This window comes from Phragmites australis, chromosome 13 (genome assembly GCF_958298935.1).
Source record: "Phragmites australis chromosome 13, lpPhrAust1.1, whole genome shotgun sequence".
NCBI lineage: Eukaryota > Viridiplantae > Streptophyta > Magnoliopsida > Poales > Poaceae > Phragmites > Phragmites australis.
The window spans coordinates 28,104,824-28,174,633 of record NC_084933.1 but is presented as its reverse complement, the minus strand read 5'-3'; the positions used below and the strand labels follow the sequence as shown (position 1 = coordinate 28,174,633).

The 69,810-nt window shown below is 44.2% G+C and overlaps 5 protein-coding genes, 2 non-coding genes and 3 pseudogenes across 12 annotated transcripts; 5 read left to right on the top strand and 5 right to left on the bottom strand.

The window, feature by feature from the left end:
- Positions 1-6,016: 6,016 nt before the first annotated feature.
- Positions 6,017-7,770, bottom strand: LOC133889588 (replication protein A 32 kDa subunit B-like; annotated as a pseudogene).
- Positions 7,771-10,082: 2,312 nt separating this feature from the next.
- LOC133889278 (LRR receptor-like serine/threonine-protein kinase FLS2) lies at positions 10,083-14,550 on the top strand. Its single transcript, XM_062329787.1, has 2 exons — positions 10,083-13,402; positions 13,517-14,550. Exons 1-2 carry the CDS (start codon positions 10,102-10,104, stop codon positions 13,861-13,863), a joined length of 3,648 nt encoding a protein of 1,215 aa, XP_062185771.1. The 5' UTR covers positions 10,083-10,101; the 3' UTR covers positions 13,864-14,550.
- A 111-nt stretch (positions 14,551-14,661) lies between these two features.
- LOC133889279 (transcription factor PIF1-like) lies at positions 14,662-16,353 on the bottom strand. Of its 3 annotated transcripts, none has more exons than XM_062329788.1 (7): positions 16,141-16,353; positions 15,882-15,992; positions 15,732-15,797; positions 15,587-15,652; positions 15,472-15,492; positions 15,132-15,386; positions 14,662-14,908 (listed from the first exon to the last, which is right to left on the bottom strand). In XM_062329788.1, the coding sequence occupies exons 2-7, from the start codon at positions 15,963-15,965 to the stop codon at positions 14,831-14,833; spliced, it is 570 nt and encodes a 189-aa protein (XP_062185772.1). In that variant the 5' UTR covers positions 15,966-15,992; positions 16,141-16,353; the 3' UTR covers positions 14,662-14,830. The 3 variants fall into 3 exon arrangements, with proteins under 3 accessions (XP_062185772.1, XP_062185773.1, XP_062185774.1); XM_062329790.1 differs by lacking the exon at positions 14,662-14,908 and adding an exon at positions 14,933-15,006; XM_062329789.1 differs by lacking the exon at positions 15,472-15,492.
- A 2,228-nt stretch (positions 16,354-18,581) lies between these two features.
- Positions 18,582-22,693, top strand: LOC133889161 (gamma-soluble NSF attachment protein-like). The gene is made up of 9 exons (XM_062329631.1): positions 18,582-18,736; positions 19,899-19,966; positions 20,063-20,147; positions 20,237-20,395; positions 20,466-20,603; positions 21,023-21,101; positions 21,309-21,388; positions 21,538-21,667; positions 22,205-22,693. Exons 1-9 carry the CDS (start codon positions 18,687-18,689, stop codon positions 22,304-22,306), a joined length of 891 nt encoding a protein of 296 aa, XP_062185615.1. The 5' UTR covers positions 18,582-18,686; the 3' UTR covers positions 22,307-22,693.
- A 1,659-nt stretch (positions 22,694-24,352) lies between these two features.
- Positions 24,353-24,438, top strand: TRNAY-GUA (transfer RNA tyrosine (anticodon GUA)). The gene is given in 2 exon segments: positions 24,353-24,389; positions 24,403-24,438. It is a non-coding gene; the product is annotated as a tRNA-Tyr (tRNA).
- Positions 24,439-36,553: 12,115 nt separating this feature from the next.
- Positions 36,554-40,595, bottom strand: LOC133888202 (probable UDP-arabinose 4-epimerase 2). Of its 3 annotated transcripts, none has more exons than XM_062328353.1 (11): positions 40,300-40,595; positions 39,918-40,021; positions 39,392-39,516; positions 38,848-38,961; positions 38,656-38,763; positions 38,476-38,567; positions 37,920-38,061; positions 37,730-37,830; positions 37,523-37,652; positions 37,268-37,412; positions 36,554-37,169 (listed from the first exon to the last, which is right to left on the bottom strand). In XM_062328353.1, the coding sequence occupies exons 1-11, from the start codon at positions 40,590-40,592 to the stop codon at positions 36,943-36,945; spliced, it is 1,581 nt and encodes a 526-aa protein (XP_062184337.1). In that variant the 5' UTR covers positions 40,593-40,595; the 3' UTR covers positions 36,554-36,942. The 3 variants fall into 3 exon arrangements, with proteins under 3 accessions (XP_062184337.1, XP_062184338.1, XP_062184339.1); XM_062328354.1 differs by having other exon boundaries at positions 39,901-40,021; positions 40,213-40,448; XM_062328355.1 differs by having other exon boundaries at positions 39,901-40,021; positions 40,300-40,445.
- A 138-nt stretch (positions 40,596-40,733) lies between these two features.
- Positions 40,734-44,748, bottom strand: LOC133887721 (pentatricopeptide repeat-containing protein At3g14580, mitochondrial-like; annotated as a pseudogene).
- Positions 44,749-44,952: 204 nt separating this feature from the next.
- On the top strand, positions 44,953-45,025 carry TRNAR-CCG (transfer RNA arginine (anticodon CCG)). The gene has a single exon. It is a non-coding gene; the product is annotated as a tRNA-Arg (tRNA).
- A 12,118-nt stretch (positions 45,026-57,143) lies between these two features.
- Positions 57,144-57,989, top strand: LOC133889587 (germin-like protein 4-1; annotated as a pseudogene).
- A 525-nt stretch (positions 57,990-58,514) lies between these two features.
- LOC133889785 (imidazoleglycerol-phosphate dehydratase 3, chloroplastic-like) lies at positions 58,515-62,367 on the bottom strand. Of its 2 annotated transcripts, none has more exons than XM_062330260.1 (8): positions 62,085-62,367; positions 61,780-61,907; positions 60,850-60,954; positions 60,501-60,593; positions 59,860-59,934; positions 59,479-59,541; positions 59,168-59,277; positions 58,515-58,909 (listed from the first exon to the last, which is right to left on the bottom strand). In XM_062330260.1, the coding sequence occupies exons 1-8, from the start codon at positions 62,299-62,301 to the stop codon at positions 58,882-58,884; spliced, it is 819 nt and encodes a 272-aa protein (XP_062186244.1). In that variant the 5' UTR covers positions 62,302-62,367; the 3' UTR covers positions 58,515-58,881. The 2 variants fall into 2 exon arrangements, with proteins under 2 accessions (XP_062186244.1, XP_062186245.1); XM_062330261.1 differs by having other exon boundaries at positions 62,088-62,367.
- Positions 62,368-69,810: the final 7,443 nt, after the last annotated feature.

The window sequence follows — 69,810 nt, the reverse complement described above, 5'->3', positions numbered from 1 at the left end:
TGCAGATGTTGCACAGCCTCACCACCCTCCGCGCGACCCCTTTACGTTCTTCATAGACCAGGTGCGCCATAGAGCAGCTACCAGATGGAGACCGACGGGCGTGCGCATCAAGCGCGCCCGTGGCCTTGGAGATGCCCCTTAACTGTGCCATTAGATAGTACTTGTATATGTTTATGTTATTTCTATTATGTGATTGATATGCCATGTAGGATATTTATCGAAATGCTCATAAACTTGGACCACAACGTCATGTTCATGCCAACATGGCGGCCAAAATACGTAAGGAAAAGCATTGTGGTTTTCGTAGCAATCTATACCATAGATGTCTAATGGGGGTGTGGAGGCGGTGGATCGATAGGGGCCATCGGGAGGATGAGGATATGTAATTATCTCGATTAAATGCGAGGTCAGCAGACGTGTGCGTAAAGGATAGTTGGGTTTCGTTTATATACAAGAAGTCCCAAAGGCAGTGCAAAGATGTTACATTATTTAAGATCCTATGGCCTACATTAAAACAACCTATTTGGGGTATCACTAAAAAGTCTATTCGCTAGACTGCACTGGCCTATTAAGGGTACCAATGAAAAGATGTTGCAGCATTTGAGAGCCTATGACCTGGACTGCATCGGTCTATTTGGGGTAGCACTGAGAAGTCTATTTGCTAGACTGCACTGGTCTAATAGAGGTACCACTGAAAAGTCTATCCGTACATATATACATTCTATGTATTACATGTTCAGCCATTACTACTTATCATTAAGGCATACTTCATTTAGCGATGGAGGACTGGATGAGAAGCTTCTATCTTTTTCACCAATCCAATAGATATTTTCTTGCACTCAGCAATTTATCTCCATAAGGCATGCTTCGTTTAGTGATAAAGTACTACATGCCATTGTAACTTGTCGCAGAATATGTACGAGCAGAGTACCAGTCGGTGCATATTGCCTTATGTATTGTACCCACATACAGTCAATGAATGCTTAAGATGACTCCTATTTGTGATGTATTTTACTTTCTTCAATGAAATGGTCGGATTTTATCATTCTACCAATATGTTTTTTTAAGCTCAATGCTTTTATTAGATTCCATGCCTTCCATACAGAGGGAATAATAACTCATTGCTGAACTTTTGGAGAATGATATGACCACACCAAGCAACACGTTTCACAGGAAATCTCTGCCAAGCATCAATGCAATAACTTTTCTAGCTTTCATAGAGAATCCTATGCTCTAGCTCCTAGCCATTATAAATAACTCCACCCTCATCCATAGATAGAACCCTTATTCCTCAACTATCTCAACTGCAATGTCTTCATCAGCTCCACCAAGTTCACCCAAGAAATATTGGGGGATTTTCATCCCATTGGGGGTCGAACCCACGATGTGCTTCTGTGGTGACTCTTGTAGGCTTCGTAAGTCCCATATCATCTTTTACACCTATGGCCTATGCTTCTTCATGTGTGCCAACTATCAGTACGACAAACCTCGACATGAACCATATGAGTATCCACCAGTATAGCGACATAAATCACTCGTGTGACACTTTTCATATGATTTCATGCACTATCTTACTAATCTCTACTCTTGTTTCATTTGCCTAGTCTCCTCCACCTATATGTGGCTTTATGGAATGGTTGGATATGAAGTAAAATGAGCACTAGAAGCAGTGGGTCTAAATGACCATGTGGTGGAGGAGGAAAGCGTACGAATGCCAGGAATACGAGCAACAACAGGAAGAACTACGGCTGAAGCATTAGGATGAGGAGCGCATGAGAAAGGCTGCGGAGGAGCGCGTCACGGTTAAAGCACGCGAAGCAGAGATGGAAAAGAAGCGGGAGAGGACCCGTCGCGTTAAGGTGGGAGGCCTCGATGCCCTACTTAGTAGATAACATCTATTGTAACCCGACCTACTTTAATTCTCTAAGGCATGTTATATTTAGCAGCAGCACACTATTACATTAGTCTTTAGGTGCACCGTACATGCCAATATTTGTTGTTGTTGTCTCTTTTATGGTTAGGGTCCATTCGTGCACCGACTATAAACCCCATGCAATATTTTTCAGCGTATGTAATATCCGTGCCTGATTCTATGATAATTGTGCTGCCCGACTATTATTATTTGATTAATAGTTTTTTAAGTATTCCTATAACATAAATTTATTAAAAAACAAACAATCAAATTCAAAGGGAAAAGTAGTTATCATCAACCCTAATTTTTAATCTAAACAGAATGTTGATAGGCCTATCGGTATTTCGTTTACCAATAGGCAAGTCGGCTCTTCGCTTCCACGACACCCCTATCGGTGTCTATCCGGGATCCTATTAGCACGCAAAATGTCGACAGGCCGACAGGGCCTCGGGCTCAGTGCTACGTAGGCTATCGGCATTCGTAATACCGACAGAGCCCTTATCGGCATTTCGTGTGCCGACACGTACCTATTCTTACAAAATTTTAAATTTAGCTATTATTTTATAATTTTCCAATAAGAAATATTATCAAACAAAAAGATCTCTCGGAACTTATGCTTTATGCCGCTTGTGTCAGGTTCCTACAAGTTTCTGATTTATTTATTTTCCGAACCAAGAGTTTCTGTTTTCCCAAGTGAAAATTCTGCACTCAAGGGAGCTCAACTTGTGTTCTTGGGATGCATATTGCACGTTTGTAAGGATCATCTCCAATGATTTTTTTCCAAGGTTCAGAATCTCTTTACGAAGGGAATTTTATTCTCTTTAATGCTCTAATAGTTTTCCTTTACAGTTTTCGTCACGAAAAGATTTATAAGATATTCCCTTCAGGACGGGATTCTCTCATTTCCTTTCACAAATTACTTTGAAGGAAAACTGTTGGAGATAAGAGAAAATAAAGTGAATAGGAACGGAGAGAGGAATCGGGAAGAGAACAAAATGAAGGGAATATAGTTGGAGATGGTCTAGAACGAAATGACAGGCCGGATTGGCACAACCACATTTAGACACAATTCGGTTAAGACACGTTTTGTTAGACTTGGCTATATAACTGGACTGTAACATGCTGATTCATGTGCCAGAGGCTTGGTTCACGGCATGACCCTTAGGTATCAGGCCGACTTGGGTATGGCTAAGGCACGGCGGGGCATGGCTAGGCTGTGTCGACACGCTATGTCGAGGTCTCGGTTCAAGCATAACCTAGCTTGTCGTGTCGTGTCGTGTCGTGTCGTGTCGTGCTTGGCTCGGGTCAAAATCTCTGTGCCTCGTGTTGGCCCATTTGGCCTGGTTTACTTGGCGAGCACTATTTACGGTGGATCTTGATATTCCACTGTCTAAAAAGGGAAGATTTAGGTTTATGTCACTGTTTCAATTGCCATTTCGGATTTTGCCACTGTTTTTTGAATTATTAAGTTTATGTCACTAGTTTATAAAAAAAAAATCATGTCACTAGTTAGCATAGTTGTAACGAAGAACTTGTTCGGTTTATACCGCTAGTTTGATCCAACTAATGATATACGTCTAATAAGTTTTGAAAAAAATGACATTGACCAAATAATTACAAAGATTATAGCAAAAGTTGAAACTACAGTTGACACGATAATATAAACCTAAATTTCTCATTAAAAAAGCCAACAGCTTGCGGCCACATGGCGTGGCATGGAGAACGGGACTCCGTGCCGTGGCGCTGGGCCAGCGTTGCGATGCAATGCATGGGCGGGCCCAATCCGGACACCGTCACCTGTACTGCTTGCTCCCGTCGCGGAATCTCCCCGGCACGGACGAGGAGAGCCAGCCAGCCGCCAACTGTGTACTACTGCTTGGCAGAGATCACTCGTACTCACCACACGAGGCAGGCAGCAGAAGGGATGGGCCTCATCATGCACGGGTTCCTACATTTTCGAGGGCTTTTTTACTTTTATATTTCAAAAATTACAAAATAGATATCTATTTGAAAAAATTATAAAAATAAGTTAAACATGTTACCCTTTCATTGAGCGATATATCAAATTAAAAAAATAAAAAATATCACGTTTCATTGCTCTTAAATTCAAAACAATATTGAAATAATCATGAAAATTTCTAAATTTGGTGGTGCAGAGGATATTATGATCTAGGTAAAAAAACTTTCAAACAAAAATGCAAACTACGTATAATAAAATTTATCTTTTTTTATTTCTCTTTGTAAATGTAATTTATGACTTGAAAATTTCCAGATAACTAAATTATAGCATCCTCTATAATATAATATTTTTAAAAAATCATGACTATTTTGATAGTGTTTTGAATTTTGAGAGCCTTAGAATACCTTTTATTTTGATAACGTAAATATCTTTTTTTATTTTGATAGTATTTTGAATTTTGAGAGCATCGAAATGACTATTTGTTGAAAGAGCGATATGTTTTTTCTAAATTTTTCAAACATATGCTTAGTTTTGCAATTTTTTATTTTCGAAATATAAAAAATACCGTGTAATTAGGGTCCAGATGCCACATGACCAGTTTTGGCCTGGCCTGAAATCTTCGATCTTTCTCTTTGGTTTCTTTTTTGAGGCCCATCATATGACGGCACTCGCTACCTCCGTTGACTTGCATGGACCAGCAACGGCTCACGGGCTCGCTCTACTATGTTTCATCTAATCTCTCATCGTCTTGCACGTCGGTGATGACGCGGGTTGTCAGCAGAGGCTGTGTTTTTCAGACGCTGCAGGTTTTTGGATGGTGCAGGCCTGCAGGGTCACTGAAGGCCCTGCCTAGGTGTCCATTGTCAGGTTCAGGTTCATTGCACAGGATGTACTGCATAGTGCATACCCGTGCTTCCTCTTTGAAAGATTGATGTTCGAATTGTTTTTTTTTTTACGGAATTGATGTTCAAGCACAGCACTTCACTTCGATCCTCGTATGTGCATTTCGGAGTGTGAGCATGGCTGCATGGAAAACGACCGGTAAAGTTCTCATGGGGACTGAACCGACGCAGTAGTCAAAGAACGTCTAATCTTGATAGCAACGGATGGACGATCTGTTTGGTCTGTGCGTCTAGCGGGAAATGCAGAGGAAAGCTGTGGGCTTGTAGCCATGTACGTAGTAGACTGCTTGAGTTTTGACGAGTTGTTCATCTGACGAAAAGTTCTGGCTCTTTCGTTGTTGGAAGCCTGCCCTGGCCCGTGCATGATGCGACGAGATCGAAGTGATCAAATGCGCAATGATTCTGACACCCTCTTTGCTCCCCCATCCACATCCACAATGGAATCCACCCATCTGCAATCCTTGCGTCGTAGGCTCGATCGCTCAACGACACAATGCATCGCGCGTCAAAAACTGTTACGCATGGGACTCCTCGTGGATCAACATATACAGTGTTACATTGGATCAACATGACCAGCATCTGACATATGTACTGGAGCTGCTGAAGCTTCATGGTCTCAAAGTTAGGCGCTCCAAGTGTTTATTTGCCCCCGAACAAATATCCAATCTCGGTCATCTGATTTCAGCACAGGGCATTTCTCCAGGCAATAAGATTTCAGAGGTACGTGATTGGCCTATACCTTGTAATGCCAAAGAATTACGTAGTTTTCTCAAGTTGGCAAGTTACTATCGAAAATTTGTGAAAGATTACGGAGCCATCAGTAAGCCACTAATTGATCTACTGAAGAAAAGTGCTATTTTCGTATGGACAACAGTAGAAGCCGATGCCTTCCAACTTGTCTTACTCAAGCTCTGGTTCTTGCTCTCCCCGATTTCAACTTATCTTCCTTTTGGATAACTAAATTTAGTGTTTTTTTCTTGTTATTTGTACTACAACAAAAATGAGACCCACCGACACCATAATCAGACATCGGCCAGCGCGGGAGGCATGAATGTGAGGTCAAAGGCAAGAGCTCATCGCTTGGGAGGACAAGGGAGTGGTGGGAAGTGAGGGCTTAGGCGCGTGGATTGGGTTTAGGGGATGACGACGGCGTAGGAAAAGGAGGCACTTCCAACAGAACACCTGATTATTAGGGAACTGAACTTGGTTAGCATGATTAGGGGTTCCTATATTAGGATTTACTTAGGGCTGGAACTAAGACATCCATAAAAATTAGATCAATGAAAAAACGTAAAATCACCCCCCCCCCACACACACACAAATCTAGATAGTGCTAAGATAGTAAAACATTAAATCCCTAGAAATAAAGGCATGGATCTTAGTACCTTTGACCCAGTCAGCTCCAAATGCACATGAATGTAGTGCAGAAAGTGATGAGTTATATCATTGAAGTTTGTCACATGCCTGGCAAGAAATCGTATACAATAAGATTACTCTTGTAGCAATACTCTTGGATGAGTAACAACACAACATTACATGTTTATGAGCAAGGATATATCAATAACATAGTCAGTTAGTCAGAAGCTCTGCAATCACAAAGTTAGTGCATGACTACTACTACAATGTTTATGATTTGCCGCATCATCAACCTTTTTAGAGCCTACTACTTCACCACAGAAAAAGCCTAAACATTAACACAAGTCACTCACTAAATCAGGATGAGATTAAAATACAATGGCATGATTCCATAAAACAGATCTAATACTCTACATTAAGATTCTAATAGGCAAATATTGGCAGTTAGCATCTCGAGCTACTGTATAGTGTACAAGGAAGATCACAGTGCTCACAACACAGAGTAAGCAACCACATGACGCTTTTCTTGAAAACCTTTCAAACCACCATTGAAAATGACATAGTTCTCATCCCTTGTAAAACCAGAACAAAGCAAAGCTATCAACTTTACTGCATAGCAAACTGAATTGTTAGCATATCACAATTAATTTTTAATACTTACATGGCATCAGCCATTTCCTTAGTGTTAGAAGACTCATTTCCCTTGGAAAAAATGCCAATAAATTTAGAGGTAATTTGAAAATCTTCTAAACAAAAAAATACAAAGCATCCTACCGGTGATTAACATCTATCCTGTAGGTACCATCATCAAGAGTGAACGCAACATCCGTGACCCGCTCAACCTTATTCAACATGCATCCAATAAGCCTAACCTGCAACTCAGGGTAATTACAACAGTTAAGATGACTATGACATGTTCACAAAAGAAAGATAACTTTGATATTTACCAACCAATATAGATAGCAAACAACACAATGCAAAACTGTTTGAAACTAGATGAAGTAGATTTCACAAAAGAACAAAGAGAAGACACAAGAATAAAAACAAAGTATATTCTAAAATATTGGGAAATAAATTGCCGAAGAGGGTAACATTTGATTATGAATGGATCATACATGTGCCCCAAGGGGCTAATTGCAAACAGATCAGTTTCAAGTTCAATATTATTATTTCTTATCAACTAAAATTAGTGTACAAACGAGCTTCCTTCTACCCATCCAGGTACCGAAAGAACCCCAAAGCAACAATCTTGCAAAGCTAGTTCACACATAAAGAAAATAGAGGGGGGGGGGGGATATTGCTTTACCCCCAAAACCTACTCTAATCGTTGCTCAAAGAAACGAAATTTACATGCCTAAGTGCCACCGAAGAGGCAAGATCAATACCGTGGACACCTCAACGCCATTGACGGTGAAATTGGACTTGTCGTCGCTCGCATGGGTCGTGTCCATGATCTGCTTCACGGTGAGCGGGAGTAGCGTCTGCGCACTCCGACCCTGACCACATCGATCGAGAGTGCCCACGAGATAAAGCTGGAGGCCAAACAGAAGAAAGGGAACAAAATCAAACCAGTGATTATGAGGGATCTTGGAGAGGCCGCCGCCACGGCTCTTTGGGACCGCCGTGGACTGCGAGGGCATGATCGGAGCGACATCGGTGGCCACGACGGACAACGCCAATGCGACGACGAGAGGTCCCTCGCTAACCCTAGGTGTGGACGTCGTCGTGCCACGAGGTAGTGAGGAGCGAAGGCGGAGGAGTAATAGGTGCAGAGGAGACTTCTTCGTAGTGGACAACGACGACCTGGCGACGGAGAGGACGGATCGAACTGAGTAGGAAGCGGGGTCCGAGATGATGGACAGGATCTGGTCGAAGGCACGGTGCGGGCACAGGGGGTGATGGCGTGGCGCGGGGAGGCCTGAGTGCACAGTGTGGGTGTGGTGGGGTTTTTGGGTGGGGGAGGGGGGAGTGGGCTGGCGCGTGCGGTGGCCTAGAGGCGCGTGGGGTTGACGTGCGGAAGGGCGAGTGGAACACAGATGGAAGCGAACCATGAGTGAAGGTACGATGTAGTATAGATTTTTAAGTAGTAGAGAATCTCTACCTGGCCTGTGATGCATGACCTTTATCCAGGTCCTGTGTTCAGCGACGGTTAGTGCTTCATGCATTATCAAGTGCTGCTGCTATGATGAAGGTTTTGTTTATATGAGACGGATGGAGTAATAATTACATAGGCCCTCTTTAGATATGGTTTTTTTTTTTGTTTTTTGTTTAGAAAAAAGTCAGAAGTTATCAAAGGGTTGGTTTTTAGTCTCGTCTTCTAGTGGCTTTTGGCTAGTTGAGGAAGCGATTGTGACTGAAATTAGTTCTCAGACTGAGATAGCTTTTCTGGCTTTTGATGTACTGAAAAGCTAAAAATTTATTGTAAAAACTAACAACTAAAATTTAATATTCATAATTACCTCCTTAGGTAGAGCTTTTTTCGCAAAAAACTCTAAAAGCACGGCCTATCCAAAGAGGATCTCAAGGCAACTTGAGCTAGAACAACTAAAACAACAGCATTCAACTGAAACCTTCTTTTCTAATATCTGAATCATTCTGAATCCACCCTCACTACACATGCTTCTTTCAAACAGATTCCATCATTTGTGTCTGTAGAGCTTTGATAGATGCGTAAGCTAAGCCATCGGGGATGCTAAGTGGCCCAGCCGTTTTTGTTGACCAAAAGATCACCACGTGAACTTGAGAAATGCTTTTGATAATCCCTCATCTAGCACCTGCGATGGTAAAAGAATTCCCAATCTCTGCTGCATTGTCCGACATTTTCAGTCTGATGTTTTGCTCCAAACTTTCAACAGTTTCACTGTTCAGGAACCAAACTGGACCCTATTTCTCTAGCTGTTTGTATGAGAGTCCGGAAGTTAGTCTCTGCATATATATTTCCCTTAGCCGTGCAACCTTTATATATTTCACATAGTCACTTGGGCTTGGTTAATTTTATGGAAAATAAAAATTTAGCAATCGCATTCATCTTAATTAGTGCTGTGCCAACTGTTATTTAGTACTCAGCCGTTTTGATGATAAGGATGTGATCAGTGGAAACCACATTCCCTCCCCTCGGCAAGTTGGTCCTGACCATGGGCCCAGTTTGGCAAGTGCCCTGGTTTCTAGCCAAGCACGCGTGGTTCTGAACTCTGAATGGTCCAGTCTGATGGGAAGATACGTTTTGGGTGGCTAGTCTGATGGCATGTCAACTGGTTAAAGAAGGGCAAACTGATCTATTCTTTACGACAAACCTAGGAAAATTCACACGCTGGAATCACAATCAATTTTGCCTGCCATTCTAACCATCTCTTTTTACTGCTAAGACAGCAAAATAATTTTTCATTTCAAATTACGGGAGATCTACAAAGAGGCAGTACTCTTCTGTTTATTGTACACAGATCAGAAACCATCCATTTTTTTCCATTGATCCAAGCAAAGAAACACTAACGAAACAATCTGAAGCCTTGCAGATACCGGAGATGTTCAGAAATTCTTGTGGATTTGGATCTCAAACATAACTAATTTGTCAGAAATCTTAGCTCAAAACCCCCAAAACAACGATGAGCAGACAGAGGCGAGCTTTTGCTGCTCGCAGAAAGAGATGGAGTCTCGTCGCTTCTCCGTGGCGCTGTTGAAAGCTGAGCAGCAGCGGGCCGGGGCGTTTGGCACGAAATTTCGGTGCTTTCTGGCGGCCATTTCTTTCCATGCTAGGACCGCGCATGTCGGCACGGCAGCCAAATCTGAATTTCCATACGAGTGTGAGGAGTTGAGGTCAGTAGCATCTGGTTGTTGCAAGTGGCGCTCGTCCGTACAACGTACGGTCCCATATCGTCCTGTCCCTGTACCCTTCCCGCCACATTTCGAGTCAAACTGTCCTCTTCTGTCACGCGTTGACGCGGCTCGGAAGCGCATTGACTTTGGTCGATGCGATGTTCCGGGTTCTTCTTTATCTGCTCTTCGGAGTTCAGGTTTGGTCACATGGTGGCATGGAAAGGTGTAGATTTGCAAGTGAAATGGCATTCTTCAAGAGCACTTGTGGCATCCCACTGCCACCAGTCGTTGCAGCGCTAGTAGTAGTAGTGCTGTTCTTGACGGCGCCGGCGGCGGCCGCCTCCTCTGAAGCGTCGGTGTCCGTGCAGCTCGGAGCATTGCTGGCGTTCAAGAAGGGCGTTGCGGCCGACCCACAAGGCGCGCTGTCCAACTGGACAGTGGGAGCAGGCGATGCTGCCGGCGGCGGCGGCCTCCCGCGGCACTGCAACTGGACTGGCGTCGCGTGCGACGGCGCCGGCCACATCACGTCCATCCAGCTCCTGGAGACCTGGCTTCGGGGCACGCTCACGCCGTTCCTCGGCAACATCTCGACGCTCCAGATCCTCGACCTGACGTCGAACCGCTTCGCCGGTGCCATCCCGCCGCAGCTCGGCCGCCTCGGCGAGCTCGAACAGCTCATCCTCTACGACAATAACTTCACTGGCGGCATCCCGCCTGAGCTCGGCGACTTGAGGAGCCTGCAGATACTGGACCTCAGCAACAACACGCTCCACGGCGGCATGCCGAGCCGCCTCTGCAACTGCTCGGCGATGTGGGCGTTCGGCGTCGAGGCCAACAACCTCACCGGCACAGTCCCTGACTGCATTGGTGATTTGTCCAGTCTCAAGATTCTTGTGACCTCCATCAACAATCTTGACGGCGAGTTGCCGCCGTCCTTCGCGAAGCTCACGCAGCTGGAGACGTTGGACCTCAGCGACAATCATTTCTCCGGCTCGATCCCGCCGGAGATCGGCAACTTCTCGAAACTCAACATTCTCCAGTTGTTTGGGAACCGATTCTCCGGCGCCATCCCGCCGGATCTCGGCCGCTGCAAGAACCTGACCACGCTAAACATATACAGCAACCGGTTCACCAACGGGATCCCCAGCGAGCTCGGGGAGCTCACGAACCTGAAGGTGCTGCGCTTGAACGACAACTCGTTCTCATCGGAGATCCCCCGCTCGCTCGGCCGGTTGACGTCGTTGCTGGTGCTCGGACTGTCGACGAACCAGCTCACCGGCTCGATCCCGACCGAGCTCGGCGAGCTACGGTCGCTTCAGAAACTGACGCTCCACGTCAACAGGCTCACTGGAACGGTGCCGGCGTCCCTGACAAATCTTGTCAACCTGACATACCTCAGCTTCAGTTACAACTCCTTATCCGGCCCGCTTCCGGCGAACATCGGGTTGCTCCGGAATCTTCAAGTATTAATCATTCAAAGCAGCTCGCTCTCCGGTCAGATTCCGGCGAGCATCGCCAACTGCACGTTGCTGTCCAACGCGAGCATGGCGTTGAATGAGTTCTCAGGGCCCTTGCCGGCCGGGCTTGGACGGCTACAGGGCCTTATGTTCCTGTCGTTGCACGACAACAAGCTGTCCGGCGACATACCGGAGGACCTGTTCGACTGCGGCAGCCTCCGGACGCTAGCGCTGGCGGAGAACAACTTCACTGGCGACCTGAGCCCCCGTGTCGGCCGCCTCGGTGAGCTCAGGTTGCTGCAGCTGCAGGGGAACGCTCTGTCTGGGGCGATACCGGAGGAGATCGGCAACTTGACGAAGCTCATCAGCCTGCAGCTCGGGAGGAACCGCTTCGCCGGGCGTGTCCCGGCGAGCATCTCCAACATTTCGTCCCTTCAGGAGCTCGACCTGCAGCAGAACCATCTTGGCGGCGCGCTACCCGACCAGATCTTCGAGCTGCGGCAGCTCACCATCCTCAGCGCCGCGTCGAACAGGTTCGTCGGCCCGATCCCCGATGCCGTGTCCAACCTCCGGTCGCTCTCCCTCCTTGACCTGTCGAACAACGCGCTGAACGGCACGGTCCCCGCCGCGCTGGGCGGCCTCGACCAGCTCCTCACGCTTGACCTCTCCCACAACCACCTCACCGGCGTCATCCCCGGCGCTGTGATCGCGAAGATGAGCACCCTTCAGATGTACCTCAACCTGTCAAACAACATGTTCACGGGCCCGATACTGCCGGAGATCGGCGGCCTCACGATGATCCAGGCTATCGACCTGTCAAACAACCAGCTGTCCGGTGGGGTCCCGGCGACGCTCGCCGGGTGCAAGAACCTCGACTCGCTCGACCTCTCCGCCAATAACCTCACCGGATCCCTGCCGGCCGGCCTCTTTCCTCAGCTCGACGTTCTCACAAACCTCAACATCTCTGGCAACGACCTCGACGGGGAGATCCCTTCCAACATCGGCGCACTGAAGCACATCCGGACGCTGGACGTGTCGAGGAACGCGTTTACCGGGGCCATACCGATGGCGCTGGCGAACCTAACAAGCCTGAGGGCTCTCAACCTCTCGTCGAACGACCTCGAGGGACCCGTGCCGGACGCCGGCGTGTTCAGGAACCTGAGCATGTCGAGCCTGCAGGGAAATCGGGGGCTCTGCGGCTGGAAGCTCCTCGCGCCCTGCCACCACGCCGGGAAGCGGGGGTTCTCGAGGAGAGGGCTCGTGTTCCTCGTCGTGCTGTTGGTGCTGTCCTCGCTGTTGCTGTTGCTGCTTGTGACGATTTTGTGTATCAGCTACCGGCGGTACAAGAAGAAGAGAGGGGGCTCTGACGGCGCCGCCAGGTTCTCGGAGACCGTTGTCGTGCCGGAGCTGAGGAAGTTCACTTACAGTGAGCTGGAGGCAGCCACCGGTTCGTTCGACGAAGGAAACGTCATGGGGAGCAGCAACCTGAGCACGGTATACAAGGGCCTGCTCGTCGAGCCCGACGGCAAGGTGGTCGCCGTGAAGAGGCTCAACCTGGAACAGTTCCCGGTCAAGTCCGACAAGTGCTTCGTCACCGAGCTCGCGACGCTGAGCCGCCTGAAGCACAAGAACCTGGCTCGTGTGGTCGGGTACGCGTGTGAGCCAGGAAAGATCAAGGCTCTGGTCCTGGAGTACATGGAGAACGGCGACCTCGACGCCGCGATACACGGCCAGGGACGGGACGCGCCGCGGTGGACGGTCCGGGAGCGGCTGCGCGTGTGCATCTCGGTGGCGCACGGGCTAGTGTACCTGCACACCGGGTACGACTTTCCCATCGTGCACTGCGACGTCAAGCCGTCGAACGTTCTCCTGGACAGCGACTGGGAGGCGCGCGTCAGCGACTTCGGCACGGCGAGGATGCTGGGCGTCCATCTGACGGACGCCGCGGCGCAGTCGGCGACGTCGTCGGCGTTCCGGGGCACCGTCGGGTACATGGCACCAGGTAATTTACACGGAGCTCAAGCATCATTTCAGCAGTAAAACTTTTTGGAGCTATTTCGTCAAGTTCTTGGCACGTCTAGTACTAAAAGCGTTTCCGTTGTATCCGATGACGCAGAATTCGCGTATATGCGGACCGTCTCGCCAAAGGCAGACGTGTTCAGCTTCGGCGTGCTGATGATAGAGTTCTTCACCAAGCGACGGCCGACCGGGGCGATCGAGGAGGACGGCGTGCCGCTGACGCTGCAGCAGTACGTCGACAACGCGCTCTCGAGGGGCCTCGATGGGGTGTTCGACGTCCTGGACCCCGACATGAAGGTCGCCACCGAGGTCGACCTGTCCACGGCGGCGGACGTGCTGAGCTTGGCCCTGTCGTGCGCCGCGTTTGAGCCAGCAGAGAGGCCTGACATGAACAGCGTGCTTTCATCCTTGCTGAAGATGAGTAAGGTCTGCAGAGAAGACTAAGACCTACCGCAGAAATGCGAATTGAAGTGTATGTATGCATCGAAATGTGGAAGAATCTTTAGTATCCTGACACTAGAAAGGTGCAAAATTTGAGATGTTACAAAGATGATCATTGCTGCTCTTGTTCCACATGAATGTCAAAGCCATATGGATTGGCTGGTATTCAGGAGCACAAATTGTAGGGTTAATCTGCTTATCAGTTAAAACTTTTTGGGGCCTACTAAGCAGTACGGAGGTCTAGATTCTAGGCTACGAACTATGCTGATATTTTTCCTCGGAATAGTCTACTGATATCAGTCTTGGCCATACAGCCTGATGGCATGGGCCTGAAGTGGTACCAAAATTTCTGCTTTTGACTCTCAACTTTCAGTGCTGCAACATACCTGCATCCGCAGAGCCGCAGAAGAATGGAAGCTGAAAGATTCGATCAAGTTGTGGGGGAAAGGGTATATTATTCATCTCCTTGGATCCAAACAAAAGTGATGATCACATCAAACATAATAATGTGAATTTTCAGAAGCAGATGTGTCTTTTGAATTCCTGGCAACAGCTTATTGGTGGGCAGAAGAATGTCCCTGAACTCTTCTCTCTCTTCTAAGATTGCATGCAGAGAAAATGCCAGTTTGGTTTTTGCACTGTGTGTGTTTAAAACTTGTGATTGTATTCTAAACCTACAATTATGCTATTCTTGTGATGCACATGGATAAAAGTAGCCATGTTCCTCTGCTTGTCAGAAAACATGGACAGACAGTACTTCGCTACATTAACATGAAGGGGAATTGAAGGGTGAGATTCGGATAGCAAATAAGCAACATCACATCTTTTTATTCAAGAACACAACTAGCTAGTAAACCACACATTCATGAACCTCTCTGAGAAGAACCATGTTGTACGTCCCAGACTGAAAGCTCTCTTCAGACAAGACTGTATCTGGTATCAAAGTTCATCATCAGGAGCACATCATTGATCATTCCATAAAGTTGTACGAGGAACTCCTCTCAGAAATCCACCCACCGTTATGACTCGTGCCAGCTAGGCTACCCCCCTGAATCAGGGAAGAACTTCTCATGAGCCATGACGAGTAGCTAGCATTGTTCAAGTAAAGCTCTGACAGTTTTAGCACCTGAACTGTATATCCGTGTTCTAGCAGATTAAAACTTAAATTTCAAATACATGAAATAATCTAGCAAGCATCCTCATATGCACATCGAGAAGATAAAGAAATTGTGCTAACAGTGACTGACACCCTTGAAGTGTGAATCGCTTACCGGTGTATAAAGTTGTAATTTTGGTGGCCTGAGGAAGTTCTGAGGTGGCTCAGAAGGGTGCAAGTTCTGCATCTGGCTCAAGAAGTCTGACTCGACGTTAGACTGTCGCTGCGGGTTGGCTTGAGTTATCTGAAACGGCCGGGGCTGGGAGGGGCGCAAGGGAGGCACCTGGGCAGGATCAGCTGTGATGTAGTGCATGTATTGTTGCAGCTCAGGAGGCACCACTGGTGCCATTCCCTTCCCCATGACCAGCATCTGTGTGTAAACATGACAGTGTTATAATAAGAACTTGCATGTATAAATTGCATATGACAGTTTATATCTTCAGATCAAGACTAACCCAAGCAGCAGATCTGCTGATCTGCATGGTGGCAAACAAAAACAGTAAAGGACGCAGAAGAGAAAAATAACGAAAAGCAACCAACTTGTGCATATGATACGATGCCATTCAGTACCTGAAGTTGCAGCTGAAGTGATTTCAGGTAGTCGATCGCTTCATCTAGCATGGACACTTTGTCGGTCTGAAACAGGTTGTTCATTTCAGAGATAAGGCAAAGCTAAGGCTCCATAAGTGATGGTGAAAGATGCTACATATATCACCTTGGTGCAATTCGGAAGTAACTCTTGCAGTGCCTTGAGCTTCTCATTGATCCTATCCCTTCTCCTCTATAAAAGTTTCAGATGAAAAATCACAGAACACCAAATGCTGATAAATCTCTTGTGATCGATCTATGCATGATGTCAGCCTACCCTTTCAGAGAAATTGTGGAACTCAGCTAATCTGCTTCTCCGAGTAGGCGGAGTAGACCTTCTTGGAGCACCGCCATCTTCCATCAGTTCTTGATCGATGTACTCCTCCACCTTCCAAGCAGAAAGATATCCAATGCATCTTAAGGGACAAAAATTGAATTCTGAACAAGAGCAACGATAAAACTTTCTGAAACATATGAAGTAGACTAAAAACAACGGCAATAGATGAGCAATGTTTCTCCTTGCCATGCATGCATACCGTTCTTCCCAATGTCAAACAGCCTTCTACTTGGCTCCTCCCTCCATGGTTTCCCCTACTCTTATGAGTTGATACTTGCAAAGTTGCAGTGCCTAAATGGTCCCGCCCTAGCTATGCTAGCCAAGAATTGGCGAGTCTGGGAGCTTTCTCGACGACCTGATGGCCTCTTCGACCCACCAACCTTTAGCTCGGGATAGTATTTATGGCATCTGATTTCTATAAGCTGTTGCGTCATGGCAAGACTGAGTGAGTGATGCTACTGTACTGTATTTATCCTTATCTTTCACCGGCCGTGGAATTTCTTGTTTGGATTGTGTCGTCCACAACATGTGCCCGACTTTCTGACGGAAGCATGTTTACGGTTTTGTCATTTTGTGGAATGCCCAGTTGGCCAATCATTTGACCTAACTTACCAGGGAATGGCTCAAACTTGACGTGCGAACAACGAGTCCCTCAACCTGAAGTCTGAACATTTTACTTTTGCAAAGTACAGAAGCGTGCGGTTTCTTCGGTATAGGTTTCATAGTAAAAGCTACATGAAGAAATCAGGTTCAGACTAAATCATTATCTGTGCTAGACCGAGTTTCAAGGTCTATTCGTTTTAGTTCTTGACGGAGTACAGATCCAAGCACGCTTATTCAGTCATTTTGATTGGCTGTTCGATCTTTGTATACACTAAGGATCATGAGCGACAGAAGCAAATAAGAAATGAGGAAGCTGTCTGTACCTAACGTGACCAGCAGCCCATGCGCGGTTTCTGAAAAGACCCTCTCGGAACCATAAGCAGTGCAGGATGGCGAAGCAAGACGCAACCAACAAAAAGCCCAGTCTCCTCCCCACCCCGGCGGTTCGACGTCGACCCATTCCTCTCCGCTCACGCACCATCCCCCGCAGAACACGCGATGCGATGCGATGCGACGCACGAGCGAGCATGTGGAAAAGCATTCGGGGGTCGAGTTGTAGGCTTGTAGCAGTGCAGATATGTCATCGCCAGACGGACGGAAAGGGTGCCGTCCACGACGCGCCCATCCATGCATGCACGCCGGCGGCATGGCGAGGCCGAGGCGCAGGAAGGGGACAAAGGAGGCAGTCACCTCCATCTCGCTGCTTTCGTAACCCAACCCGACCCGACCTGACCTATATGCAGATAGTGGCGGAGCTATTTTATGGAGTGTGGATACACATTCGTCTCCTCCAATAAAAAATACTGCTAATAATAATTAGTATAAACGGTAATTTACTGTGATTTTCAGACATCCTTTTGATCTAAAAACGCTGCTAATAATAGCTAGTAATGCAGACTGTTTAAAAAGGGTTAAAAATTTAAAAAAACCCTATGCAGGCAGCGATGAATAACATAAGGCCTAGGTAGCTAGGTTGCTAGGGCGCCCATGCAAAGGTCGACGCATGCTTGGTCCCTCCCCTCGGTCAGAACGCGTGATCTCATCGTCAGATCCTGCATTTGTGCGTGCCGGTGCCCGCCTGCGGCCTGCCTGAGGTCCGGCGACCACCGAGTCACTGACATCACCGGTCACCACCTCGCCCGTCGGATCTGTGGGCTGGGAATCCGCGTGCCACCGCATGCATGGGCAAGGCAGGTTACCGGGCGGGCTAGTCGTGCAGAGCCGCCGCCGCGACTCGTGGAATCCTGGAGGCTGAAACCGACGCGACTTGCGACATCGCGATCGGCCGGGTTTGTTTGATGCTGGACTCGTGCGCGTGCATCCTGCTCGGCGCAGGCGATGTGATAATGTGAAACTGCGGCGTGGGCTCCGGGGTGGGTGGTGGACAGCTGGACGCCAGGCGCGCGTGACCGTATTGGGCCTACTTTTTAAGTATTATTCCACAGTTACACGTAGGTTGGTAGAGTAGCTTTAAATATATGTTTATTTATATTTTATTGCTATAAATGTAGTGAATATAGTTATTGGTATTTAAAAAGCTTAGCAGGCAGAAAGCCCTAGCAATGTGTCACCTGTTGGTTCAAGATGTCGCTCTTTGATTGGACGACAACAGCTGTGGCCCATCCAACAAGTGACATTTTTATGCCACGTTAGGCGGCTCCAATGCTGGCGTGTCACTCATCTTATCGTCTGTTAGATGAACGATACATTGTTGTCGTATTTCCAACGGGTGAGAAAAGGTTACTCTTGTAATATTTTTAAACAGTTGTCTAGTTTTGTAAATATTGAAAACAAAAAATAAAATATGTCCCGAAAGCATTGTGTTCGAAAGGTGGGCCGAGAGACATAACGGGCCAGAGTTAATGTCGTGGCCCGCGCGTAAGGGATCTCATGGACTCCGTCGTTGCTGTGAGCCCGGCGCTCTTGGATACATGGGCTGGACGGGTGGTCTCTGCTCTCTAGGGTCCAAGTGCGTGATGGCGATGTGATGGAAAGGACTGACCCAGCACGAATCGCAAAGAGGATGCGGATCTCACCCAGCGAAAGGCAGCCGTCCCAGCTCGACTGCTTGCCTCAGCAGAGGCAGCAGTCGTGAGAATCTGGGCAGCGGAGCGGAGGAGAGGAGGTGTGGTGGTCTCGATCATGGCGAGCTCTTCCGACCCCGACAAGCTCATGACCAAAGCCGACAAACTGTGAGCTCTACGCCTCTCTTATATCATCTGTAATTTCCGTTGAGTTCGCCTGCTCTCTTGATCCACGAGCCTTTAGATCGCTGTTATGCAAAAGGGAACTCCATGCCCTTTAGGCCAAGAACGGGGCCTATTCGAGGCTTGCTATTTCGAATTGGAATTTAGTGATTCGTAGTTCTCCAACCGATTGTGTCAAAAGTTCCCGTGAGATAGCTTCTCGACCCTGGGAATTTTTTGGATCAAGGGCCGGAAGATCCTGGATCTAGTCCTCCTGTTAGATGGAGCTAGAGTTCTTTGTGCGAAGCCATGGCGCTGGTTTTCAGATATTTCAGATCTCCAAATGGTTGATAGAGATAAACTTCGAGGAGTAGGTTTTCGAGGACATGGCTGACTTGCCCCAAATGTTGGAGTTTGAGGGCTCTCTGAGCTATTTCTGGATTCTTGTCAAAGGGCTCATCAATTCCCGTAGTTTAACTTGGTTTTATGCAAATTTGGTCGAGCTATTTCATGGACATGCCAAATTTGCAGGAGAAGGCAAGAAATGTGGCTGTTTGCTCCGGCGCAATTTTGTTTGTATCCATGTTGTAGGGGAAATCCTGGGAGACCCTCCTGCATCATATTGCATTAACTTTTAAAATCTCTGCAGAGATGAGTGGACACATACCAAATCAACTGAATAGCTGCAAGTTTGTGACATCCAGACCTTTTAGCTTGGCTCATTGTGTGCTTGTTTCCCTCTAATGGTACACGATAAACAAGAGCACCTTGCCTTGCATAAAGGCTAGCCTCTTGTTGATCCTTGCCCCTCCAAGATTTATTAGTTTGTTCAAGATGGATACTCGGGTGCGTTCCGTTTAGACCGGCATACTATAATTTTCAAGCCATCTCCTCGCCACAAGAAAATTTCCAAAAAGTAGAGCAATTACTTTTTAACGAGCTCTGAGGATGACATTGTTTTCATCTACATGACAGTATAATGGTTATATATGGTTAGATATTGTCACTTAGGTTTTCATCTACATGTGCTCAAATTTCCTGTTTTTACTGTCGTTAGTTTATCATTGCGCTGCCTACAGAATGATGCTCCATCGACTTAATAATTGGTTCAGTGTAAAGCATGTTCCCTTGAACAACTTTAATAATTTTTAGTATATCTTTTTTGCAGAACAAAATTGAGCTTTACAAGGTGGAATGCTGACTGGAAAAGTGCTACTTCCCTGTATGAGCAAGCTGGTCGGTAACCTTGCTTACCATCTTTTATTTTCTTGTTAGCGCTTTTTTTGCTGTGGGCTGCGGTGCACATAAGTGAACTTCATTTCTTCTTTAAAGCAATTGCGTATAGGTTCAGAAAGGACAATGAGAAAGCAAAAGATGCGTTTGAGAAGGCTTCAAAAGGACAAGAAATGATCTCCTCGTATCCTTTGGAAATTTCTCTATAGTTTGGTGTTTCCATTTCTCACATCAATGAGCAATCACCTAGTGCAATCTTAACTAGTTTCATAGACCATGGGATGCCGCTAAGCATATGGAATCTGCTGCTGCTTTAGCAAAGGAGCTTGCACGCTGGAATGAAGTTTCTGATTTTTATCGCAGAGCTTCAGAGTTATATCGTGAATGTGGAAGACCACAACCTGCGTCTGATGCTCTTGGAAAGGGTGCAAGGTACAGACAATTGTTTAATTATGTGAACACTGTGAAAGCTTATTTCCTAAACATGCTATCACGAAATCAGTGCCTTGGAGGAAAAGGCTCCAGAAGAAGCTACCAAAATGTATGATGAGGCTTGCTCAGTTCTTGAAGAGGATGGGAAGGAGCAGATGGCTTTTGACTTGTATCGTGCTGCTGCAGCTTTGTATATTAAGCTTGAGAAGTAAGAATACGCAGCCAGCTCAATGCCTGCCTATTATAATTTTGCACTTTAGCCTGTCCTTTTACATCTGTATGGCATCTCATGCATGTTATCCTTGAACTCTTATCTGGAAAGTTTTTAATCTTTGTTCTTACATTTGAAGTAAGCGGCCTTTTAGACAAAGAAAGATAGTGCAGAAGTTCTTGAACTAATACTAAGGCCCCAATGTCACACTTTCTAGAGTTGGTCCTCGGCAGCTAACATCTAGGACTTGATATTTATCGCACCAAATTATGGGAAACAATAGGGGCTTGCACATTTTTCTCGTACCCTCTCATCCGACATCTTACTGACATTTAAGCATGTGTATCATTTAGCAATGCTAGTAATGTTATACACATAATCTTACATTTTTCCCTGTCTTTGGCTATCTATGACAGGTATTCGGATGCTGCAGCATTCTTTTTAAGACTTGGTGCAGCTGCTGATAAATGCAATGCCAGTAACAGCCAATGCAAGGTAATGTTTTCACTGAAATGTACTTAATTGTTCAGAGACTTCATACTTATTAGATAGGGTAGAAACATTGTGCAACGGAGCTGAGACTTTTACATCTTATAACATCATACTTATTAGATAGGGTAGAAAGATTGTGAAATCAAATTTATTTTACATTATAATAAGGTAGTAGTAGTAATCTGATTCAAAGTTGTTTCGTGTATTCAGGCTTATCTGAGTGCAATCATTATCTACCTTTTCGCCCATGATTTTCAGCAAGCTCAGAAATGCTACAATGACTGCTCAGAGTAAGTTGTACATTGGTGGCAGTTACTATCATTAATGAAATATAGTATAACATATTTGTGCTATGTGCTAAGTGTTTGGTTTTCCATTGCTGATGTTTACTGCTGCAAAAAACATATTGTCATCATTTTCCATTGCTGCCACATTGCAGGGTTCAAGCCTTCCTCAACAGTGACCAGAATCGATGTGCGATGAAACTATTGTCTGCATATGAGGAAGGTGATGCTGAAGAAATCAAACGTGTTGCTCAATCAAGCATCTTCAATCACCTCGACCATGTGGTAATCTTCTGATTTTCTCTTTCAAGGCCCTGCATTGCTGAATTATATTGGCTATCTCTAGTGTTAAAATGATTATATCAAAAGCTGCCATCTGGTGCTGCATGTGCATAAATGGTGAACTAGGAGCTGAGAAATCTTTGGTTGACCCTGTTATTTCAATTCTCCTTGTACATAGAAAGTAAGCATTGAATCTATTGATGCCATGCTGTATCATCTAGGTCCTAAGTAAGAGCACGTACAACTTTTCTTTTTCTTTTTTTGCTGTGCAAGGTTGTCTTTCCATTCCTGATGTTTACTGCTGCACCAGTTATATGCATGACGCCTTATAATTCATCAGAATAGATGCGTGCAAAGAATGTCTAATTTTATTCCATTATCACTTCTCTTACAACATGATCATCGATTATTCCATAGTCTAGATTCTAGACAGTTTGCATTCTATCTCATGGAGTGTTTCGATGGCTGATTGTTTACTTGATTAGTACCTGCCTTTCACTCGGGATTCATGCTAATGTTCGGTTCTGTACATCACTGCAGGTAATTAGGCTTGCAAGGAAACTACCGACAGGTGATCTGCAGGCCATCAAGAAAGCAGCTGATGACGGCGAGGAATCCTTGGACGAGGATGACCTAACTTAGCACCGAATTCCCCAGGAAACGATGCAGAGAGCAAACAAGTGAGGATTTGAAGGACACTCATAGTAATCCATGGATGAATTGGAACAGTTGTAAAAAAAAAGTAACGTGAATTACATACTAAAACTTGTGGGCGGCATCTGTATTATGAAATTTGCCACGTTCAATTCTGTTGTTGCCCTACATTTGTACTGGTTTGGTGGTATTGATTTTTTATTGGTGTCTATCTTGCCTGTGCTGTATGATTTGCACAAGTTCAGCATGATGTACATGTTGTAGAAGCACAAACGAATTCCACAGCTCTGAATGATTTGTACCTGTCCAGCATGACAATTTGTCAGTTATGTTACATGTTGTACCATTAATGTAGACGATGTGGTAATTTACCTACACGTAAGAGCACTATTGATATGTCCATCCTGCAGGAATGGATTATGGTACTGTTTGAACTGTTTCATATGAAGTTCCTGCGTTCACAATAGACCCTTAAGCATTGACAGCAAAAATAAATAGAGCTTTGACAGAAAGGATCTTTGTTACTTGTATGTCGATATATGTCTACCCAAGAAACCATTCACGTTGACAGATATTTGCTTTGTGGTTCCAACGCAATAACGGATCGATGAAAAACACAGAGCAGTACAGACTAATTTAAGGTGCATGGATATCAACACGAAACGCCCACGACACAGTACCAGGTACAAGATCTGATTAACCTAACAAAGCTACAAAGTACAAACTCTGACGCTTAGTTTTGTTACAACACCGCACAAAAAGAAGCTAGAACGACGAGAAAAGCTGGAGCTGCATGCCTGTACATCAGCACATGACATGAACATGAAAACTTGTTTCGGCTCGTGAGCAGGCGGAGCTCAGAGCTGCATCCATGCTTAGCATGCCTCATGGAGACTTGTTGGACTTGCGAGCAGGAGGGAGCCCAGGGACAACGGGCGGGAGCGGCAGCACCGAACCAACGGGAGGGATCAGCGGCAGGGTGGGCAGCTGCGACACCTCGCCGCTAGCACCACCGGATGCCGCACCTCTCTCTTTCAGCTCCCTGCCGTCGCTAGGGACGAGCAGCAGGAGCGCCGCCACCGGCAGGAGAGCAACAGCCAGACGCTTCGCCATTGTTGTAGTACGTGTTGGTTGTCGGGAAGACGGGAACGGGTGCCCTTGTGTCAGGAAGAGGTGGTGCTGCGATGTGAAGGCGTCAAACAATGGCGGTGGCGCCGCTGCGTTGCGGGCGCCCCCCAAGCGGCCGGGAGGGAGTCCGGGACCCAGCGCGTCCTCACGTGTCGATGCGTCGGCTTCCCGGCCGGGCTAGCTGCGCGCTCATGTTCACGGCCGCTTACACCTTCGCCGCGCGTCGCGGGCGCACGATGGCCGCCTGCCGTCTGCCGTGCGGGTAGGCCTTGGTCCGTGGCGGCGCCGGCCGGCTCGGCCTCGCCCTCCGCACGTACAGCCTGCTAACCCGATGTTTCGCATGAATCTCAAAACACAAATTGGAGGGCGAGATAAAAGGGAGGAGGTCCTCTGGGGAGGACTAGAGCCAGAGCTTTTTCCTACGGCCGGGGGCGAAGCTAAGTTGATTTAGGGTGCCATAGAGAAGAAAAAACTTTATTAGTAATTTGCTTAATTATATTGATCATATGAATTTATATTGTTATTAGATGTATAATGAAGTAGCACCACGATCATTTGGGCTCAAAATTCGCCCCTGCCTACAGCCTGCGCGAATGCGTCCGGCACAGCCCGACCGCGCGCAAATCCTACAGCTTTGTATATGACGATGTCACGACGATGACACGTTGGTTGTTTGATTGATGCACGTCGTTATGTGCCGGTGTTTAGATGGCTATAATAATGTGACAGCACGTACTTCTCTTACTCTACAAAACGACATCCACTGACTCGAAGTTAATGTATACGCCGGGATATAAACAGTGAAATATGACAATGGATATTACTTATCAAACTTACCTCAGCTACCTGCAGTGCTGTATATCTGTCGATAATAAGAAGTAATATTAGATAAATAGAAGCCAGAAACCGACCTTAGCTCAGTTGGTAGAGCGGAGGACTGTAGTCGTTGCAGATTAATCCTTAGGTCGCTGGTTCGAATCCGGCAGGTCGGATAATTGTTTTTGTTTTTTTGTCTCCACCCTTTTCCTTTTTTCTTTAACTACACGATTTCGTGACCGAGAAAAGAAAAACAACTTTGATAAATATTTTTCCAGCGACTTGGTAATGTCCGTATAAAATGAAGAAAGAAAACTGCACGGAGACTAAGATGGAGTGTCTTCCACCGTCTAGTGCTAGCCAGGGGTTGCGCCGCCGCCCTTCAGGATGTTGCACCGTTCACGCGCTGTCTCGGCCCTCGGCGGCCGGCAATTACACGCTCACGGTTGCCGGCACCACGACCCGCCCTTGATAAAGAAAGACGGCCGCCGCCGCCGCCGCCGTTTAAACCCGTGGTGCGATGCAGACTTGAGATCGGCTCACTGACCATAGCAAGTCGTTCTACGATCTGGACGGCAAATACTTACGCAGTCCAGTGCACAGTGCCGTAGTAATGTATCAGGTTCTCTTTTGCAGCTTGAAAATATATCAGGTTGGACAAGGGTGGAAGAAAGTATAATGTACTAATGTATTACGACTTTGGACACGCTAGATCCGTAGAAACACCAACTCGATCAAAACAACCGAATGTCTCCACCCTTTTCCTTTTTTCTTTAACTACGTGGACGGCAAATACAACTATACAAGAGTAAGCAGTGCAGAATCTTGTAGATATATGTATCGGGTTGGACAATAGCCGAAGATTGTAATTTGTCATTTCTTGCTAATAGGTTGTATTTGACATTTCTTGTGAATAATTGCATGCATCTCAATAGCAAACTGTTTGCAGTACAAGAATTACGTATGGAACTATATCATCTCTGAAAACACTACTGCTCTGATGTCTCCGTATCCTTCTTTATTTACGATACAATCACCATTTCTCAGAATACTAATAGGCTTTCGCCGTAATCTTCGGACTCAGGCCTGAGAAAAGACAGAGTAACGCGTCAAGTTGTTATCAGATAATACGACTGTACTTCAGAGATATCAGATAAGTCAAAACAGAGATAAAAGTAAAAGAGTGTCTTCCATTTGAGTTTTGCTTACCCTGCTACAGTTGAGAGCAGCGGAAAAAAGTCTTCAAGATCAGCCTCCCTCCCTCCTCCTTCCTTAGCGAGCTCGTTAGAGGGAGGGTGGAGAGGGCCGGCCACTTAGTCTTCCTCCTTTTCCAGAACGGGCGTACCCCTGATTTCATTACACAAATATAACGAAATTACAACCATCCCCATCAATCAGTTCGCAATATTTACAACAAAAGCGTGCGCAAAATGCAGGATCTATGCATCTGACGCCTGAGGAGCAGCACCGAGGGCTGCCGATTCGCCAAAATGGACCGCATGTCCAAGACTAGAAACCACAATCCAAGCATAACGACTCCTAACCTATTAGACCGGTAACTACCACGCCAAGTTCAGATACAAAAACCATCTCCGGACCGAGTGCCAACAGCACTAAAAACTGCAACCGCACTCCAACGATGATAGCTTCAGCTTGGAACACCATCAGCTCCTTGGCCTTTGGCGAGCATCATCGTGCCTTCAGCTTGTTTCTTGGGATGGAAGAGGAGAGCTGCTTCTTGCAGCGTCTGAGCTCCAGCTTCCAGGGAGTCTCTGTGCTGACCGTGGAGGAGACCTGCCCAATACCGAAGAAAAGAGCAAGTAGAACACACAATCTCAGTAGGAGATCTAACCTGCTTTTTGTCAAAAACTACCCTATTTCTCATTGTCCAAATAGCCCATATAACAGCAGCTAAACCCGCCATATAGCAAGCGCCCCCAGTAGGGAGGAAATGTTGCCCTAAGTTTATTCGGTCGTCTCTGCTTGTCGTCGTCGCTGTGGGCTCGCCACGGTTGCCACTGGTGCGTGTGTCGGGTTCTCCTTCCTACCTACTCCACCGAGTTTGCGCCTCCCTTGTTAGTCGCGCTGGGCTTCTATGCGTGGGTGCGACGCGGACGAGTATGCGGCTGTGTGCGGGGTCGGCTCGTCGTTGTGGCGGCGCGGCGCGACACGTCTCGCTCGGCGGCTTTGGCGCGCGGGCGGGACACGGTCCCGTGCGGGCCTGCTACGTGTCGCAGGCTTGCGGGCTGGGCGGCTCGGCGGCGGGTGGTGTCGGCCAAGTGACGGGGCTATTGTTTGGAGTTCGGCCGGGTATCGCTGTCGATCCGTCAGCGTGATTTGTTTTTTTTTCTCGGTGCTTTTGCGGATGCTAATACGTGTGTGTGTGTGTGTATGTCTCTGTGTTTAGTATGTTCGTGTAGAGTTAGGCCCCTGAAAGATCTCATCACGTCACCGGTGTGCAGGAGTTGGTTTGATAAGAGCTGGATCTGAGAATTGGCAGTGAAGAGTTTGCAGCAACTTTGGGAAGTGCACTGTGCCTATGTCGTCCTCCTCTCCGGTGGTCTTCAGCCTACTTGAGCTCGCCAACATCAGTGTTAGGTTTGTTTTTTTTGACACGAGAATAACTCAGCTTCTATTGAAAACCAATAAAAGTACGAACAAACAACAACATCCACAACCAAAACAAAAAAGAAGAAAAAAGAAAGGAGCTGGGACGCCAGCGTACATGATAACAGCCAGGACAGATAACAGGAAGCTAGGCCAGCAGTAAATAAAGAAACTAAGAGCAGCCAACATACAAGCCTCAGCTAAAGATAGAGCAGCTAAACTGCTAAACATAACAGAGAAGAAGAAGTCTCCAGACTTCACCATAACAGCTAAACTGCTAGGGAGGAAAACGAGAGTCAGCAGCTCCACCAAAATAGCCAAACAACATGGACGAATGAAGTTAGGGAACCACTGCAAACCAAAATTAGCTCTCCAAAGCCTTTCAGCCTTCTTCTCCCAGTCAGCGCCCCAAGGCAAAAAAATGCATCCTGACATTGTTCTGAACCTTCAGATTTGATGAGAGTTGCACTAAGGCTGAGTCCATATGAGATCTTTCCCTTGGGCTAGGTGAAGAACACCCCACAAGCAGCAGAATAAGATTACAGACGCAAACCAACCCAACTAGGCACTCTACCACCACACAAAGGCACCATGCCGTTACAGATTCAAGAGCCCAGCACTCTACCACCTTCTGAAGCTGCAGCGAGCTCAGAAACAAGGACACCAGAAGCACAGATCGAGCACAAAAGCTAGCACAGGCTGACATAGCACGAGCTGACCTGGCCATAAGGACCACATATACACAGAAGCAGACCAAGCTGAGACCCACACTTTACAACTCCACCATGTCCGACTGGGTGATAGAGTTTGGTTGGAAGTCATAGCACCACGCCGTGAGATGGTCCAATGCCGGCATAAGCAGCTCCTTGTCGCTCTCCTTGAGCAAGATTCTCCAACACTGCAAGCAAGAAATACTTTTGAGAAGAATATCAATCGGCTTGTTGGGGAAGACCCTTTTGATCGCCATCTTGTTTCTAGTGCACCACAACGATCAACTCAAACCTGCAAAAAAGAAGAGACACATAGTTGCGGGCAAATTCAGATTCTTTATCAAATGTTAGTAGCAAGGTCATCAAGGGTCCTGGATTGGTTCGCCCACCCAAAACACTCTCTTATCACACTCCATGTGAAGTTGACAAGAACACACTGCAAAAAGATATGATCCACCGTTTCCTTTCTCCCGCACAGGCAACATAACTCACTCCCTTTCCAGCCTCTTCATTTTAGTGCGGATGAGTGTTAGTATTGTTGGTAGGGTAGCTGTGTTTGGGGATGTGTTAGTTCTCCTATGTGTTCCTTCATGTCTTCGGGTCGTTGGGCTTGCTCCGGTGAATCTCGATCTTCTCTCGGGTCATCAGGGCTTGCTCCGACGGAGTCCGATATGTTTTCCTCGACTGCGTTGGAGGATGAAGTTTCTAAATACGGGTTTGCTGTGCTTCTGGTTTATCTATAAACCCGGTCCCATTCCAAAAAAAAAAACAGAGCATGAGATCTTCCTAACCTTTTGAAGCAGCGACACGTGCAGCTCTAGGCACCAATGTCGCTTTTCTTTGACCTCTCCGCCGCAAAGATCTTCCGCCGCCGCCACCGGCGTGGCGGCCGGGAACCCCTCCCAGTAAGCATGGACAGGTTGACCGTCCAGACTCCTACCAAGAACACCAGAAATAGGATCAAGCTGTTGACCTTCCCCACATACGCCGCCTCCGCACGCATGTCGCCGGCCGCGTAGAACATGATGAAGGCGAACCCGGGCCACCGCAGCTCCGTGGCCGCGCGCGCCGGCGCGGCCAAGATCTCCAGGGAATCCTCGGAGCTCGGCAACATGGTCGATGAGTCGTCGTCCCGTCGGACAGGGCATAAGAGACAAGGGAGCTGTCATGGACATATGCACGACGGTATGCAGACAAAATCAAGTACCGTCCATCTGGGTCATCGCCGCCTGCCTGTGGTTCTGAACTCGAACGCGTCACGTCTGAACGCGCCAACAGCGCCGGGCACCGACGACGAGTATTGCATTGGATCGTCATCACTGCTAAATATTTCCAACCTGCGAAAGTGACAAATCAAGGCGCCCAATCCCGACCTACAAATGGGCAACGAATCTACGCCTGCCCTGCATATCCCAGATACGAGCCCGCATGACCGCCCCAGAGTCTCGGACTCGGCAGTTCAGTCTCGTCTCGGTCACTGCACTCGTGTTCGGTCAATTAGACGATCATCTTTTGGAGAATACAGCCTTTTTTTAACGATCTTGGAGAACAATAATACGTTATACTCCTATCTTTACTAGTATTTTTCTTTTACGATTTCTCTCGAAAAAAAAACTGTCGAATATGAGAGAAATAAAGAAAATAAGAACGAAAAATGGAACCGAGAACGAAATGAAACGAAGAGAAAGAAACCATTAGGCTGCAGCGCAGAGCAGGAAAACAGAGTGCACGTATTCGGCCCCCAAAGGCCGTGATCCACGTATATTGGCCTTGGTTGCTTCGCGTGAGCTTCCCGAATGTGAGTTTCTCCAAAACCGCGGGTCGTTACCACGGTACGCCGTATGAACATGAGGTAGCGTACCAATGCGACTCATGTCGAGCCTGCTCTGCCCGCACCTCGCTTAATCTGCCATTTGGTGCTTCAGCACTTGTCCCAATTTGAGTTCTTTATCTGAACCTTCGACATTATCTCTTTTGTTTTAATCTGCTGCATCATCTCACAACCTGGAGTGCACTTTCCTAGGCAATTGCGCGCCATAATACAGACTGGGAAAACACCCGTTTCGAAGAACACGTTCTGGTTCTGACAAGTATATACACGCACATGTACGGGAGTAAATAGTATAAAAATTTCCGATCGGGGAAACTGAAAGTCTGGAGACAATGACCAACGCAGATGTAACACAAGTGACGTTTTTGTTGTTTTTTTAGGATCCTTCCAAACACCTTCGTCCCACAACGACAACGGAGGAATGGTTGCGTACATCTCTGATGCGAACGTAGCCGTCCAAACTGCTTCTCGTCCGTAATTTCATAAACCAAATGTATATAGTTCAGAGAGAATTTTGCAACAAGATATGAGAAACGACGGTTAGACTCGTTTTCTTTTGGTGAAAGAAACAGCAACTTCATTTCCTTTATGATGTGTCATCTTCGACTCGAACTTAAGTTACTGGAGAACATTATTATTAGTTTTCATTACTACCTCTTAACTCGTACAATTAGAAAGCCCTTTGCTTTTGAGAACAATATATCAGTACTCGTTGCTCTTCACGTAAGAAAATTCAGGACTGCTTCGGAATGCTGAGTACGTAGACGTAGTACCAAACCAGCAGTTCAGGGATTGGTCACCTTCGTATGGTACAAATTTCTCAGAATTTACTAGCTACAATTTCCTTTTGAGCAGAGTCACCAAATACAATGTTCGGGCCAGTCCTTCAGAATATGAAGCTATGTTTGTTTGTTTTTTGTTTTTTTTGGTTTGCAGACGAAGAATTTTGAAGCATTCTTTCAGTCAACAGGCTGTGATGCCAAGTTTAGTACTCTGGAGATTTTGAAAACACAGCATATTCTATATTTTCATCTTCTAGAACAGGAAGAGAATTCTCTGGGTAAAGGGAAGAAGACCCATCTGGAATTGCCAGCCTCAGAAACGGCCTCCACATCATTGCGCAGCTATGGAAAACAACGTAATATTAAAATATGGCTTTCGTCGATCCTGTCAGCGTTTCACCAAAAGCACACAAGGACAATGAACCAGTTGTACTTTATTTGAGCAGAAACGGGCATGTCATCAACGTTAAATTAAACCAAATAAACAATATAAACAGTATAAAATCGACTGAATTATACATATGACACCATCATTTTCACGGATCATAAACTTGAGTAAGCAAAAAATATGAAACTCATATTGTTTATGTTTGAATAATTATTTGGGCTTAAGATTAACCTTCATAAAAATAAGATCTTTTGCTATGAGGCTGCTAAATAATATGAAGATCAATACACACAATTATTTAGATGTGATATTGGATCTTTGCTCTTCAGATATCTTATCATTCCAATGATTCACATGAAGCTAAGGAATAGCGACTGGAAGGGGATTGAAGAAAAGTTTGAGAGAAAACTGAGTAGCTGGAAGGGAAGCCTTATATCTGTTAGAGGTCGATTAGTACTTCTAAACTTAATATTAAGTTGTCTTCTCATTTTCATGATGTCCTTCTTTGAAGTCCTCTAAGATATGATAAAAAGACTAAATTATCTTTGATCCTAGTTTTTTTTTTTTTGCAAGGAGATAACCATAAAAAGAAGTATCGGCTTGCTCGATGGGACATCCTATGCCAACCTAAAGATCAGGGTGGATTAGGCATTACTAATCTCTCGATTAAGAATATTTGTCTCCTCAGCAGGTGGCTTTTTAGAGTGTTTAATGAGGATGAAATCTAGCAACAAATGCTCAGAAATAAATACCTAGGCGACAAATCTCTCACTCAGGTTGAAGTAAAACCAAAAGATTCTCACTTCTGGTCCGGACTCATAAAAGTGAAACATGAATTCCTCATATGAGGATATTTCTAGATTAAGAATGGATGCCAAATTAGATTCTGTAATGATACTTTGTTGGGTAATACCCCTCTGAGTGAACACTATCATTCGATGTATAATGTGGTTAGAAGGAAATAGTCCACGATGGCAGAAGTCATGAGTTCCACACCGCTAAACCTCTCGTTTTGTAGACTAATTATTGATGATAAACAAATTGCTTGGTATAATATGGTGACCAAACTAGTGCATGTTCATTTATGCAATGGCCGAGACACTTTTATTTGGAGTTTGCATGCAAATACTAAATTTTCAATTCATTCCATGTACAAACAAATGATCCGTTACAACAATAGATCTATGGAATATGAAGCTCTCACTAAAGATCAATATTTTCTTATGGTATTTATATAGAGAAGTGATTTTAACCAAGAATAATTTGATCAAAAGAAATTAGAATGATAGCTTAAAAGATAGCTTCTGCAACCACAATAAAAACATACATCATTTATTCTTTAAGTGTCATCTTACTAGATCCATTTAGCACATAATCACTATTGCCTTAGGAATTAAAAACCTAGCAGTGTGGGTGAATTGGCTAAGAACGAGGGGGAGCTACCACTAAATTACGAGTTCCAGTAGGGGTAGCTGTCATTTTTTGTCTATATGGTTCTGCCGTAATGATATTGTTTTTAATAAAAAATCTAATATTACTTTGATGCAGGTAATTTTTAGGGAAATCTATTGATTGCGTTTCTGTAGTTTGCTACAAAAGAAAATAGAAAGAAAAAATATTCTGAAGCCATGTCACTGTTTAGATGCGGTGACCATGCAAATCTTCATCAAGAATAGGATGCCGTATAATGATAGGCTATGTGGTCAAGGTTTTTTTATTTCCCTTATTTTCCTCACGATGAAATGTTGTATTAATAAACACAGGCTGTATGCATCAATTGATGCAAAAAGCCAAAACTTTTTCCTTTATACAAAAATAAAACCGACTGCAGCTACTGGTAGTACGGACAGAGTGTTGAACATTGGTTGTTTCTTTTTCATCAGACTAAGCCCGAGTAGTTCACGTGCTTTAGTGCAACTTTCGCGCAACTTTCGCATGAATTTTTTTTCCCGAAAATAAAGTATGATTCTGCAATGATTCTTGAGCAATTGGAATCTGGTACGATTTCTACGGTTGATATTGTATAGTACTATAGTGGGCTAGATCATATGAATACGCTCTCTCAGACTTGTAAAATTTCAATTCCGCGCGGAGAGTTCATGGAGGCAACGCAGGCGTCTCCTCTCCCAGTGCCGTTTAGAAATGAGACGTCAAGAGAACAATGTAGTGTGAACCAACAGTAAATCAGAGAATTTTTAAATCTTCTTCGATCCTTCCAAACACGTTCCAGAACATGCACGAAATTTGATGGTTAACAAATGCATCTCTCATGCGACTTGTAGCCGTACACACCGCTGCTTGTCTGTAATTTCGTAAACGTATATGATTAGTATAGCCTTGCAGTGTGATATGAAAACGACACTTCATTTGCTAGGTTCATCTTTTCTTTTTAAAGAAAAATTGAAGAAAGGAACAGGTAAATTCAATTTCTTTCTTCACAAAAGAAAGCAAAAACAATTTCTGATGTGCCATCCATAATCACTCAACATTCTTGGAATGCATTATTCAGCTTTGGTACCGACCAAGAATGCATCCCCACGAACGTACTCCTGCCCTTTGCTTTCTAGAACAAACAGGAGTACTTCTGTACTTGTTGCTCTTCATGGATGAGAATTCAGGTCTGTTTCGGAGCGTCAGGTGGTGCAAAACCGGAAGGCAAAAGGTACACAGATCGATCGGTCACTTTCGTGAAGCGGAGGCACGCACGAACAGAGAAACTGCCTTCATGGGGAATCTTGCCATATGGGCGTGCATTTCCTCCATGATCAACTCATTCAACTGGACTGCACGGAAAACCTTTTCTTGCACCATGTAACCACTGTCAACAAGAAAGCTTTTGGACTGCGAGATACTGCTGTCCTCCGCATATTTTCTCAGAAGTTACTCGCTCTAATTTCTTTTTGCGCATAATCACCAGATTTAAGTTAAGAGTAAATTTAAAAAGACTACTAGTTCTTTGGCACATATTTAGAAAAACTACATTTAAGAACATATTGTATCAGAAAATCACACATTTAAAGCCACATGTTTTCAAAAAGCTACACGTTTTAGAATTTTCGCCACCTCCAACACCACCTGACAAGGGTGGCCCACATGTCGGTGTAACAAAATATTATGGCTCCTATTATGTTGTGCTAGATGGACATGTGAGTCATCATTGTCAGGTGGGATTTGGGATGCTGAGCAATTCTAAAACCTGTATTTTTTCTTAAAAAAAAACTTGTTGCCTTAAATGAGTAGCTTTCTAAAACATGTCTTTAAATATGAAGTTTTTTTTATACATATGGCAAAGAACCCATAGTTTTTAAAATTTAAGTTACAAAAGAAATTTGTGTCAGTCCTAACTGATCATGAAGCTTTCTTTCAGTGAAACGTTTGATTGTCAGTTTAAAAGTATGACTGAAAACTCAAAAATATTTTCTGATTTCCTTGTCTACGTCTAGATGAAAGTCACTTTGTGACTAAAGCTGGCAAGACCTATCTGGATCTATCAGCCGCAAAAACGGCCTCAACGTAATTGCGCAGCTATGATTGAAAAATTAGTGGTACAGAATATGGCTTTCACCGATCCAGTCAGTTTCACCAAAAACAACCAAAAGAACGCAAGGACGATGAATCAATTATACTTTATTTCTACAGAGACGGGCATGTCATGCAGCCATCTACGTTAAACTAAACTGCAACTACTACTACTAGAGTACTAGCACATGAGAGAGTGTTCAACATGGTTGTTTGTTTTCATCTGACCAGATGCGGGCAGTTCACGTGCTTTCAAGCAATTTCGGCGAGCATCATAATGTTGCATGTTTGGAGTTTTCCTATTAGAGGAATCCATTTTATTTTCAATTGTTTTCTTATCTTTTGGACTGTGTGTATCTTAGTCATGTAGAGATCGAGAGAAATCTGTTATACAATTGTATTTACTTGTTACGACAATAAGAGTCAATAAAATTTTCTTTATAAAAAAAACCAACTTTAGTAAGAAAATTTAGTATCTCCCAAAACCAAGTGTGATTCAGTAATGATTCTTTAACTATAATTAGAAGTTGGTATGATATGTACGGATAATACTGTACAGTGATGTGGTGGGCTGCATCATCTGAATCAGAGTTCTGAGTTTTCTCAGGGGGGAAATAAATTCAGAGTTTCACTCACAGTCCAAACTGAACATCTTCTATCAGGCAGAAAATTCGACGTCGCATGAACTCACCCTCACATGTATGATTTCAATTCTGCGCATAGAGTTCAGCACATGAACATTTCAATTCATTCTCCCGGTGCCGTTTTAAAACGAGACGTGAATGCGCGCGCAATGCCGTTTTGAAACGAAGATTGTAAATTTCAATTGGGTTCGCCCAGAGCAGAGGAAAGGAAGCGTCCGAGAAGGACTAGACGCCTTCCATGACGGCAATCCGACAAAAGAGTGCATTTTCTCAGCTACTTCTCAGGCTCTCAGTTCCCATGGACACGAAGTACAGTTTCCGTGGCAATCATCTTTTCCAGAAATATTCCGTGCTAACTTCCATGCAATTGCATGCCTCCACATGGCCGCCTTCATATATACAAGCGCAGCCTCTCGGATCGAATCCCAAGGCTGCGTTCCACAACCACCGCAAAAGCGCCTAAAAGATCGCAGTTCCCGAGGAGGAGGAGGAGGGGTGCCCTGCTGCCGCCTGCCCTCCCGCTTCCCGCGCTCCCGCCGACGCCAACACTCCTACCAGAACGAGCACATGGACCCCGATCGGAACGGGCGGCAAGTGCACCGGCGCGCCGACTACGTCGGCATCGGGTTCGCTGCCGTGCTCACCGCGGCGTCGTTCCTCGTCCCCCGCATGGTCGGCAGCGACGCCGACGCCGGCGGCGCGGCTTTCGCCCCCGGAACTGCATGGCGATTCGTCTTGGCATTCGCGCTGATGTCCGGCGGTCTTCTGTGCATCATGCACGGCATGCGGCTCCGCGACGCGCGGCCGCCTGCCTTCGTCCGGCGCGCCGTCGAGGCTGCGGGGGCCGTGCTCTGGCACGCCGGGGGACCCGAGCTGCTGCTTCCCTTGGAGTTTCTGCTCATGCGCCCCTTTCTTGAAGCATGGTTCGATTTCTTCTGACGACGCCCAGCGAGCTGCAGAGTCGAGATTACAGAGCAGAGCATACTTGTCGGTGAGTTGCGCGGGCGCATGGCAACCGATTTGAATGATTTGAATCTAAATCTATTTTAGGAAATTACCTAACGCCCCCCTGTTTCTTTTGGATTCATGGGTTCCTCATAGTTTGGCAGTATTCTCCATTTGGTCCTTTGCCTTGACAATGAGAAATGCATGAGTTTTCCTAGTTGGTCCTTTGCCTTGACAAATCATTGACATCGTGTCTGCTTGCACGGACCCAGTTGTGGTTGTCACTAACTAGGCTAGGCAGTGCTGGTAGGTGGTTTGGCAATGTAGAAATCTCATGCTGGTAATCCATTGGGGGTCAAAGAAAGATCAACTGGGAGTATTCAGATGTGTTTTACATGTTTGTTCCGTTAGATTTTACGGTAAACTTTGCGAAAGGTATAAATGGACAATACCTCAATAATAGAGGGGCCCAAGATACAGAAATGGAGTGTGTAGATTAAATGATTAAGTGTATAAAAGGGCATAAAAATAGGGGGCGTTAGGTTCTTTTTTTGTAGGGCATGGAATCTCTATCTTGGGCCTCTGCTACGCAACATGACACAAAAGGGTTAAGTGTATACGACCCTTGAATGTGTAGTGATGGTGGGCCTCTGATTAAGCTAGCATGCTTTATTTCTTTCTTTTTGGTGAAGAATTGCTGTTGCAATTCTTATGTAAATATGATGTATCAATCACATGTACTAGTATCATATTTTGTACAGGTGAGATCAGTTATTTAAAAAAAATGCAGTTTCATCTCTGTATCACATAACACAAGAAATTCAAACGGTGAACATGCCAGAAGGCGGCTTGAGTAGACTTGAAATAAGGAGCATGCAACAATTTATTTATATCTTTTCATTCCACCACCGTGAAGGTTCATACACAAGATTGATCTACTCTGTCTACAACACAATTTTGCATTTGTGCTATTATATTGTGCCTCAGCACATATTAAAATGAATAAAAACGTCAACATTGAAAAGAAAACTATATATGAACCTAATCAAGAAACAGGTAGGGCATTCGCTCTGTGATTGATCCTGTGTTTTCTTCCAGCGCTGCCAAAAAAAAAAAAAGAGCAGGACTCTTCTGTGGCTGTCTGCTATTTATCTATGGTAAAGAACCAATTGTCTGAAGGTTATATGGCTGCACATGGACCCATGAATCTGTGTATGAAAGCCTGATGAAAATCTGAACCTATTGAACTCTGAATCAGGCTGATCCATATCCGTTCGGGTGGGCTTTCTGCCACTTCCACGCCATGGAAAGGCTTTCACGGAGATCAGTGTAACGAGCCGTCCAGTTGAGCTCGCTGTGGATTTTGGATGGGTCACTGTATACCTCAGCATAGTCTCCGGGTCTACGGGTAAGATATTCGATCTTGATGGAAGCTCCTGTTGCTTTCTTGCATGCTTCTACAAACTCCTTCACTGATCTACCTGATAAAACATAAAAATGTCACGTTCAGAAACAAGGGAAGATATGATCTTAAATAAATGGCCTTGTTAATGTGCAATTGTTGATCTGGTTCAACAACCTTGGCCTGTGCCAACATTGTAGATTCCAACTTTGCCAAGCTGAGCTTTATCAAGAGCTTTGACATGGGCGTCAACAAGATCTGTGACATCTATGTAGTCCCTAATGCAAGTTCCATCTGCAGTAGGGTAATCGGTTCCTCGAACCTGAAGGAGAAAAGAAAGTTATATATCATCATTATTCTTTCATGTGAAAGTGATGGATACAGCTACTTAAATAGGGAAATTGATGATGCTGAAATGAGCATGAAGAGTACCTTCAGCCCTGGAATGATTCCCAGAGCAGCATCGAAGCAAGCACCAGAAATTCGTCCATGCTCACGCAGCTCTGGCCTTGGAGCTTCCCCTAGCCGTCCCTCTGGGTCTGATCCAATCACGTTGAAGTATCTAATTTAAAGGAGACGGGAACTGAGTTAGAATTATTCTGTAGATTCTATTCTAGTCTAGGCTGCGGAAAACTCAACCTTAAGATCATGACAGCCATGTTCGATTTCTTTGACTTTGTAAAATCTAAAATGATGTCCTCGGCCATCTTCTTTGCCTTTCCATATGGATTGATAGGATTCTGCGTTGGTTTAGAAAATAGTTAGAATCAAATCATTGACAGTATCCATAACATCCAGAAAAGTAAAGATCGTGCATCAAGAGGCCAACCTGAGGAGTTGTTTCTACAATAGGCATCGTATCAGGTTCTCCATATGTTGCACAAGTACTCGAGTAAATCAGAGTATTTACATTATGTGCCGCCATTGCCTCAAGCACTGTCAATGTATTTGATGTTATGTTGTGGTAGTACCTGTTATATCAGTGTTAGAGTGGTTAGTAGGAACAATATTTGCTGCAGATGATTTCTGCAGGGTGCACTAATACCCAGGAAGCAGCACATGAAGGAATTAGAGGAGCAAAGTGTTTCAAACTTACCCTACATCCATATAAATTATAGGTGCATTTTGAACTAAATTTGAAGATGGGCTATCACGAATGACAAAATGGTGTGGCTTGTATTATTAACTTTGAATTTTCATTCAATACAATGCTGTGGAAGTAGATGGCCATATTTGGGTATTTTGTTTCAATAATAAAGGAAAATAGGGGTACTTTGCTACATACACATCAAAGAATTGCACATGAATAGTGTAGGGCCAAGTTTCCAAATATTCGAGCAATACAAGAAAACTGGCATATTGCACGCCCAAGTTAAGCCTAGTACCTGAGTGGCTCCATTGTGCTCTCACCAACATAGGCAACAGCAGCAAAATGCATAACAGCATCAAAGGCATTCTCCGAAAATATTTTGTTTACCTGACTATTGGTTAAGTGCAAAACAGATCTCACCAAAGCAGAAATGTAGAACAAACCACTAAGTTATCAAACTTCAGATAAAGGATACAGCTTTCGCATCACCTAGATCAGCATAAATAAATTGAAGCCTTCCAGGCTCTGGAAACAGTCGTTGAAGAACTCTGACGGCTCCCATGTTCCCCCTAGAAAGGTTATCCTGTAAACATCAAATGGCAAAGTTCCTATTACTATCAAAGTTCCATAATGAGAGATAGAAAGCGAGTTAGGAATAAGAATTTACCACAATGGTAACTCGGTAGTTGTCCCTAAGGAGACGAAGAGTAGCATGCGAGCCAATATACCCAGCACCACCAGTCACTAACACATGGGTCACCCCAATTTCATGGCGAGAGAACTGCAGGACATGTGAGTGCATCAACAAAAAGCCTCCATATTGAAAGAGTAAAACTGTGATAGTAAAAAACTGCAAACTAGTGCATCGACAGCAATCTGAAATGCTTCCAGGAAATTGCTAAAATTATATACCTCTGACAGAATTGTAACTGTGCTTTATCAAGAACTAATATATAATGTATCAGGAAAATAACCCTAGCACAACACAGGAAGAGCAGCAAAACTTAAACCATAAGAATAGAAGGCATCATTCATGGCACAAATGTTTCTTCCAATTTCCTTAATGGCACTTCCTGACGAATTCATTGTATTAATGTACCATGGAATCTGAAACAGCCTACTTAAATCGTCTGAAAGAAGGAATTGACAAATACCAACTCAACAGAAAGTGACAGTGACACGCATTAGTTGTGTAGAGATTCAGCACGTACCGCACTAGTACTGCTGAAACCAGGAGACTGTTTCAACACAATTATGCACATGACCGTGAGCGCAGCAGCCACAGCGATCTTCCCTGTGAAATTAGGTTTCCGTCTAGAATCAGCGAAGTCCATCCCTGCGAAAGCGATTGGGCGAATTAAAAGAGTGCAAGTAAACTCATAATGCGCTGGCCCCAACTATGGTATGTAAGCCAGAAAGATCAGTTAACTCTACTGGTATGCAACATTAGTCGTTTGGGGAATCAATATCGCAGTTTCACAAGTGTAATAGGTTTTGTATTAAATTTGGATGGTTAGCACACTGTAGAAACTAATTTTACATGATCACAAACTACAGTAAAAAATAATCTTTTTTGGTAATTTTCATGGTCCAACATTTTGGTTTACAACTTCACAGTACTTGAAATTTTCTTTCCTGTTTACATCCAGATCAGTAGAATAAGAAGGAAAAAGGACCCAAAAAAAGGCAGCATAAACGGAGAAAGAAGAAATGGATGTGCCTGACAAGATCCAAGACCTAGTGGTCCTAGCCTGACTTCTGCTCCTGGGGGTTGTTGGCATGTGAGGTCAGCTTCCAAGAATGAAACCAAGAACTCAACTTCTCTTGTCCCACCTATGAATCTGTATTATGTAATTTGTACCAGATAATTTGTAAGAACACACGGCAGAAATATACCGAAGCTCGTTTCAAAAACAGAACTTTGCAAGTTTAAGAATAATCTCCACACGACAACAACAGAAAAGCACTTTGATTTGCTCATAAGAAATCAAAACGAAAGGGAAGCGAGAAGCAGAAGGCGGCGAGGACCAACCGGAAATGCCTCGCCCTTGCAAGAACTCAAATCCTTGGCGGAAGAAACGCGAAGGCGAGAAATAGGGATCACGGCGAGGGAACCCACCCCTGGCGCGAGCAGATCGACGTGGCCAGCGAAGGGAGCAGATTCGCCCAGCGCGGCGCAAGATCGGTACGCGCCCGGGAGGCGGAAACGGTGGGAGGGAGCCCAGCTGTCCAGGCCAAGATGGGAATGGAAGCGGCGGGGGAAGGGGAGGGGTGGCAACTGAGGAAGAGCGGGTCGTCGGGGGGGGGGGGGGGGGGCGTTTCTATTACCTGGTCATAACAAAGCACGTGGCGGTTCTTGTAGAATCTTGTTGCGTTTATAATTTTTTTTCTTTTTGAGGAATCCTTTTTCATGTAGCTAGCCTGGATTCTTGCGTATTTGCGTAAAGTTCTTTCCTTTATGCCCAAAAAAAAAGTTTTTTCCTTTATTGGCTAAATTCTTTCGTGTTTTCTGGTGAGTCACCACCTTGATTGCCTGTCATTTGGTCAGAGAAATATCAATATGAAACCACATTTATTTGTTGGTCCCGATTGGATGTCATGTACATTACATTTGAGCCGCAATGGGCTGTAAAAAACCGTGCTTTTTTTACTGATAAATGGAGTAGTAAATCCTTGTGTGCTGAATAGCATTTGGATTCCAGAGACAACTTTAAGTATTTCCGAAGGACCATGAAAGTTGGGTAGCTTGACAGCGAGAAAGCCACAGGAATTGTGCGAGTCAATGCTCCCTCGTTCTTCTACTCCGTGTTTCTCTTGTGATTGCAAGGCGCTTTCCTTCCACACGGACTCCCAAATTCTTTCTCCTCTTCTGTTTTGGCTTCTGTGCCCACACCGACTGATCCTTCAATGCAATAGCTGGCTGCAACCTCCGACAAAACAGGATTCAGCAAAGAAAAACCTCATTACAAGTACACGAAACAATAATCAAAATATACTAATCTCCTATCAGTTCAGAATCGACTGTAATCGGTGGATCAAATGTCAGTATTTGCCGGTGGAAAATAAAACATAAATTTAGTGATAGCAGAGCCTGCAGAGCAAGCAAACAAGCAGTGGATGGTTTGAGCGATTCAGACTGGCGTGCTTCGGAGCTGGTCAACCCTATTGTGCGAGAGATTGAGATGTTACCTAACTATTCCTAATCAGATATAGACATATATTATTTTTCTTCTCGTTTTTCTTTTCATGTTTGGTTCTGGGAATCTTCCGTGCTGCACTCTGATTGGAGGTGAGGCTGTGCATGCACTTGCAAGTAGTAGATCGAAACCTGCCAAACGTTTGTAAATTATTGGAGCGCTGGCTAGATTTTCGTGCGTTTGGGAGGCCTGCAATTAGGGAGAAAATCAGGTCAAACTCAATAGAAGCTCACGATGCAGATCACCTGTGTTATGGGGGTTCAACAGAAGATATGAGAGTCAGACTGGCAGTAATACATTTTCTACTGCAGCAGGTAGGAAGTAGAGCATGTATTGGCTTACCAGTCATGTTCAGTGGCAGCAAGCTGAATGAGATGGCCAAAACGAGATGAAGTGACAGCAGACAACCTGAGCTTTCATGTTCAGTGGCAGTAAGGATCAGGCAGGTGCCCGATCCATACTGCACATCTTTTTTTTTTTTTTTTTTTGAAGACTTATTGTGATAATCTGTCAGTGAATGCCTTCATGGCATGGCAGGAAATTGTTAAGCGCCGGTTCCTTAACATAGACACAGTTCTCCTGCACATGCTCAGGGCTAAGGCAGGCATCTCAGCTTTTAAAAAACAGCTAAAGATGGGCAGAGAAGCTAGCCTCTCCCAAGCTAGCCTCTCCCAGGACGAGACGGCACTGCAAGCCTGCAACCACTAGCTCTCCACACTGGAGGCGTACCAATAATCCCATAGCGGAAATTATCCTATCACCAAATTCTCAACAGGTCAATTTTCACAATACTTGAAAAATGGGAAATGAGAGATTTGTTCGATAAAGTATCGTATTGTACCATCAACGTACTGCGTGATACACTTCTATTCCAGCAGACGATGGTTGACTAATCATAGAACTTACATGGTCCAAGGTAGATGCACATGATTGTCTAGTACACTGTACACATTAGTTGCCTTTGCTTAATGAGATGGTCTCTCCAGACTACCAAAACTTCCTGATAAATATTACGTAGACAAATTTGTGGAACAAAGTAATCCTGATTGTTGATTGCAGTATATGCAGAGTTTCCAGACTCAAATACGAAACCGGGTTCGGTACTTGAGGCTGTGCAGAACAGCCTCATAATATGAATGCCTCACAGATGGTAAATTGCCAAATTTTTGTAATCATGTGTCTATCAAACTTTCCAGCCTGATCTACCTTCAACACCCACCTCCGGGTTCTTTTGGAAAGGTTTTTCTCAGCTATACAGCAATGCTGCCCCATGCAGCGGCTTCCCTACTGAACCAGATTCTTTTCATCGCGTAAGTACATCCTATCAAAGCTGAAACGCAAAAAAGAAGAAGCAATTAGGTTAATAATCTGCATTCATTCAGCAAGCTTACAATAATGGGACTTGGAGGTTCCATCCTAAAATCTTACAGATCCGTAACAAGAAAATTTCTCCACAAGCAAGCTTACAAGAATGGGACTTGGAGGTTCCATCCTAAAATCTTACAGATCCGTAACAAGAAAATTTCTCCACAGGCAGTTATCCTAAGGATGTAAAAGTCTAAATAACTATTAGGTACTCTGTTTCAATGATGTAAAGGCCAAAAAAAGACTACCTCATGACATGCATCTTTCTTATTGCGAACCTGGAATCCAACAACAGGAAGCTCCAGAGAAGAAGATGAGAAGGCTGAAGTGAAGATCAACTGCAAATGCACAAGTGTTGTCTTCAGAATTTGATATTTCACATTTAAACATTAGACTCTAGATTCTAGAATGGATAAAATATGTCGTTTTTCATTTAACAGATTTAATGTAACGTCACAAACTTACCAAATAGAACAGATTTTTGTCAGCTTCACACCATCCAAATATATTTCAGGTTGACAGCCAAGAAAGTAACACAAAGTAGAATCATGTAACACTCTGTATAGACAGCACTATAGACTAGTCTTGTTTTTTCTGAGACCTAATGTTCCAACAAGAATGATATGGATGTAATGTGCAGGACTAAGCAGTAGTTAAGCTGGCATTTGGTCCCCTGGTTCCATCAACAGAACTTGAAGGTCTCCATTCAAGTGTCTTGCAAAACTCCAAGTTCTCCGTTCAAGTGTCTTGTCAGGTCAAGAAAATCGCTGATGGAAAACAAATATAGCACATGCATGTAAGAAGTTTTGTCCAAGTACCCATTCTAGGAACAAAACCTTGCTCCACCATTTGTTTCAAGACAAGATGTGCATCATCTAAGCAGTCAGTGCTACAGAGGCCATCAATTAGCAACTTGTATGATTGGAAACTTGGCATCAAACTTCTGCACTCATTATGCTTACAAGGTCCTTGGCCTCTAGGAACTTTCTTAAGCTGATGAGGCCATCAAGAAGTACCTGATAAGTCCCTGAATTAGGAAAGGAGTGTTCAGACGTCATTGATTTGAACAGATTGAACGCCTCAGTCGCTCTCCCCTCCCTTCAGAGATCAGAGATCAAAATATTGTACACAACTGTATCTGCGGCAATTTCCTGCTTCTGCATTCTCTCACGGAGGTCAAATGCTTTATCTACCTGACCACGCTGACAAAGGAAATGCATGAACGTCGAGTAGGTTGTCACATTAGGCAGACACCCTTGCTTTGGCATCTCATGCAGCAATGAAATTGCCTCATCAAATTTACCAAATTGGCACAAACCCTCGACAAGAATATTGAAGCAGCAGGTGTCCAGCGTCATTCCCAGCCTGGGCGCCAGGCGCGCTCGAGTAGACCTCATGGATTATCTCGTACTGCCGCTTACACACAAGCATGTGTAGAACATAGTTGAATGCCTTTGTAGAAGGCCAGCAGTTATACCCCGGCATTGCAAAGAGCGTCTAGATGGCTTTCTCGGGATGGTTTGCCACATTGCCGTACATCTTGATCAGCCGGTAGAAGAAATCGTCTGAAAACCTGAACTTCTCAGTTCTTGCCCTGGCCAGCAACTCCTCCACATCGCCGAACCTCCTGGCCCAGGCCAGCTTGTCAATCGTCAGGCTGTACAGGGCCTCACTAGGATTGTAATCTCTCCGACTGCAAGCTCTATTTAACACGGTGGTTATCAGACTAGGTTCTCTGATATTTGCAAAGATCTCAAGGACTTCGTTTGGGGCAAGCCAGTCCTTGTGGTCCAATCTGCCCATGCAGCAGCTGTCGTGACACACCGTGGAGCGCAATCTCAAGAACGGAGGCACCGAACGACAGGATATAGCTCTCGACATGGTCTGCGGCAAGGAGGAAGGCATCGGGGGAGGAGGAGCTCATCAAGAATCGGGTCGTTTCAGGCCTCAAGAGGGAGCGTACTGGAGAGGTGAGGACTGGGAAGGAACGAAATACCTTGGCACGAGACAGGGGAGGGACCGAACGGGACTACGGGAGAAGCGGAGGCGGCGGTCGGCCCCCGGCGGCGATGTGCCCTCCAGCCCAGAGGATGATGGGCCTTTGTAGCTCTTCAAGTGGGCCTCATGGGCTGCTTCTTAGGAAAGCCCAGCTGTCGTGAATGCAATATGTTTATCTTATAATAAAGTTTACTTGAGCTCCTTAGCAACGTGACCGCGTGGCCTAATGGATAAGGCGCTCGCCTCCGGAGCGGGAGATTGTGGGTTCGAGTCCCATCGTGGTCGTAATTGGATTTGGCCTTATTATTTTTTATTTGCATTTTTCCATTTTTTATTTGTTCCTCACATTCTAGTTCTCATTATGCTAGCAAAAATTTCGTCATAAAATCTCTAGGATTGGTCATTTGTCTTACCTACCATTTGTGCAAACCCTCCAGATCGTATCGTTGATGGAAGATTGAAGAGTAAGAGAAGAAACTTGCACCAATTGCCACAGTAATTCACCAACCACCACTTCCAACTAGCCAACGCAGTTTGGCATGCAGCAAAACGCACTCATGAGAGAAGTGACGTTTTGGGTGCCTACAGTCGAACTATATCTCGTTACATATTTATCTTAGAACATTTGAAAAATAATATGGTAGAATGCAAGCAATTTCATTATATTTGGATTTTACTATACTTAGTTGACAGTGTAGATATCCAAAATGTCACTTAGTTGTGATTGAAAATAGTACAAAAGAAGGTTAGGATTTCTTTTATTCTCTTGCCTCTTGCAAGTCTCTGATTCGAGTTGGATCTGACCATAATCCAATTTTGATTGATACTGGTGATGATAAGAAGCGTAACAAACATCCTTTTAGATTTGAAGCTACTTGGCTTTCCCAAGAAAGGTTCAGTGAGTTTGTGTTAAAAAAAATTCCTACTAGAAGTAACCTCCACGTGCAAGATTACTGGAAACTACTAAAAAAACTCACTTAGAAGAGCTTGCAAAGGTTAGGGTGCAAACCATGGGAGCCAGTTGATGAAACAAAAACAAGAGTTGTTAAAGAATATTCAAGTCCTGGACCAAAAAGCCGATCTGACTGACCTTAGCCCTCAGGAGTGGAGAGTCAGGTACCAGTTAGAGTTTGAATTAGAAAAAATTTACACTTATGAGGAAATGCTTTGGCATGAGAGATGTGGTGAAAAGTGGATTTTAAAAGGGGACTCTAACACTGGCTTCTTCCATGGGGTGGCTAACGGTAGGAAAAGAAAATGTTCCATTTTTCTCTTTGGAAGATGATGCTACGATTATTTCTGGAGTGTCAGACCTAAAGATTTATATTGAGAGCTACTATAAATCCTTATTTGGTAAGGAAAACAGAGAAGGTCTGACTTTATTGGATGACATTTTGTCTGAAAGTGGCTCTTTATCACCTGAGGAGGCTAATAGTTTTATTCAACCTTTTTCTGTCAATGAGATCGAGAAAGCTATTAAAGAGATGAGATCTACTTCTGCTCCTGGCCCAGATGGGTTCTCAGTTTCCTTCTATAAACACTTTTGGGAGCATTTGAAATACACTTTGGTAGAGATGTTTGACTTGTTTCATAAAGGTGAGTTTAAACTTCATAGATTGAATTATGGGTTGATCAGTTTGATTCCCAAGCTGAAAGAGGCTAACAATATCAAACACTATCGACCTATCTGCCTTCTGAATGTGGACTACAAGATTTTTACCAAAGTTTCGACCTTGAGGCTGACTCCCCTAGCAGACAAAATCATTAACAAGTACCAGACTGCCTTCATCCCGGGGAGATATATTCTGGATGGTATTGTAATCTTGCATGAAGTCCTGCATGAACTGAAAGTGACCAAAAAGTCAGGGATCATCCTGAAATCTATTCTATATATTAAAGCTCCAAAAATCGGAGCGATTCCAGAGGTCAAGACACTGTAGCTACTGTTTATAGAACCCTCCAAGAATCGGAGCGATTCTACATGTCAAGGCACTGTGGCTACTATTTATATAGGTTCTATGTATGTATATATGTATACATATACTATATGTATGTATATACGTATCCATATATTTACATGTATAATATAATTTTTTTGAAATTCCAAAAAAATAGCGAAAAGTATAATAGTTATATTGATAAATCGGCTGAAATAATCTAAACTACATAGAAAAAAAATATCTAAAACTCAAAAAAATATGAACCAAATTTGGTTAGGTTCGTATTACTGTCATCTACATATTAAAATTATTTGCATACATAAAAATAATATTGTTTTCCTCATAATTAAATGAATGTGTTAATTATTAATAAATTCATAAATAAATATTGAGACGCCCAAAATTGGTGAACCTAATTTTTTAGTCTTCTTTTGTCATGTTCCGTGCAATAAAAATAGGCGCGACGTAGGCGCACCAATCCGCCTAGTTGGATTTTGAAAAGGCATATGATAAGGTGAGATGGAGTTTCTTGGAGGAAGTCCTGAGAAGGAAGAAATTCCCAGATAAATGGATTGATTGGATCAAGCAAGTGGTGGAGGGTGGTAGAGTTGGCATTAATATCAATGGTTCCCCTGGAGAGTTTTTTAAACCTTCAAAGGGTTGAGACAGGGTGACCCCCTTTCACCTTTACTTTTCAACTTGGTGGCAGATGCTCTCGATGCTATTCTTAACAATGCCAAAAAAGAGGGGTTGATAAAAGGTATGATAACTAACTTGATCCCTGGGGGCATAACTCACCTGCAATATGCAGATGACACTATTATTCTTTTAGAGCTGGATGAGCAGTCAGTGATTTACACAAAATTCCTGCTTTATTGCTTTGAGAGTTTGTCTGGTCTGAAAATCAACTATGACAAGAGTGAGGTGATGGTGGTGGGTCCTTCTTACATGGAACAAACTAGAGTTGCTAACATATTTAATTGTAAAGTGGGCCTCTTTCCTATAAAGTACCTGGGAATTCCTGTTAGTAATTGTTGCTTGAGAGTTAAAGAGCTGATGTATGTAGGGCATAAGGTTCAAAAGAGGATGGGCACATGGCAGTGCATGTACCTCTCCTTTGGTGGGAAGACTGTCTTAATTGAATCCTGTCTGAGCTCTATACCCACTTACACTATGGGGATGTATCTTCTCCCAGATGCGGTGCACAAGAAGATAGATTCCTCAAGATCAAATTTCTTTTGGCATGGACAAGGGCAGAAAAAGAGGTATCATATGGTCAAGTGGGAGGTTTTAGCTAGTCCAAAGGAATATGGTGGTCTGGGCTTTACTGACACTAGAGTGACGAATGCTTGTCTTCTTTTCAAATGGATTGTGAATTTGGAAAGAGGTGATGGGGGCTCTGCTTGTGACCTTTTGAGGAATAAATACTTAGGAGATGGAGGTTTTTTCAGCTATAATAAATCTAGAGGTTCTCGGTTCTGGAAAGGTTTGTGTGCTATTAAGAAATATACAGCCTTGGGTCTGGTCTATATTTTAGGAGATGGAAAGAAAATCAGGTTTTGGCATGATGTTTGGTTGGACTCTTGTCCCCTTAAGATCAGTTTTGAAAAACTCTTCAACATCTGCCTCCAACAAGATGCAACAGTTCGTCAAGTCCTTGGTTAGGGCTCCACTAATCTCACTTTTAGAAGATCATTTGGCCCCCAGGAAATAAATGAATGGGAGGCTTTACTGTCTGCCACTTGTAGGATTAACTTGTCTGATGATCATGATTCTGTCATTTGGGCCCTAAATGAATATGGGAAATTCAACACCTCCTCTTTGTATAAGCACATTACTTTCCCAGGAGTTGGAGATCTGGGATTGTTATCTGCCTCTAAAGATTAAGATCTTCTTGTGGTCCCTTCACAAAAAATAGGATCTCCTCTGCTGATCAGCTAATTGCCAAAGGGTGGAAGGGTGGTGATTGTTGCAAACTTTGCGGTGCTAAAGAGACTGCGGACCATATTATGTTCCAATGCCCTACTGCTCAGTTTGTTTGGTGTGTTTGCCAAGATGCCCTTCACTTGCTTTATTTGCCAGATTCTCTGATGTGCTTTAGAGAGTTATTCCTTAATGCTAGAAGTTATAAAGATCATTCGCTTCTTATGTTTCTTCTTGGATCTATTTGTTGGACCCTTTGGCTAACTCGTAACGATCTTGTCTTCCAAAACAAGATATGTGCCTCCCCTCAGGCGATTGTGTACAGGGCGATTTCGTTCATGAAAAGGTGGATGGTGCTGGCCAAGGAGGGAGCTCGGGGCATTTTGGATGATGTAGTGCAAAAACTGAAGAAGGAGGTGGATGATACCCAATTACACCTTTTGTTGACTTGGATCCCCTCTAGGATCATCTAGTTTCGTTTCTGCTAGAATAGTGTCTCTGTCCTCTTTTGTATAAAAACTGAGAGGAAACCCTTGCTGCTTACTGTTTTGGGCTGTTTTGAGTTGTTTCTCTGTGGAGATGTTTAGTAGAGGTGTTTTCGAACTCGTTAAGTTTTGTTTTCCTGCTCGCAAGTTTAGTGTTTGTGGACTATATTTGCTTTCTATAAAGCTGGACCATTGCCTTTGGTCTAAAATAGTACGAAAGAAGACCAAGCTTATAGGCAGATAGTAGAAATTAACTTGACTAAACTTTTGTCCCTAAGATGCTAAGTCCTATGATACCTCCAATGGTTGATACGTGTCCTAGACCCTAGCATTGCATCAAAGATTATCTTACAATTAAGTCACAACCTACACAACATGAAACTCAAAATACGAGTTGGATGCTATTGTGAGATCCCAGAAAAATAGAGAGGATGGAAAATGTCGCGAGTTACTGTAGCACGGAGGCTACTGTAGCTGCGCGATGTCGAGGGTGGCAACTGGGCTTGCTGGGAGCAGCCGGCTGGGCCTTTGTGTGGGGGTGCTGGGCTCAAGTGCAGCCGGGCTGCTAGAGCCGGCTGGGCTGCTGGGAGCAGCCGGGCTGCTAGCAGCAGTCGGTGTGTGCTGTGTGGCCCAAATAAAAGTGAGAGCTCGGGAAAAATAGAAGTCCGGTTACTGTAGCTGCAGTGAGGCGTGAAACACTGTAGCTTCACGGGAATTATCCCGTATCGGAAGTCTAGCGGGGTTTGAACCGACTTAAATACCAAGTCTTCAGAAGCATATTAATCCGGGTTGCAACCTTTTTTGCGCGAAGCGAGGACGAAAGCGCAAAGTGATTAATACGTAGGTGTGATCCACCCAACGTGTGAGTGGGTCTAAGCCATTTCTAGGCTCGGGACGTTACAATTGGTATCAGAGCCGACCCTCGCGGTTTCACGGGCGCGTGTGGGTCAGGGGTCCGGGCATGGGGTCCATGCGCGTGTAGGCCTCGCGGAGGGTGCACGGTATGGCACGTGCGCTGGCACTGGGCACACGGACGTGGCTAAGAGGGGAGATCCTGTATAATTGTCCCGCAAGGGTAGTTCGGTTCAAACCACTCGACGGGGACGTCGAGTTCTAGGGGGGGGAGATTGTGAGATCCCAGAAAAATAGAGAGGATGGAAAATGTCGCGAGTTACTGTAGCACGGAGGCTACTGTAGCTGCGCGATGTCGAGGGTGGCAACTGGGCTTGCTGGGAGCAGCCGGCTGGGCCTTTGTGTGGGGGTGCTGGGCCCAAGTGCAGCCGGGCTGCTAGAGCCGGCTGGGCTGCTGGGAGCAGCCGGGCTGCTAGCAGCAGTCGGTGTGTGCTGTGTGGTCCAAATAAAAGTGAGAGCTCGGGAAAAATAGAAGTCCGGTTACTGTAGCTGCAGTGAGGCGTGAAACACTGTAGCTTCACGGGAATTATCCCGTATCGGAAGTCTAGCGGGGTTTGAACCGACTTAAATACCAGGTCTTCAGAAGCATATTAATCCGGGTTGCAACCCTTTTTGCGCGAAGCGAGGACGAAAGCGCAAAGTGATTAATACGTAGGTGTGATCCACCCAACGTGTGAGTGGGTCTAAGCCATTTCTAGGCTCGGGACGTTACAGCTATGTATCGCAGTTCTTTTCCAAGATATCTGTGAGATTGTGACCCCTTCTCATTTGCACAGCCGCCACACACTAATCACGAGCAATTAAAAGTCAAATACTAATGCAGTGGAGGATAAGCATTGGGAAATGGCCCATGACCTAATGCCATTATTCACCGTACGTATTGTCCTGGATCAGAGTGTTGTGCGTGCTATCCTGGCCTACGAGTGGGATTTCCAGTGCATGCAAAACTATTACTTGTTGACGGATTGATCGTATCCAACGTCACAAGTGAAGTGGAGTTTATGGAAATCCTAGCTTGTCAGTGGATACACATTACGAACTGCGCGCGAAAACTTCTTGTTATCTTGTTGTAGATTTTTGAACTATGTTGTGCAAGGGTTCCAAAAACGATCAATCGTTTGGTTTTGCTGGATATCAATCGACCGCAAATATCTTATGCGTTTCCCTTCCACTCATGTGTTTTGCTGGATATTAACCCTCGACATTACTCTTTTCTCAAAACATTCAGTTGTACCTATTAGCCTAACCTACACCCTTATAATCGCTACAAACTCCAATTTCTATCCATACAATATGTCTTTATAGGATATAGTGGGAGTTTCACGGGATGTTTGTTTTGATGAAACTGTTTTCCCTTTGGCACAAATGTCTCCAAATTCTGGTTTTGTTCGATCCGAATCCCAAATCCTACTCAATCTTATTCTTTCACATCACTTTAGGGGTTGTGACTTGTGAGTCTCAGGCTAACAAATAGGCTGATGTTCATGCACAAAACAATGCTATTTCTAAACCTGTATTTGTAGAATACTGTAGATGGGCGTGCGGGTGTCAACAACAACAACGTGCCACCCTCTGCAGAACCTGAAGTGGAGTCTCTCAAGGTTATAGCTAGTACTACACATCATGATGCTCCACCTATTGATCTACTTGACATCACTGCGATAAATGACCCAACTCCTACATCCTCTTCCTCTGCTAGTCATCAATCTGCAATCAACTCAGAGCAATCCTCAATACCTGCATCGACTTCTCACCATCATATTCAGACATGCATTCGCGATAATATCACAAGACCTAAGCAATACTATGATGGCACTGTCAGAAATGCTGGAATAATTACTGTTGAACCAGTGGATCCTAGGAAGGCACTTGAGTCTGCTTCATGGAAGAAGGCCATGGACGATGAGATTCATGCATTGATCAAGAATGATATATGGCAAGTAGTGGAACCTCCTTGAGGCATCAATCTGATTGATTGCAAATGGGTTTTCAAGCTCAAGAGAAAGGTTGGGCGCTCCATCGATAGATACAAAGCTCAACTTGTGGCTAAAGGATTCAAGAAAAGGCTTGGAATTGACTATGATGATACGTTCAACCGGGTCATTAAACTTGCCACAATTCGACTGATCCTGTCACTAGTTTTGTCTTGAGGATGGAGCCTCAGACAGTTGGATGTACAAAATATTTTTCTTCGTGGTTTCATTGAAGAAGAGGTCTATATGAAGCAACCTCCAGGATTTGAAGATTCAAAGCATAAAAGTCATGTCTGCAAATTGAAGAAAGAACTATATTGACTTAAACAGGCCCCTTGTGCTTGGTATGCAAGGCTCAGCTCAAAGTTGCAAGAACTGGGATTCAATCCATCTCCTGCAGATACTTCACTATTTATCTTTTGCACACCTAATGTCACCATGTTTGTACTCATCTATGTGGAAGGCATAATAGTCACGGGTTCTTCAGATGATGTTGTGTCAGTGCTTCTTCAGAAACTCCAAATGGACTTTGATATCAAAGACCTAGGGGAATTACATTATTTCCTTGGACTTGAGGTTTAGAATATAGCACAAGTGATTCTACTCACTCAAACTAAGTACATTGTAGATCTCCTCAAGAATTCAAATATGTATCATTGCAAGCTTGTTACTTCACCAATCTCCATCTCAGAAAAGCTACTGAAGACAGAAGGGAAACCACTATCCTTTGAAGATGCCTCAAAGTATCGCAGTGTGGTTGGGGCTCTCCAATACCTCACGCTTACTAGGCTAAACATAGCATTTTTAGTTAATTAGGTTTGCCAAGTTCTAGCAGCTCCAACAAATATCCATTGGGGAGCTATGAAGCGCACTCTTTGGTATACTCGGTTTACTTCCTCAAATGGACTCTTCATAAACAAGTCAAATTCAGAGTTAGTTAACGCCTTCTTAGAAGCTAATTGGACAGGGTGTCCAGATGATATGCGATCTAAAAGTGGTTTCGCTAGACCTGGCTAAATGGGTCTGTCTGGCTGGTCTGGCATGGGCCTGGCTAGGCATGGCCTGGCCACAACACAACCCAATAGGTATGATAAGGTTAACGGGTTGTGCCGAGCCAGGTCGACCCAGGCACTATTGTGGCACAACCGGCCCGGTGGCCTGGCAGGCACTGTGCGACGACGGGGAGGCCAGGGCGGCAGCACGAGTGTAGGGCGGAGAGGCCAAGGGGTGGGGCAGCACTACAACGAGATGAGGCAGAGGCACATGGGTAAGGGCGGGGCAGCCCGGTGATGAGGCAGGGTGATAGCGCAGGGGCAGGGTGACCAGGTGGTGGGGCAGGGAGGTCTAGGGGTGAGACGGTATGGCGACGGGGTAGGGTGGACGGACGACAGGGCGGCATGACGAGGCAGAGACGCAGGGGTAGGGCGGCACGACACAACGATGTGGTGGGGTGGGGCGGGACGGGGAAGGCCATGCCAATGCCGGCTCGCAATGCCGAGGCATCGGCCCAGGCACAACCCGGCTAGTCATGCCGTGCCTCAACGCCTATAGTGACATGCCTCGAGTTGGCCCAGTAGGCACGATCTATTTGGACAACATTAGGTTTCGCTGTCTATCTTAGCACCAATCTCATCTCATGTAGCTCCCAAAAGCAAACTATAGTTTCTCAATAAAGCACAGAGTCTGAGTACAAGGCTCTAGCAAATACTACTGCTAAGATCATATGGGTGCAATCACTTCTTTGAGAGCTTGGATTATATCAAGGCAGAGCACCATGTCTCTGGTGTGACGATTTGGGGGCAACCTACTTGTTTGCCAATCCGGTTTTCCAGGCTCGTACCAAGCACATTGAGGTCGACTTTAATTTTGTTCGCGAGTGTGTAGCAAGGAAGACGTTGGACATACGATTCATCTCAAGCAACGATCAAGTGGCTGGCATATTCACTAAACCTTTGGCAACTCACCATCTAAGAAGACTTCACAGCAATCTCAACCTAACTGCACTCGACTGAGATTGAGGGAGGCTATTGAAGAATGAAGCATGGTTCAATCTGAAGCTCAATTTGAATGACTCAGTCAGTCTAAAAGACTCGTCCAATTGATACTCCTATTACTCAGTCATGTGTGTGTACTCAGTCATGATTGTTAGCTATTAGAATGTACTTATAAATGCCTAGATTATTGGATCACAACCAAGTCATGCGAGACGTGCATTAGACTGCTAACTGATCCCTAAGCTATATCTGGTACTGTTGTGTCTGGCAATGGCCTGTCAGCTTAATGGTTATAAATACAAGTAGAGCCATCATAGTTCAGTTGTGCGTATTCAACAATTGATCTCGATCTCGTTTAGATTTTCACATACCACATTTGCCATGATTGCGGATTGTGTTTTGGTGAGGGAGGTCGATAGGGTCAAGAACAAAGTAAGGAATTATGGATCCCCCCCTATGGGAGGCACTAGTGAGCCATTGGAGACAAGGAATAAGGAAGGCATGTTGAGGATAGGTGGTACAAAAAAGAGGGGTAGACGTGGCGCAAGCAAGCACTATGGGAAGGCTTCGCCATTGAGCCTTATGGTACCGTTGAGGTGGCGGGAGTGGCTCGGAGAGGAGATGGGAGCGAGAGTAGTGGGGTCTGGGGTGGAGTGCTGGGAGATGTGAGTAAGGGCGTGTTTAGTTGGTGCTCAAAGATTATCACACTTTTCTGCCATAAGTGCGGCATGACACAATTTGTGTGGCGAACAAAATGTTCGTCATAACTGTGGTAAGAATTGGCAAGAAAATGAATTACTGACAATAGACCCCACTAGTGAAAAAGTTTGGCACACCAAAAATATGGTAGCTAACCAAACACTAGCCGTAGTTGGTTAAACCTGTCTAGTAAGTTGTGGCAAACTGCGACATGAACCAAACAAACCCTAAAAGTGTGAGGATCTATTAGGCCATCTCCAGCAGATACTCTAAAAATTTATCCCCTATAATACTATTACAGCATTCTTTAACACTATTACAGTATCCCCTATTTTTTTCATCTCCAGCAGCTACCATATTTCCTATCTTCTATTACTCTCCCCCTCCTCTCGAGCCCACGTGCATACGCCAGCTACAGTGATACGGGTGCTCCAACCGGCCTCAAATTTGCTGCTCCCAATTTCCAATCGGCAACCTGATATCATCTACCACTCTTTCCAATCTTGCCCTCAGCGAACTAGTCGACTCAAAATCCGCCCCAGCTTTACCATCGGCCTTCGATTTCATTTCTTCGCTTTTATAGAGCTTTTCCTTTTACCTAATGCCAGCTACCGACAACTCTTGCTATCCAATCCTGACCCATGAAAAGTATACCTTTCCTTTCCCACCTGTTTTGCGGTGCCTTCTTTATGCTCGAGACTAAGGAAGCAAGAGGAAGAGTGAGGGTCGACAGGCAAAGAATGGCTTGAGTGAAAGCTGCATCACCAACTTTCTAAGAATCCTGCATAGTTGAAGTGTTGAAAGGGGTAACAGCACGCCAGCGAACCAATCTGAATGCACTGTGCAGCAGGAGGCTGCCGGACCTCTTGCATCGACTTAACATGGCTGATGCCAAGGCTGTCTCAACGCCTATTGCTACTACTTTTCATTGGCATAGTTTATTTGGTTAATAGTTAATTGTTTTTGTTACAGAAAAATATATTAGTAAATAAATTAATTCAACTTTTTTGGAGGTTGATAGTTTATTTGTTGGAGAAGAGTAGATCCTTCTCATTTCAGGATTGATCATCTCGAGTTCTCTGTTGAGGATGGAAATTCCATAATAAATAAGTCTTAAGCAAACTATTTTATTCATCTTTTTCGAACTATGTTTCATTCATATGATAGAATATGGGTTTAAATAAATTGGAAGCTCGTAAGATCCGCTGACAAAACAGAAAACCAATTCACTCGCTCAGTCTCTTTGACTAAATGGTTAAAGCACTTAACCGGCTTACCTTTTTCAGCTGCATTCACTGTAGTTGCTGAAAAGGTCGTATGCGGTAGCTGTTGGAGACGTATACGGGAGCTCCAATCGGTAAAAATGCAGATGCGGCTCGTTTGCGAGCACTGCTGGAGAAGGCCTTAGTTTATACAGGACAAAAGAGGGCCGAGATTAGGTTTGACGTTTTATCCAAAAGTTGCCAGCTGGAAGTGCTTTTAAGAAAAATCTTAGTCACCTTCTCAGGTGGCACCTCCATAGAATTTTGAGTACAGAGTAACACACTTGTTTACAAATGGATCGACCCAAAGTCACAAGTGGAGTTTATAGAAATCTTTGTTAGTGGAATAATGTCTTCTCCCGCATTTTCCTACCATGTCAGTGCATGTATTCCACAAGGATATCAGGCCGTGACTACACTATGCAAACAAACAGTTAGTGGACTGTAACAACAAGACAAATAGCTCCTACGTAAGCCAGGTAGTATTGTGGATGCCTACTCAAACTACACAGTGAGTGAGTGATGGTGAATCGTGGAGTAGAGCGTGCAAGCAGCCCACTACTCCACAGTGACCTTTTTGACGGTATAAATTGATGCCCTTTCTGCGTGCTTATAGCATACAAGTAGCTCGAGAACACTACACTTGCAAACATTACCATACATAGGGTAGAGGAAGCCATGGCTCCCGGCCGTGCCTTTGCATGCACTGCTCACTGTACTAGCATTTGTAGGTTTTGCTTCAGTTCCCAGTGGTCTGGCCACGGACCCGACCCAGCTCCAAGACTTCTACGTTGCTGATAAACTCGACGCTGGTGTGTGTGTGTGTGTAATGGCTTGCTGATAACTTTTAGTCAGTTCAGTTGTAGACAAGCATTGATATATATGAGCGATCACTATTCATCACAAGTGTACTTGTTGCATGTATCCATCCGTATTAACGTACTATCGGATGCATGCATGAACACGGCATATATACATATAGACTCCATTTTCGCAAGCTTCATGTCTGCATGTGCAACGTGCATGCTCTTGATCTGTACGTACTGAAAGCATGCATGCACTACCTATATATATATATATGTGTGTGTGTGTGTGTGTATATATATATATACACACATACACACACACACACACACACACACACACACACACACACACACACACACACACACACACACACACACACACACACACACACATATATATATATATAATATGACACTGACATGTGAAGTGATTGTGAATGGGTTCGTGTGCAAGAACCCGAATGTGGTGACAGCGAACGACTTCTTCTTCCACGTGGTGCCCGGCGCCCCTAACGCGCAGGGTTCGGCGGTGACGCCAGTGTCGGTGACCGAGCTGCCGGGGCGGCTGAACACGCTGGGCATATCACTGGTGCGCATCGACTTCGTGCCCGGCCGCGGGCAGAACCCGCCGCACACGCACCCGCCCGCCACCGAGGTCTGATCGTTCTCCAGGGCACGCTCCTCGTGGGCTTCGTGACGTCCAACCAGCTGCTCAACAACACGTTGTTCACCAAGCAGCTGGTGGAGGGCGACGTGTTCGTGTTCCCGCAGGGGCTGATCCACTTTCCAGCTCAACAACGGAAAGATCCCCCCGTGGCGTTCGCCGGGTTCAGCAGCCAGAACCCCGGCACGATCACCATCGCCAACGCCGTGTTCGGGTCCAAGCCGCCCATCCTCGACGTGATCCTCGCCAAGGCGATCATGATCGAGAAGGACACAGTCGACTGGATCCAGGAGCGGAGGTGGCGGCATGCCGGGCGGCGGTGGCGTGCCCGGCATCGGTACCGGCGGCGGCTATCCCGGCCTGCCAGGGTACCCCTAAGGCGGTCGTAGCTGATATATCTCGACGGCGCCTAGCATGCTGAACAAGTGCATGCAGATCGATCGATCAGGCCATCACACACGTAATAGTACAAAATTACTTGCCGTAACCAAAACATGAAGCCACAATGAAGCCACCTTTAGAGCTTTACCACTGAATCCCGCCAGTTCGGCTCTATCAGCTTTACCACCGAGCTCCTTGCTTGACGAGTACTAGCTCCTTGCTCAATGGTTTGTGGCGAAATCGCACCGGTGTACTAGCTTACCGTTGCCTCTAAATAGTTGAAATAAAATCAAAGCTTTAGTGTTTGAAACTTGTGCACACATATATGCTATACAACACACAGTAGTGATGTAGCGTGAAATATAAAACTGCATATACTTATACACACATAGTTTATCTCAATCATCTATCTTTTCTACTTAATACTTATCTATCTCATAATTCTTCTAATTTATCATATAAAATTTTCAGTTAATTTTTTAATACAAATCTTAACGTAAATAAATTATTCTATTGACCCATGTGTGTGCAAGGTATTCATCGTGCCATCTTGTCGACTCGGCAGCGGTATCACCTGGCAATTACTGCGTGCGTGCGTGCTTGCCCATGCGGTAAAATTATGCAGAGCAATTCATTTCCAGCACATCGGATGGCTACTTCTTTTTTTCCCCCTTGCAACGGTAAATTCGAGTTTGACAGAAAATGGATGCACAAAGATTATTTTATTCCCTTGAATGTGAGCAAATAGAATTGCTTACCTTTTTCAACAAACATTACAAATGTGTGCGGACAAAATCAGGATCCAGGTTGCAAGTTCATACAAGACGCAGCTATTCCCGAATCCAAGTAGTTTTCGGACTCGCAGGTTGTTTAGACCTTTCGATCTTCAAGTATCTCGGGACTCCAGAGAGCAGACAAAATTGCAATAGCGTGCAGATACATTATACCTCTGTTATAAGGATTGCATGCTTTGTTGCTGAGAACAATGCAGACCCCCAATGTAAGTAGAAGAAACCAAGCTGTAGCTGGTCGCTCTGTTTGTTTCATCTGATCGGTGCGAGTTACAAGGAACAAGAACATGCGCTCATCTGAACTTGTAACGCTATGACCTTGACAAAACGCCTTTTGAGCTGCCATTTAGCCAAGCAAGATATCATCAGAGATGTGAATGGTTGAATATGAACACCAGGACAGAACATATTTTCGTTAACCTTTTCTCCCAGCTATCCTCTAATAATGGAAACATCAGATACCAGTCAACAGTAGCGAAGTTGAACTACATCTATGGAAGGGTGCGGTTGGAAATACTAGTACTTGAAGCATATCACCTACTGGTCATGAACTACACGGAGTTTTCTGAAGGAACTTTGCAATAAGTGAAGACAAACCTGGGGACAGTGCCGCGACGGCGCAAGTCATACTCTGTTGCTTGTCGAAGGGCCCTAGCAAATGCTTTGAAAGACGCCTCAATAATATGATGCGAGTTTTTCCCAGCAAGCTTCAAAAGAAAAAAAAAGGCGGGATCAGGTGATATAGGGGCAGGGTCATGCCAATTAGCGTAACTAAAAGGGAAAAGGTCAACTATCTCGACTCTATGTTCAACCTATGATGCTATTAACTGCTAACGACTGAAAAAACGTTGTACTATTGATCCAGCTGTTTTGAAGAAAAGTTTTTCTGAATGTAAAGTAATATGTACCTGACGGATGTGCAGCGTCATCCCTGATGTATTCACAAGAGACTGGAAAAAGTGCTCAACCAGCTGAAACCAAAATAAATAAATGAGACATCTGCCAAACTTGACAGTTAGAGTGTACAGGACAAAAAGGATTGCATGACATTGAAGATGAAAAATGACTATCAAGTTTTGTTTGAAGATTTCATAAAAAACTATTTCTTTTTGAACAGAGGAAGAGTAGAATTTTAAAAAGTTGAAGAAATTCAAATAAATGCAACGTAGAACTTGAAATGAATGTTTCAGATACGACTACCGAGGTTTTTTTTAAGACCGGGCATAAAGAAAATGTCAGTAGAGCAGACAGTTGACAAATGATAAACGCTTGCAAATTTCACAAATTACCTGTGTATCATATGTGCCAACTCGCTCAGTAGGAATATCTAAGCCACAGCTTAAATGAGGACGACCAGATAGATCCTGGGTACAGGGGAGAAATAATGACCTATGAAGTCTCAATAAGGCACGGTTTGTTTAAGTATACCACACGAGGTGGTTAAATTTTGCATATTCATAATGGCGACAGGTTAAAACATTGACAACATCACACTAGAGATTTGTCCAACAAAATAACTAAGCTAATACGAACAGAAATTGGCAAACAATATATGATAAGAGTAATATAACAGCAATCATATTGCTATTTGTCAACTTATGTGTGACAGATGAGTCCGAAAAACTTCAACACTAAAGGAAAAGTAAAAAAAAAAAAAATACCATTCTCAAAGCTAGAGCTCAAGCGTAAAAAAAAAAAGCATATGGACCAGCTTATAGTAACAGTAGTTGCTGATGAATACGTGGAAGTCCAAAAAACACTACATGACTGAGCATTTCTTAAGTGGAGAGCCAGGCATATGTAACTCATGTATATGCTGGCACAGAATTTGAGGCTCGTGAATGCATAAATGTCACATAGATAGGCCCATCAGGTCAATGCAAAATTGCACATTCACAGTATGTAAATACAGCAAGAGAATGCGACTTACAAGTATAACCTCAACCGCTGCCTCATCGAGTGGTGCTATAAAATGCCCAAATCGGTTAATTCCTTTTCGATCACCAAGTGCTTGAAGTAGTGCCTACAGAGACGATAAGAAAATGTCATCTCACGGATTGTTTGCCTATCTATGCAGATTGCATAACATTAAATTACAGATGGCTCAGAATGAGGTAAAAATGGAAAATACAGTCTATGTTGGTGAAGCGTTAAATTTAGACAAAAGGTAGGAAAGGAAAAGATATGGACATCCTAAACTCAAGTTAATAATGATCCCTACAAGTGTTTCTAGAAGTAGAAATGTCAAATTGAAAATGTTCTAGGAAAGCAACAATCACCGTTCCAATTGCCAAAGCAATGTCCTCGTTTGAGTGATGATCATCAATGTGTGTGTCACCTGTTGCCTTAACGTACACATCAAACAGTCCATGGGATGCCAGTTGCTGTAAGTCGTAAACTCAAAGTTAATGGCCAACTTTGACTGAAAAAGCATACTTATGTACCATGAGTTCGAACTTTCTACTTTGAAGAACATGACACAAGTAGAATAGAACCGTAGACCAATTAAACTGCAGTAACCTGTTCAAAATAAATGCTTTATAGGGGAAATGGCTGGCCATTTTACACTAATTTAGGCATGATGGCTTTGGGTTATATTCTCTACACATATTGATTTAAGATTTAAGTGTTAGCGTAACCAAAGACACCATTTCACTCATCAGTACAATAGTTAATAACAGGAAGAGATGTAGCATTCGTTCCATTGATCACATCATACTAGGGAAAAGAAAACCAAACAGCAATTCCCAAAGTAATTGCTTGATAGCACAGTTCCTATAGAATGACAACCTGCAACACGTGGAACTAAAATAGCGGCAGGATTTTCCACATTAGGATGGCTTCAGGCTCTAATGGTACAATACATCACTATCTCTGAAAATAACATGGCTGTACTGGTGGCTTTCTCAAACATTTTAAGTTAAGAGCAGCATACATAAAGGCTTTTCCCATCAGAAATTCAGAATGTTAGCTGTCTCTTATATGTTTTTATTGCCCATTTTATGGATTTAAGCTAACATATTTCTCTGATTACTTTTGTGCAAAAGGCTATTATTTTTCCCATCATCCTGTAGAAACCAGATAATACATTGGAGCTTCGCAAAAACCCTCAGGCCAAAAATCATAGATAGCCATCACAAGCATACTATGTCTATACAGATACTCCCAATACCATGATTACCAACACAACACAAGTAAACTATACTCACATCGAGCATGTGATCCAGGAACGGTATCCCAGTGCTGCAGTCAGCAACACCAGTGCCATCAAGGTTTATCTTCACATGCACATTTGTCTCCTTGGTCACCCTCTTAACCTCTCTAATCCTGGACGGCCCTAAAAATTTGAAACAAGATCAGCAACAAAAAGGACTTTAATAAATAAAAGTCGTCAAGATAGCTAGTAGAGAAGCACAACATGAAGAACTATGCAAGTGTTCAGCACGAGAGAGGGAAAAAAAAAACACGCTCGAAGCGGTAGACCAAGTAAGATTCCACTACTTGATACAGAAACCACCTTCACAGTCTCCGGGAGCGGTAGGGGAGCCGTTTCCGCCGACGCCAGCGGCGGCCATGACAGGCGACGACCTCAGATGAAGCAGTACACCATGCGGCCGAGAGGGGAAGGCGGCGACCCGACCGCTAGCCCTCCCCAAAGATTCGGGGACCGGGGAGGTCCACGCGGAGGATAGGTGAGCGGGGGATGTGGAGACGAACCGCGCGGTGGTCATCGGCGAGAGCTCGCCGCCGGCGGAGTGGGGAGGAGTCGTGTGTGTGGACTTGCTCGGTTGGGCCTGCAGTGGTGTGGACGACGTGGTTTACTTTAGTACTTGGGCCGGCCCATGGTCAAGAAGACTAAACTTTGCTCGGCCTCACTTTGTTGGGCCACCACTTATTTTCAACTATTGCTTTTGAGCCTTTGATTTTTTAGGAAAAGTCTATTTTTCACCTCGAACTGTTATTTTCAACTCTAAACTAAATCGAAAAAAAATACCCCTCCCCACCCAATCCATCCTAATTTTTGCTGATGTGGCAGTGGTTTTACTGACGTGGTGGTAGTTTTGCACACGTAGTAGGCCGGTTAGCAAAAAAATAAGAAAAAATTAGGAAAATAAAAAATCATGAAAAAAATTAGAAAAACAGAAAAAAAAAAGGAAATCAGGAATATTAGTGAAAATAAAAAAAAATCCATTTGGGGGCTTTCAACTGTCACAAAAGTCTGACGATTAAGTGACTAAATTTAGCCATTGTTACAATTGATGTCGGGGTTAGGGTTTCGAGATCAGAAGGTTAGGGATTTGTATGGTTTCTATGGATACTAAGTTTACAAGGGAACTCCTCGATCTCTAACCGGGTCTTTACAAGTAATCTTTAGCAAGAATTATTCAAACTCATAGATACTTATCTTCTTATGAACTCTTCTTACTATCCATAGACGAATGGTCGAATATAAGGCATGTGTAGACATCTTGCCAAGGACAATATTGATATTCTTAAGCAGCTAGGTATCTACGAGTTTAAATAATTTTTGCCAAAGATTACTTGCGAAGAGCCGGTTAGGGATTGGGGAGTTTCCCTGTAAGCTTGGTATCCATGGAAACCCCGTAATCCCTAACCTCCTAATCTTGAAACCTTAACTTGAACTCCGGCATCGATTGTAACAATGGCTAAATTCAGTCGCTTGACAGTTAGACTTTTGTGTCAGTTGAAAGCCCAAAAATGGATTTTTTTTTTATTTTTATTTCCCCTAAGTTTCCTGATTTCTTGATTTTTTTTTTCTGATTTTCTTGATTTTTTCATTTTTCTGATTTTTTTTTTTTTTTGCTGATTGGTCTACCACGCGTGCAAAACTAACACCACATCAGCAAAACCACTACCACGTTAGTAAAAACCGAGATAAATTGTGTGTGGAGGGGGTATTTTATTCAATTTTGTTATTTGGGGTCATGGGATGTCTAATTTTGTACTTTAGGTTGAAAATCGGACTTTCGTGATAGTTTGAGGGTGTAAATTAGACTCTTTTTTTCATTTTTTTTACCACCGCCAAGAAGTAGCTTCGTTTATCTGTCACTCTGATCTACAATTATTGACTCAGATAATCTTATATTTTATTGACATGTGTAGTATCATAATCAAATGATCAATCTTTTCATTAGCAAATCATCAATTTATTCACACATTAATTTCATATCATAGTTTAAAATTTATATATTAGTAAATTGAAATTTTCCTAGAATTAATATTATATAGTATTTTGAAAATTTCCTATAGGTATGAGTAAATTAGTAGATTTTGAAAATAGGAACATGGGGACATTGAAGAACAGAATAATTACTGTTTGTCTCTAGAAGATCAACGATTATGGTTTGAACAACAACGTGCTTACTTACGCGTGTTTAGGTGAGACAGTGAAATGAATCTACTTGCAGTCGTGCAGATGCACTTTTCCATAGTATGCTTCTTCTTTTTTATATAAAAAATAAAAAATGAGACAGTTGTGTGGGAATAGCTACATGCAACTATTTTGATTGAGAAATGATTATACCGCAAATAGAGCAATTCATAATGCTCATTCTTAGCGTCCCAAATAGTGACGAGTACCAGAACCAAGCGTAGGCTTGGGTGGTTAGTGAAGTTGTTTTACTTACTACCCATTATAGATCAAATAACATGTTTGCTTTGTATGTATCTTATTAAGGTAGATTTTTTTTCCAATGGTATGCAAAAATTTTATTGATAGTTAGACATCTTTATTAATCTTTAATTTCCGATTCTCCAATGTTCAACCGATATTGTGTGAGTGCATGTGTGGGTTTGACAAGTTCTACTGATGTTTAAAAAAATACTGAAGAGTACTACTCCTACTTGTTCTTTGCCTTTGAAATGGTGAGGAAGAGTATACCACACCCTTTTTCTGTTTGGGGGGCAATGAAAGGAAGAGGATAGAGATTACCATTCAAGGTGCATTTATTGGAACAGTTGGAGCAAATTGACACACGGCACAGCAGATAGAGCAAGCAAGGCTGCAAGGGGAGGGCAAGGAAGATTTCAATTCGAAGGAGGACAAATGAATTTGGTGGAGCTTCCATCAGCAGGGCTGATAAATGTGCGTGTGTTTTGTTCCTTTGCAAGCATGGATGGATGGATGGATGGATGGATGATCCACGCCTAGCCTACGGCCTACCCCACCGCCTCACGCATTCAATCACTAGAAACGACCTCCTCCCCCCATCATCCGAATAAATTTCAACTAGGAACCACTCTGCATTGATGGAACCATTTATTGCGCAGGCTTATTATTGAAGACTCGTCCTTTTCCCTACCTGCTCTTATTGTACAAACCCATCCCATGCACAGATATTGCACCTTTGAGAATTTCTGAGATTAAACAGGAGGTTATCTGGCTATCAGAATGAGAAGCAAACTCTATATAACTTTATTAAAAAAAATTTGGTGAGATCTCATATATGTTATTTATCTCATAATTCAATAGCTGGACTAAAGATGAGAAAAGAAGTGGACACATGTTATTATAAGAAAGATATCTTTTATAAGATAGGATTCTATAAAATTTGCTTTTATCAGCATGACACTCACAAACACAGGTGCATGCACTTAGATATTTTATTTAATCAGAGGTTGTGCTGTCTTGCAAGATTCAAACCCGAATAGAATACTCCATCCGTTTAGGATATAGCTATTTTGTTTCGAGAAAGTTAAATTTTATAAATGTTAATTGATAATTAGTTAAATTATATGTATATTTAGTATACAAATTTTATTTTAATAGATCTATATTGTGAATTGACTTAATAGTAATTGATAATATATAATAAGAGAAATTAACCGTTGAAGTTTATTTTTATGATTTTTAAAAACAAAAAATATCTTTTATTCTTGAACATATGGAGTAGTGCCTACTGTATAGCCATGGAGATAAACCCTTACTGTTGAACCACAGTACAGTTGATGATGCATGACTCGTTGTGTTAGATTATAATTAGGAATACAATCATCATTGCTAGAAAATAAGACCCGTCTTGCCGTACCAAAACTACTATTACTACCAGTACATCCTTTTTTGGTCCGTTGCCGCAGTTTGCCGAGCTAAACATTACGCCATGACAGTTTATGGCACAAGTACAGGATTGACATCCAGAACAGCAGTAAGATCGAAGATTGGCTTTTGTACAAACAATTAACTGCACAGTTTTGTACATTGAGCAAGGACCATAGAGACTAAGATATGACTAGTGCTCTAATGCGTTTGCAAATATGACTAGTGCTCTAATGCGTTTGCAAATTGGACACGGATGTCGCAGAACCTAAAATAATTTTTTTACCATATTTATTTAGAAAATTATATCAATACTAGATTATATATCGTTACAACTTAGACACGTAGTGTAGCGGAAGAAGAATTAGAGTAGGTTGATTTAACATCGTGCGCGTCAAACTTCCCAAGTAGTTTCTAGATCAGATCCACAATCAGTCTTGCGAGGATGCTCATGCTCCTCGACCAGCTCTGAGTAGATATTTGTTCTTCTGGACCAGTTCCTCGAGCAGGTCTGTCACATCATCAACCAGCTCCGAGTGGTCACGTCATGCTCCACGACCAGGCAAGCAGGTATGTCGACCAACCGAGTAGGTCTTTGACCAGTCGGACAGAAGCGTCGCAATAGCAGCACATCTACGGCATCCACACGTACTGGGCATGATCGCCAAGCATCGATATGCTAGCACCGCGCGCGCGGCTAGAGTTTTGGGAGCTCGTGTGGAGGGTTGCGGCTATGGTTTCGGAGTGGCTCACCTCTCCATGCTCCATCCCACGCCTCTCCTTATATAGAGATCGTTAATAAGTTGTGTGACCCGTTAGGTTTATGTACAAACAGCTACAACTCGAAAACTATTTTCAAACCGAAATCAATAGCAGTTTCTAGCATGACATGTTAACTCCCGAGTATACACAAAGATCAAATCGGCTGAACCTTGATATGCACATGCACCGATCCGTTTTCCTCACGATACCAGTTATGCTCAAGGCGAGATATGTGCCACCTTTGTGATAGCTCGACCATTCATTCAATCAAGTAGTGGATTCATCATGATTAACTCTTTAATCATATTGGCATGATCATGCACTTTTTCAATCCAACTATCCTGAAGGGCTCAGAGATAAATCTCCTGTTATCAAGGAGTGGCAAATTTTATCTTGATCGCTCACACCCCACGACATGTTTTATGACACATAAAAAAACTAACTTTATGACTACCTAAACCCTTACTAAATAGCGTTTGGTAACCCCAAAGTATGTCACTACACATTATAAGAATCAATGATGATCTCATATCTAAGGATCTTACAAGTACAACATCTGAGATAACAACTGATGACACATTATAAATAATAATCCCAATAGTATCTCAATATGGGTCTATCCAACATCATGTTCTCTAACATAAATGTCTACATTATTGACCTAATATCTCTATATCTATGATCCGTGAAACGTGATCATCAATTAATACATATGCTAGTCTTATGAATCATCACAATGATACGTGACTAAAAATCAATTTAGAATAACATCATGATACAAACAAAGAGTTCCACAAACAAGTCACATATTTGATAATCAATATAAATGATAGTCATTCTTAGAATAACACATTATTCAAAAGTACATAAACATAGATATGATATAATCATATCTATGATTGCCTCTAGGACATATCACCTTCAGCGGATAGGTGCAGTATCTGTTAATACTAAAGTTCTTCGCATTCCTGTATGTACTTGCAATAATATTTTTTTAAGCCTCAACACTAGGGCAGAAGTTGTAGTATCAGAATGCATATACAAACACACAACATACCAACATATATCTTAAGACGCACGTTTAACCTATAACAAATACACACCACGCATCCCTAAGAAGATTAACAAAATCACACATGCTTCTTACATCGCAGTCCCGTTGTGACTCCACACATACAAGGCTAGAGAATTATTTTTGGGAAATAAATCCCAGTAAGTCGAACTGGCATGGGTGGGGCGATGTCATGTGGGTACAGACCTGCCGACGATGTCATGCGCATCGAGCGTGCCCAAGAGCCGAGCCAGCTGTAGCTACAACTTCTTTGTCAAGTTAGATCAATAGTTTGATTTGGTTAGAGATAGAGTTGGAGTTAGTTAAGAATTGGTTTAGTCCATTTATATATTGTAATCTTTAGAATCCATGAAGGCAGGCAATTAGATCCAAAACCAATCTCTTATCTCGTGCCTTGTTCATGGGCGCAGCTACCACGATGCCACCCAAGTTCAAGCGCACTGTTCCGTGTCCACCACCACCGACCTCCCACCGCTACAACCTCTGATCGTTGGTCTGAGCTGCTGGTTGTGACAACTTGGTATCAGAGATAGCTCTTTCGATCTTGATGGCCGACGCCACAAAGACGATCGATGACATTGTCAAGCAACTCGACGACATCGTGGCTCAGTTGAAGTCACTCGCAGTGATGGTCGGCCAAATTCCCGCGATCAAAGGCGACATCAGTGACCTCAAGAACCAGGTAGCCACGCACAACGTGTCCCTCTCTCTCGCCTAGAGAAGACCGGGTCATCCACTAGCCATGGCCCAACGAACGACTCAAAGAAGAATGGCGATGGGTTAGAGAACACGCATGACACCGATGCTAGACAGGATGACGACCGGCCCCCTCCGCACTGCTACAAACTGGATTTCCCAAATTACGATGGAACATGTGATCCCTTGCCAAGGATCAATCGGTGTGAGCAATTCTTCCATGGTATGAATACCTCAGATGGTCGCAAAGTAAGGTTGTCCTCGTTCCGCATGAACAAGGCGCCCAGCAGTGGCACTTCCGCCTCGTGTGGGACCATGACAAACCGTCGTGGATGGAATTCGTCAAGCATGTTAATCGCCACTTCAGACTGGCTATCCAGGACAACCATCTCGGTGATCTCTGTAAGCTTCGTCGAATCAAAACAATTACCGATTACCAGGACAAGTTTCTAGCTCTGGTCTGTTGGTGTGATGGATGATCGAATGCCACCAGATTCAAGTCTTCACCACTGGTCTCGTTGATCCACTTCGCACGAACATTGAATTGTGCCATCAAAAGACACTGGAAGACGCGATGCACTTGGCCTACGCGTACTAACGTCGTGCTCAGGTGCATGCCGCTGTGGAACTACCTCGCAGTCGCTTGACCGTGCCACGACCAGCACCAGTCCTTAAGGATGCTGGGGGACCGGAGGCTGCGGTGACCACCAGGCCATGTCGCTTTAAGTTCCTGATGCTAGCGAAGATGGCTGGCCGCCATGCCAAGGGATTGTGCTATAATTACGAGGAGAAGTTATCGCCTAAGAACTTCCTCAAGCAACCTGGCGCCTTGCTTCTACGACCCTTATAAGGTTTTAGAGTGCATTGGCGATGTGACGTATCGCATTGACCTACCACAGCAAACACGTCTCCATCCGGTGTTCCACGTCAACCTATTGAAACCTTTCGTCGATGATCCTCCGGCTGCACCACCGCCACTTCCTCCCATTCACAATGGGCGCGTCGTTCCTATGCCTACTGTTGTCTTGCATTCGCGTTTGAGCCGTGGTGTCTGGGAATTGCTGGTTCAATATGAGGGTCAATCGGCTGCGGATGTTTCTTGGGAATGTGTTTCGGAGTTTTGGCAGCACTATCCCAACTTCCAGCTCGAGGACATGTTGTTTCCCAAGGAAGGGAGAGATGTCATGTGGGGACAGACCTACCGATGATGTCATGCGCATCGAGTGTGCCCCGGAGCCGAGTCGGCTGTTGCTACAACTTCTTCGTCAAGTTAGATCAGTAGTTTGATTCGGTTAGAGATAGAGTTGGAGTTAGTTAAGAATTGGTTTAGTCCATCTATATATTGTAATCTTGAGAATCCATGAAGATAGGCAATTAGATCCAAAACCAATCTCTTATCACGTGCCTTGTTCGTGGGCGCAGCTACCACAACACCACCCAAGTTCAAGCGCATGGTTCCACGTCCGCGACCACCGACATCCCACCGCTACAACCTCTGCTCGCTGGTCTGAGCTACCGGCTGTGACAAGCGAGCACGCTCGCTGGTCCGAGCTCGCTGGTTCTCAACAGTACTTATTTTACTAATAGCATTTGATTGGTTGCACCTGCAATAAGCTACAATTGTTCTTCGGTCACGGATCCTCTTTGATTTTG

Bases quoted from the DNA above. Each gene is read 5' to 3' on its own strand.
- LOC133889161 (XM_062329631.1), top strand. From the start codon at position 18,687: ATGGCGAGCTCTTCCGACCCCGACAAGCTCATGACCAAAGCCGACAAA. The intron at 19,967-20,062 runs GTCGGTAACCTT...TCTTCTTTAAAG, and splicing joins TTCCCTGTATGAGCAAGCTG to CAATTGCGTATAGGTTCAGA. The intron at 20,396-20,465 runs GTACAGACAATT...TCACGAAATCAG, and splicing joins GCTCTTGGAAAGGGTGCAAG to TGCCTTGGAGGAAAAGGCTC.
- LOC133889278 (XM_062329787.1), top strand. From the start codon at position 10,102: ATGTTCCGGGTTCTTCTTTATCTGCTCTTCGGAGTTCAGGTTTGGTCA. The intron at 13,403-13,516 runs GTAATTTACACG...CCGATGACGCAG, and splicing joins CGTCGGGTACATGGCACCAG to AATTCGCGTATATGCGGACC.
- LOC133888202 (XM_062328353.1), bottom strand. From the start codon at position 40,592: ATGAAAAAGGATTCCTCAAAAAGAAAAAAAATTATAAACGCAACAAGA. The intron at 37,831-37,919 runs GTTGGCCTCTTG...AAACCAACGCAG, and splicing joins TTGTAGAAACAACTCCTCAG to AATCCTATCAATCCATATGG. The intron at 37,653-37,729 runs GTTGAGTTTTCC...CCTTTAAATTAG, and splicing joins ATGGCTGTCATGATCTTAAG to ATACTTCAACGTGATTGGAT.
- LOC133889785 (XM_062330260.1), bottom strand. From the start codon at position 62,301: ATGACCACCGCGCGGTTCGTCTCCACATCCCCCGCTCACCTATCCTCC. The intron at 61,908-62,084 runs GTTTCTGTATCA...TCAAATTTTTAG, and splicing joins TCCCGGAGACTGTGAAGGTG to GGCCGTCCAGGATTAGAGAG. The intron at 59,935-60,500 runs GTAAGTCGCATT...CCCTGTACCCAG, and splicing joins CAGCGGTTGAGGTTATACTT to GATCTATCTGGTCGTCCTCA.
- LOC133889279 (XM_062329788.1), bottom strand. From the start codon at position 15,965: ATGGAAGATGGCGGTGCTCCAAGAAGGTCTACTCCGCCTACTCGGAGA. The intron at 15,798-15,881 runs GTAGGCTGACAT...AAACTTTTATAG, and splicing joins TCCACAATTTCTCTGAAAGG to AGGAGAAGGGATAGGATCAA. The intron at 15,653-15,731 runs GTGATATATGTA...AACCTGTTTCAG, and splicing joins TACTTCCGAATTGCACCAAG to ACCGACAAAGTGTCCATGCT.